The sequence below is a fragment of the Vombatus ursinus genome, unplaced genomic scaffold, assembly GCF_900497805.2.
Source record: "Vombatus ursinus unplaced genomic scaffold, bare-nosed wombat genome assembly UNPS02014874.1, whole genome shotgun sequence".
NCBI lineage: Eukaryota > Metazoa > Chordata > Mammalia > Diprotodontia > Vombatidae > Vombatus > Vombatus ursinus.
The window spans coordinates 7,405,922-7,478,010 of record NW_020954652.1 but is presented as its reverse complement, the minus strand read 5'-3'; positions in this window follow the sequence as shown (position 1 = coordinate 7,478,010).

The window sequence follows — 72,089 nt, the reverse complement described above, 5'->3', positions numbered from 1 at the left end:
CTCATCATCTCACACAAAGACAATTAGAATAGCCTTATCTATAATGTTATCAGCTCTCATGGATTCAATTATAAGCTCTATATAGATCCATGTCTGTATAATCTGGATGATTCCCAGGTATTTGTTACCTAGATCTATAGCCCTAGTCTTTTTCCTGAGCTGCAGTCCTAAATCATTTGTTGTTTCCTGGACATCTTGAACTCAACATGTCCAAAACAGAACTCATTATCTTTTCTCTTAGATCCTCTTCTCTGTTGAACTAGTAGAAGGCAGAACCATAACCCCAGTCTCCCTATCTCTCACCCTTAGGAGTATCTTCAGCTCCTTATTCTTATTAACCACTCATATTCAGTTTAGTGCCAAACTATGTAATTTCTACCTTTGAATATCTTTTATATATCCTCTTTTTTCCACCACCGCAGTTCAGTCCCTCATCTTGCACACACACACTAATTCAATAGTATTCTAATTCATCTTCTTGACTTAAGTTTCTCTCTAGTCCAATCCATCTTCAACTGAGTTGCCAAAGTATTCTTTTTTATGTGTAGATCTGACTATGTCATCTCCCTACTCTTTAAACTCCATTTCTTCCCTAGGACCACCAGAATCCAATATGAAGACATTGCATTAGTATTTATAACTTCATAGCCTGGCCTCTTCTTAACTTTTCAATTTTCTTACTCTCTCTTTACATATCACAAACAAGGTATGCTAGCTTATGTACTGTTCCTCATTCATGACACTCTACATCCTAACTGTGTCTTTGAACTAGTTTTCTTCTATTTCTGGAATGCTCTCCTTCCACAGCTCCAATTCTTACTGTTTCTGGTTTCCTTTAAGACTCAATAGCCAGGTGTTCTACTTTTTCAAGTTTCTCCTCTGAGCTTACCTTCCAACTTATCTACATAATCTGAACGTATATTCAAGTATTCTGAATGTCCTGTAGTTATTGTTTCCTCCCCATTAGGATATGACCTCTATGAGGGCAAAAATGCTTTTGCCTTTCTCTTTATCCCAAGTGCTTATCATAGGGCCTCAAAATCAATAAGTACTTAATAAATACTCATTGCCTAAAATAATCAATCAACAAACATTTATTTAACACTTACTACATACTAGGCATTATACCAAAGACTGAGGATACAAAAAAATTTCAAAAAAAATTAAAAATAAATAAAAAATAAAAACAGTCTCTGATTTCAAAGAGGTCATTTTCTAATGGAAGAGACAACATGCAAATGACTGTGTACTTACAAGGTATATACAATATATATTAGAAGTAATCTCTAAATGAAGGCATTGAGTATTGGGTGGTGGTTGGAGGGACTAGAAAATCATTTTGCTGAAAGTGATATTACAAATGGATTCTTTGGTCCTGGAAAACTGAATTTTTGTTGTTAAACTTGGAAGGTTTGAGTACACATATGCTAAAACAAACAAACAAATAACTAGATTGTCTTTCTTCATAAAGTTTGCTATTTCAATGTGTACATAAAATCAGGAAATGCATTGCAGTCTCTCAATCTCAAATGTCTCATAGAGTTCTTTGGATTCACAGAATTATTTTGGTGACTATCTTTAGTGGGCAAGTGACAACTTCAGTAATTTGAAGAATTTCCTTGCAAATAATATACTTGCTCATCTAAACAAGTTTTGGGAGAGTTTGGGAGATAATTTCAGAATGAGGAGCATTTGAAAAAAAAGTGTGCTTTTCTTGATATTTTCCTAAGAATTAGGGAAGGGATAGTTAAGAATTTAAGAGAATAGAAACAATCATGAGATTGGGCAGCTCTTGGTAGGGTCCTGTTTAATTTAACATAAGCATGGTAAAACACACGAAAAAAAGAAACATGATGAAAAAACGAAAAAAAAGATGAAGCTGCTAATCTGCCTCTATTATATCCCAAACTTAAATTTTATCTATCTATAAACATACATGTGTATTTATGTGTATATATGAGTATATATGATATTATATTGCATAGATATGACTCCAGAATGAAATTATTTTAAAACATCAATGCAAGGAAAAAGTAATATCTAAAAAGTATAATTTGAAATTCAGATATTGCTGTATTTCAAGATATCAAATCCTTACTACATTACAACTGTTGAATTTTTTTGTATGCTGCTATTATATCAGTTTTTTTAATAGCATTTATGATAAAAAGGGAGATTTTCTAGCTTCCAGGTAGAAATAACATAAGAAAAAGTTCATATGAGAAACTACTTAAGAATCAGCCATGTGTTGCATTTTACTATCCCTCATCTTTCCTGTGATCTTCTCTGATTGGTCGTTATGTAAAAATGTGTAGTATGAAGGATACAAAAATCATTTTATTTAAATTCCCAGCAGGAGGTGCTGCTTTAGATTATCTCATATTCTGTTAGTAGTTGTAATTCTGCTGGCAGCATAATTTCTTCAAAGATTTTTTCAAGTAACATAACATCGTATTTCTTTATATTTTTTTCACTTACATAGATATCTAATAAAATGTATTAACATTATTTGGACTACAGAATCATATATCTTTTCAAATTGTGTATTCTATTTGTTAAATATTAATTCAGTTTTTCAAAATGATCAGCAAAGTACCTACACAGTGATTTTTCATTGTGGAAAGTTCACTGGTTGATCCCCCTCACCCAATAACATAAATATTATTCTTGGCAGAGATGTGGAAATACAATTGTCATAAGTCCTGCTGATGCCCTTCTCTCTTGACATTGTATTGAAAGGATAATACAAGAGAATGAGTTCAGAATTAGCAAGGATGTCTACTATAGGACACAATTGAAAATATTGATATTGACAATTTTGCATTAACTTCATCACTACATTTATAAATATATTTAATATAAATACACACTATATACATGGATATATTTTATATATATATATATACACATGAATAGAATGCAGCATTTGAAGCAATGAGACTGAATTGTACTTCAGTTGTTGTTTCATTCTCCAAATATCGCAATTTTCACCATGACTTGATACCTATGGAAAGTCTTCATTAGGCCATAGGTGTATGAGTGTATGTATGTATGCATGCATGCATATGTGTGTAGACACACACATATGAACATACACACATCTCCACACATTTCTATCTGGTTCTTTGAATACTTGTTTCTTTCAAACTTCAGTTCAAATATTACATTTTACATGAATTCCTTCTTAGTTCTCAGGTACTAACTTCAGATCCTACTGAAATAATCTTGTGTTTTATCTTGCATGTATTTTGTGTGTTCTTAGACATATATGTTTTTCACCCCTAGAGAATTAAGTCTCTGGTGAGCAGGGATTGTTTCCATCTTTGTCTGATAGCTAGTACAGTGCCTGGCACAGAGTGGGTACTTAAGAAATGCTCATTGATGAATGGAAAATAGCTAGCTAGCTAGAAGACAGATGTTGTTGATACACACATACACATTTGTGTGTATATACACAAATATGTATATGTATATACAGAGACATATATGAACAAGTAAATGCATGTGTGGAGAGACAGACAAATATGAAGAAAGACAGGTAGGATTAGTGGCAAAGACAGTGAGAAAATGAGATGAGACAGAAAGGAAGACATCTCATTCTTCCTTAGGATTTTATTAATGTAGGGAACCCTCAGTGTGAAAACCATTCCATTAATAGAAGAAGCCAACAGAAAACACTTATTTGAGCCTCACAACAACCCTGAGGCATGCCCTATTATTATTCCCATTTTAAAGTTGAGAAAGTTAAACCAGAGAGAGGATAGGTGATTTGCCCAGGGTCGTTCAGTTAGTAATTGTGTAAGGCTGAATTTGATGGAGTGTTCCTGACTCCAGGAACAGTGTTCTATGTACTTCACCAAGTAGCACAAAGGTTCTTGGGACACCATGGGCACGCACACAAATTTCCCCTCATAAGAAACCAAAGAATACACACATACACACACATCTATTTATCTAATGAATATCTAATATATGTATATATGTATGCATACATGTATATGTATATATGTACGCACAGTGAGACACACACACAGAGACACAGAGACAGAAAGAGAGAGGCAACATAGCATACTGGAGAATGACCTGGTCATAGAGTTAGGATAATGTAGGTTCTACTTCTGCCTCTAACACTTGTATGACTATATGACTAGAAACATTATTTAACCTAATGACTTTATCCTTATGACTCTAAGATGAAGCACTGGTGAAACTCAGCATTAATAGGCAGTTTCCTTACCTGAGATCTACCTAAGGAAATGAAGTTACAGCTCACTCATTCCTCCCTCCCTCCCTCCCTCCCTCCTTCCCTTCCTTCCTTCCTTTCTATCTTTTCAGGAAACTGATCTATTTTATAAGATGATTGATCATGAAGAAAAACCAATAAACATGTCTTAAAAGTAATGCACAATGTAAGTGAAGTAATGGCTAGGGATGTTGTCTTTCTTATTATTTATCTTAAGGAAAGAAAAGTTAATGAGAAAATTTGCAAGTAATGATTTTTCTTTCTCATCCTATCTTTCTTTCCATTTCTGTCTTTTCTTTCTTTCTTCTTGATGAATATGTATATAAACACATATGTGTACATATGATATGATGTAATATACATACATATGTGAGATGCACATATAATATCTATATGTACATATGCAGTGCATTATTATACATAATGACTATATGTGATTTTTACTTAAGGGTACAAATATAGCAACAAATATAATATAGTATGTATAATTTCAGTGTGTATATGTCTGTGTGTGTTTCAGACAGGCTTTGGACCTGTTATTTCACTGATGTAGGAAATCACCTGGTTGGCAAAACATCTACTGATGCAGGTTGACATCTTCTCTGCAACTTGTAATCAAACAGAGTAATCTAGACAACTTGGAGGTTAAATGACTTGACAAGAATCACACAGGTAAAATATGAGAGGCTAGACATGAATTCCAGTCTTCCAGGATAAAAACTAAATTGCAAATCATATCTTCTACAGGAAGCCTTCTCCAATTCTCTTAATTCTAATGATTTTCCTCTGTTATTTATTCTCCAATTGTTATATATGTAGCTGCTTTGTTTATATTTGTTTGTTTTCTCTCCCATTAGATTGTGTTCTCCTTGAGGAAAGGGATTGTCCAAGGCCTTTCTTTGCCTCTCCAGAGTTTAGCACAGTTCCTGCTACAGAGTAGGCTCTTAAAAAGGTTTATTAATTAATTGACCAAAGGCTGGCTCTACATCGTTTGTGCCACACTGACTCTCATTTCTATATATTTAATGTGTACTCTGTTAGTCTGCTGTGAGGGACATACAGAGTTATAACTCTTGGTTCTTGCCATGTAGAATATAAATACATACAACATTTCAAACCCAAAAACTTATTCTTTAGGTATTGATGTAATGTTTCAAAATGTAAATGAGAAGGGATTTTTTCATCATATATTTCTATTATGAACATTTTTTAATTATTTGTAGGTCAAAGAAGACAATCAATGACCAGTTTCTAAATCACCCAAGTCATTGTATTACAACGATACATTTCCTTCTCTACAGCCCTGTCCAAAATGTCTGTGAGATTATTTCAATTAGTTTTCATTACACTTAGCAGAGTCTCACCTGTCTTTGACAACAGTAGCAAAAATGGACTTTTAGAATCCACTCCACCTCTTCGCTCATCATTCCAAAATTCGTGAAGGGCATATACTATTTCAGAACTGCTTTTATATTTTGAACCTCCAGCATAAAGCTTTGCAGGTATCATGAACTTCATAAAAGTTTACTGAACTAAAAGGAATTAATTTGAAACTCAAACTTAGATTCTGATTCAATACACATTTATTCAGTACCTAAAGAGGCTTACTCTGTCAATTCATGGTCCTAATCATGTAAGTTGCTTGGTTTGCTAATCTATATATGCAAGGAAACTGATCTATTTCATAAGATGATTGATCACAATGAAAAATAAAAACAATAAACAACTGTTAAAAGCAATGCACAATATAAAGGAAGTAATGTCTAGGGATACTGGCTTTCTTATTACTTATCCAAAGGAAAGAAAAGATGATGAAGAAATTTGCAAGTAATGATCTTTAATGGTAGGCCCATACCCACTGGGATGTACATAAATGTTAAGCTGGGAGAGAGCAGTCTGTGAGCCAATTTTGCCCAATCATGCAGTTATTATAGATTATTTTCTTTGGAGACTACCAAGATCTTTTATTTTCCTTTTTTTCAGATTTATTTTTGTTTTATTTTACTTCTACTTAGTGCTTCCTTCAGAAATAGCCAGTCAATAAACATTAAGCCCCAGAAAGTGATTGCTGTTGTGCTAATCCCTGGGGTTACAAAGAAAGGCAAAAGATAGTCCCAGTTCCTGAGAGCTCACAATGTAATCAGAGAGATAACATGCAACTAGATATGTACAAATAATATACACAGCATAAAGTGAAGTAATTAACAGAGGAAAAGTATTAAAATTAAGGGGTATTAAGAGAGACTTCTTGTTGAAGGTATGAATTAAGTTGAGACTTGAAGGAAGCCAGGTGGCAGGGATAAGGAGGGAAATCATTGCAGGCATGGAAGACAACCAGTGATAATGATCTAATTCAAGGGATGGAGTGCCTCATTCAAAAAACAGAAGGAGTTCAGTGTTGTTGAATTGCAGGAGAACTGGAAAGGTAGCTGTAGGCAATTTATGAAGGACTTTTAATACTATATATATATATATGTATATATGTGTGTGTATTATATATATGTATATATGTATTGTGTATATATATATGTGTACGTGTGTGTGTGTGTGTGTGTGTGTGTGTGTGTGTATTTTTTATATTCCTGCAAGTGATAGGGAGCCATTGGAATTTATTGAGTAGGGGGAAGACATGATCAGACTTGTGCATTAGGAAAAATCATTTTGATAGCTAAAGTGGAAGATGTATTAGAGTGAGGGGAGACTTTTAGGGAAATCAAGCATTAATCTACTGCAATGCAATAGTCTAGGTATGAGGTGATAGCAGTCTGCATAAGGGTAGTAACAGTATCAGAGAGACAATGAGATACTATGAAGGTAAAATTGATAGGTCTTGGCAAAAGATTGGATGGGGAATGATGGTAAAAAAAAAAAAGAGTGAGAATTTAAGAATGACATACAGGTATCAAGTCTGGGTGACAATAAGTATAATGGCGCCCTTGGTATTAATAGGAGAGTGAAGAAGAGGTAAAGGTTTGAGGTGAAGAGAAGGAATAGCTTACAGGGGACAGATGCAAATCAGACAATGTAGCCTTTGTCATCCATTTAGGATCCATTCACTCATTCATAAAAAAGACAAACAAATAAACAAACAAAAAAACAGAAACAAAACCACTAAGGGCCTAGAGATCAGAGACTGTCTTCTTCTTGTCATTGTATCCCCAAAACCCAACACAAGGCTTGGCACATGGCACATAGTGAATACCTAATGAATGCTTTCTGAATGAAAACATTAAAAAATTTAAGGTTTATTATTTTTTTCCTGAATGCTTATTATGATCATACAGAATACTGTACTGAGGCATGAGAGGGAATACCATTGATAAAGAAAATGTTTCTGTGATTATAAATCATACTGTAACCTAGGCTTCAACTCAAGGCTAAGGCATTTATGTACTGCATATTTGTGCCTCTGGATTGGCAAACAAAATACTGAGCATCAGATGATATATATGGGATAGATTTAATGTGAGAGCTTTGGACAGGAAATGTACTCTTCAGTTTTTTGTGAATTTGTTTGTTTTAATTTCTTTGAGAAAGGTGTGTTTGGTGCCAGAATCTATTGGTGACTACCACATGTAAAGGTAGAGAGACAAGGACTCCAGAAACTGCTCATGTGGAGGGGAAACTGTTTCTTCAACAAGGCCCCAGTTTTCATCCTTCCTCCCTAGACTCTTAGGGAATTTCTCCATAAGGGAGATAACGACTTTTCTCCTGGTTAAGTTGAGATCTCATTTCACTCCTATCTAAGGAACTCACTTATTTTGTGTTTTTTTTTCTAGTATTTTTTAATCTGCTTAATTACTCAATCTTGCATTTCCAATTAGCTTGAATAAATGTATTTACTTACCATTAACTAATTGTGATGACCTTTTATGCAAATTCACTTGATAGGGATGAGATATCGACAGGTTTAATCTTAGAGTAACTCTTCCAGCTTATGAGTAACCATGGAAGTGACTTTTGTTTTGAACCTATTATATCCCTAAGCCAGCAATATTTAGGAAGAGAAGATAGATATAATGCTAGCTGCATACCCCCTGAGAGAATGAATTAAAGAGTACTCATACAATTTGTGCTAAGAGGGCTTGCCTTCTCTTTCCCTCCCAGATATCAAACTGGCTTTTCTTGGAGGATGTCCATTCTTCACATTGTGTTTATTAATACCTACTGCAAGCTTCATTTGGGCAATCCATAGAGAAATATATGTTTTCCATGGGCTGCACACACATAATGCAATATGTTCAGTGTTTTAAACCATGAAGAGCCCAACATTCTCATTCTATAAATGAAAAAACTAAGGTCCCCAGAATAAAGTGCCTAAGGCAAGGTCACACTGATTGTAATTAGTAGAGCAGGGTCATCTCACATTAAATCTCACATCCTCTGAAGCTCCAAAGCAGGGTTGGTGAAAGATAAGAGCTTTAATTCTCAGCCAGTCCTTTTTGGGACTCTTCAAGGGGCTTAGTCACTTTTAAGGACTCTTCAAATGGGAGACCTCCTTTAGTAATTTTGAAGGTCAGTCTTTTTTAACACTTCAGGGCAAGTTGCATTTGGAAACTCATAAAGCTTCAAGTCTAGCTTCAAGTTCTGAGTCACATCAGATGCTTCTGGCTTCCAACTTTGAAAGATAAGATGGAATAGACCAATGCCAACTCTGGTTGCTGAAGGAAAATAATCTGGAAAGACATGAGAGGAACTGGAAGTCTCTATAGTGTGTCTACTCCCAGAGTGCTACACTAGAGACTTCTGGGAGTTTTCCCCTTAGGTGAGATCCAAAACCCTCTCCCTTGATTGAGTTGAGTTACCTTGCTTCCAATGGGAGTATTCTTTCATTCTATTTTGTCTGTTATGTATTCTATGTATACTTTCTCTAATTTCTGTTTTGTCATGATTCAGATGAATGGGTTTCTTTGCTATTTGTTTTGAGTGTTTATTGTGAAGCTTGTATTAGGTAAGGAATGGGGTCAAGTCTTAAGTATGAAGCCTGGGGTCCCCCTCCCTCTAGCAATGACAAAGTGATCAGACCTTAGCTTGAACCCTACAATATCTGCTACATTAATAATATTTAAGAAAGCATATCAATATTCTTCTAGTCTGGTACCCTGTCTCTCTGAGGAGAGCAGCCTCTAGCCCCAACTTCCTGCTATCTTTCCTGGCAGGAATGGAAGGTTCCTTTGCCCAAGGGTTGGGGGGAGAAGAGATTAGAGAGTTGTATTCTGCCTCTCTTCATACTGCAAATAAGTCTCCTTCACTGCATGTAAGATCCTCCTTACATATGGACTATTTCACTCTCTTTACATGTGTATATTGGAAGGTAGACTCCTGCGTATTTTATGCATTCCGTAGTAATTTTGAATAGGATTTTATGTTCCATATATTCTTGCTTGGTTTATTGGCATTATATAGAAATGATGATGATATTTATGGATTAGTTTGATAAACTGTATTTTTGCTAAAGTCAATAGTTGTTTGAATTAATTTTTAGTTTACTCTTTAGCATTCTTTAAATACAGCATTACATCATCAGCAAAATGTGATATTTTTTCTTCTTAAATATGCTTATTCCCTCTATTTCTTTTGTTGTTTTTACTATGGCCATCATTTCTATTATTCTGTCAAACAAGTGGTGACAGAGGACATGCTTATTGGTGCAAGGGTGAATCCTGAATTTATTTGAAAGTACAGCAGTTTATCTAAATTACAAATAATGGTATCTCTTGGTTTTAGAAGTATACCATTTATCATTTTGATAAAAAGCCTGTTTTCCTATGTTTATGTGTGTGTGTGTGTGTGTGTGTGTGTGTGTGTTTGTGACAGAATTGGGTGCTATATTTTGACAGAAGCTTTTTCTCTGTTGATATAATCATGTGATTTTGATGATTTTGTTATTAATAAGATTGTTAATAATTTCACTCATTTAATTAACTGAATTCCATATATAATCCTGACCTGTTAATACTATTTAATCTTTGTTATATGTTGTTTTAGACTCTTTACTATTATTGTATTTAAAATTTTAGTATCACTATTCATTAAGGATATTTGTCTAGAGTTTTCTTTTTCTATTTTAATTCTCCATGTTTTATGCATCCAGATAATATTTTTATCAAAGAAAAAATTGGGCAGGATCTCCTCTTTTGTTACATTTTACAAATAATTTGTATAATATTGGAATTGTTCTTTTAAAATCTGATGGAATTCACTTGTGAATTTATATGGTTCTAGAGGTTTTCCCACTACCACTGGAAAAATAACTCTGTGTGTGTGTTTCTTCTTTTGAAACTGGATTGTTTACATTCTCCATACCTACTATTAATTTTATTTGATATTTTTGTAAGTATCCATAGATTTCATTTTAACTGTTTGAATTTTGGCATATATTAGTGTAAAAATAGTTTCTAATAATGTTGTTTCTACTTCATTTGTTTTTCATTCTTTTTCATTTTGACAAAAGAAATATAGTTTTCTTCTCTCTTTTAAAGTGAATTAGCTAATGGTCTATTTTACAGGTTTTAAAATACTTCCTAGATTCCTTAATTAATTCATTTTTTATCTCTAAATTAATTTCTTCTTCAATGTTCAAAGCTTCTAATTTTCTTTATTAATTTCTTGGTTTTCTAATATTTTAGTTTTATTCCCAATTCATTTATCTATTTTTTCCTCTTTTGGTTTTGTTTTGTTTAGGTTTTCAAAGGGCTTTAAATGAAGGTCTCCCCATTATTACACTTTTATTATTTATTTCTACTTGTGATTCATTTATTTATTTTTCCTTTAAGTATTTATGTTACACAATTGAGTGAACGTATATTAAGCATTGAAATTCATTCATTGTCTAGATTACCTTTCAGCAAAATATAGTTTCTTTCTTTATCTCTTTCAACTAAATCTATTTTTTGTTGTTGCCTTGTATAAAATTGAAATCGCTATCCCTGCTTTTTGTGTGTTTCCAAATGAAGCATAATGGATTTTGTTTCAAACTTTTATTTTAGCTTTGTGCAAATCTTTACATTTTAAGTTTCTTTCTCATAATCAACATATTATTAGATTTTGCTTTCTAATTCATTCTGCTAACTTCTTCCATTTTATGAGTGAGTTCATCCCATTCACATTCTCAGTTATGATAATTTCCTTTCCCTTTCCATTCTATTTCCTTATGCTTCATTTCTTTCTAAAGCCCTCTAGCATGGATTATTTCAAGTTATTGTCTTTTTGTTTTGTTTTGGTTTTGCTTTTTTTAAACTTTATTTTTAATATTTCTTCTCCAATAATTAAAGTTTGTATTCCTTAGGATTAATCTCTCCCTGAAACTAAGAAAGTGAAATGTTGTATATGCCATTAAGTAATATTGATTAATTTTTTCTTTTTGATATAAGATTCACTGGGTCAGGGGTAGGGAAGCTATATAAGGCATATGAGTAAATGCTTAACAGAAAAAGCAAAAGGCATAAGAAAATATTTTAAAAAGCTGATGAAATTGGACAAGTTATATGGATTGGCAGAGTGCTATTGATCTGAATACTCAGAAAACAAATTCATCAATACTCTATTAAGAAATGGTGATGATAATGATGAGGAAACTATCATACATACATATTAAAATAATTGAATTTGGATTAGCTTAGAAGTTAAGAAAATATGAAATTCACTTTTTTGAAATGCATTATTTTTTACTAATATGAATTAGGTACATAATAGTGAAACAAAGTTAAACCTGAACATAAAACTCATTCTAGCTTTAAACTGACTACTGTTTTATAGCTGTTCACTAATGAAAGGACTTGATGTGAGTAGATGGTGAGGGGAGGCAGAATAAAATATATTTTGCTACAAGATCAAAAGAGTAAGAATTCATGTTTGGACATGACCAACAAGATGGAAGACTAGGCATTTTCTCCAATTCTGATGAGAATATATGTCTGCAATTTTTGAGATGTCATGATTTCTAGTTTCCCACTGAGTTTTAGCCTGAAGGTGAAAATATAACAATACAATGAGCTATGTGTGACTTTTGACAAGTCTCTATCAATTATGTTTGCTTGTATTTGAACAGACTTGTATCCCTGATGAAAGTGCTAGTTTGATATATTCCAAGGAATTGGGATACAATAAAAGACACTAAACCTGAAAAATTAAAATTCATCCTTTCTGAATGATTCAGGAGGTACTCCAATGTTCTACAGTATCTTAGGGTCATTATTTTTAATATTAGTTAATATTATATTGGGGAAAGTCAGAACTGACAAATAAAAGTTTCCTATCTGACAGGACAGGTTGCCCGCATTTTTGGTCCTGCTATATAAATCTAATGACCAGCAGAGTGTTTTGTACCACTGGGCACTAAACAGATGCCATACATAAATAAAATACTACAAAACAAAATTTTTTTGGTAAAAACATTAAGTGAGGGCATCATCTATGTGCTCTGATGATTAAAGTAGAAGGCTTGTAATTTAACATGTACTATAGATCTGCCTGAGAAAAGATTTTTCCCACCTTCCCTTCTTTTTCATTTACAACCCAGAAAAGCAATTACAAGGAAATGTAGAGAAACCTTTAATCAGACCTTCACCTACCAAGATTTTAGAAGTAAATCTCAAAAATAACAAAGCAAGTTCCAATGGACTCCTTAATGACCTGTCTCTAATTCAATGAGAATAGGTAAGCATTTGGATTTTTTTCTTCTTCTCTAGATCCTTTCTAAAGTCCCTGAATAGTTCACTAGCTACTAAAATCTGCTTTATGAAAGTTTTAAAATTTGATTCCAAAATCACTGCTTCAAGTTACATACCAGAAATTAAATAATAAAATGGATTATAAAACTTGTAAGGTTTTCCAAGGGACAACATGACAAGTCTGATATATCAAGAGATGCACTACTTATGCCACATCATAATTTTACTAAATCTACTGATTGGGCCCTGGACGACATGTTCAAGAGACTCAATAAATAAGATTTAACTCATGGTTCTATTAAATCAATATAGAACTGGCTTGTGGGTTATTTCTAAATGACTGTTGTCTACGATTCGATGTCTTCAAAACATAGGACAGCAAGTATATTTCTAAAATGTTTATGCCATAGTCCAGGAAATAATAATGAATATAAGCAAATGAAATAGGCAAAAGAATGAATAAATGCTGTCTATGATTTGATGACTTTGAAAGATAGGACAGCAAGTATATTTCTAAAATATTTGTTCCATAGCCTAGGAAATAATAATGAATATAGGCAAAAAAGTTATGAATGGATGGCCCCCAAAATATATTTCAGTTTTATTAAATGAAGATTGAAATATTATTCCTATTATCATCAATAATGCAGATGGAGAGGTTAACATTGGGAATAATAGGATGTTAAAAAAAATTCAATAAACCTATTTTGTATTGATTGTATGCAGTCCAGGAACTGAGATACATAAAAAAGAAATAATGATGTCCCTTTCTTCGGGGATTTTAGAATCTAATGGAGAAAATAACACATACAAAAGTGTGTGTGTGTATGAGTGTGTGTGTATGTGTGTGTGTGTGTGTATCCACCAATTAGCCAATATCTCCTACTATCAGAAAATTAGTATGTTGCAGTTATGTTTAGATCTAATGATTTATTTAATTATTCTCATTTAGGTTATGTTAGCATATTAAAATGGTATTTAAAAGCCAGAGCTAACACTCAGAGGGAGGGTCAGAATAATTTATCAGTTTTCTAATATCTTGAAGCAGTTGATGAATGAGCAAATGGTCTAAAGTGAGGTAAGCAAGGATCAGATATAAAAATAAAGAAGTGAACCTTTTTGTAGTAACCAAAAACTGGAATGACTACATAAGATTTCCTATACAAATATAATGATTTATTACTCTTATTACTTATTCTTATTATATAAGAAATGATGACTGATGAATAAAGAGAAGCATGGAAATGCTTATATGAATTGATACAAAGAGAAATAAGAATGAAAAAATAGTATGCAGAATCATTTTAATTCACCATTTTTCTGTCATCATTTTATCCTTCTATTTCCCAGCACAATATTTGGTACCTAGTAGGTACTAAATTAATGTTGACTGATAAAATGGAGATGACTTCCAATTGGTGGGTGCTTTTTTATTGTTTTGGTTTAAGAACTTTTATAATATGAAAGTGATAATAAGTTTCAATACCCAAACACATCAATGTGAATGGACTTTCAAGGAAAAAAAATAGACAATGTCAATAAAATGAATCATCCTTCAAAGGAATGGTCTTTATGAATGTGCCATATCAGAGCAGCCCAATACCCAGGATACATCCTCCCATTGACCTCACCATCATGTTCATCATAACTAATATTTACATATTTCTTTAAGGTTTGTAAAACACTTTATACTGGTTATTTCATTTGATCTTCACAAACCTCCAAGGGAGGTACTATTATTTTCATTTTACAGGTGAGGAAACTGAGGCAGTATAAATGATTAAATTATTTCCCCAGGATCACTTAGGTAATAAATATTTGAGTTAGGATTTCAACTATAGATCTTTCTGACTCCATTCCAACAGTCTGTCCACTTTCTAACTGCCTCTGTGATTATGAAAAGATCAATTAGAATCAGTACCAACAAAATATCTCTCTCTTCCCCTCCTACCCCATTTAAGTTAGGCCAATTCTTTCCCTAGAGGCCAGGAAGTTATTCATTAAAATAGGCCAGGGGCCTAAGGTTCAAGCTTGTTTTCAGCTAATGCAATTTCCCAGTGGTCTCTGGCCATATTTCTATGGTTTCATAGTCACCTAAGAAAGTTAAAAGATCTTGAAATACGGAGTCAGAGATTCCACAGACATGTAGGCTTTCCAAATATTGTCCATATCCCAAGATCATAACCTACTCTACTGACCAGACACACATTATGGTCAGGATTCCTATCTACCTAAATTAAGTGTACTATTTCTCAGTTGAATATCCTTTCTATGTTATGGCTAAATAAACCTTTTTTTGTTAACTGTTGAATGACCTATAAGTACCTCACTTTGTTCAAATATCCACTTAGACTATCAGAGTACTGACCTGAGTTAGGCCTGGCCATTACTTAATTTTTTCCTTAACCATTTCCTGAAGTGATACTTTAATAATTTTCAGAAGACACACAAAAGCTCTAAGCATCTACATTAGCTCTTTCCTTAAAGAGCCATTGGCTCATTCCTTAAATATTCCTGAATGCAAAAAAAAAAAAATCATTCAAGTTAATTTTAAAAATCTACCACTAAGTGAATTTGATAGCAATATATTATAGTTATTTCAATAATAATGTAGTCATTTGTAAAATAAAATTATACTCTACTATAATATAATATATATTATCCTTTTTATGATATATTAATTTATAAAATGCTCTTGTAATTTCCAAGTCCTGTACAAGACATCCGTAAAATAGATCAGTATTATGATACTCTTTTAGACATGAAAACACAAAGAAATAAATTATTTCTTTTAATATAATCCACATGTGGCTAAAGTCATATTAGAATGGATAACTCAACCTTGTGGGATTCATAAAATATTATAAAATACTTGACTTCATGACAGCCTTTCTGGTTACCTAACTCAGAAAAGATGGTATTAAAATATAGCAATATGTGATGGTGATTGTTCATTCATGTTTAAAGAATGAAATATTTATTCTTTCGTTATCTCATTTGATAGATCCATAAGGAATCTCAGAGACATCTAGTCTGATGTCCTCCTTTTACAATCAGGAAACTGGGGCTCAGAAAGGTTAAGTGATTTATTCAAGATCATGTAGGCAATAGGTGCCAGAGGACCTCACTTTAAATCTCCCTTCAGAAATTTACTACCTAAATAATCTTATACAAATTGCGTACTGTAAAGGGCAATGCATGTTCAGGAAGGGATTAGACTTGATGATCTCAAAGGTCCCTTTTAACCCTGAGATGCTACTCTCAAAGAAAGCATGATTCTGCCCTTGGAGTTTACAATTGAGTAGGAATGATCAGACACATATGGAAATAAATACAGAGTGTCCCAAAAGTCTTAGTGCTGTTGTAAGCATTAATAACTTAAGTAAAATTAAATAAATTAATCTTTAAAGGCTTGAAATTGTACTGAGATATTTGGAACATACTGTACTATACAGATTACAATATGATTAGTACATAAGAGTAGTACAAAGTGCTGTGAGATCAGAAGAAGAATGTGAAATTTTATTTACAATTTCAGTTTATGAGGCCCAGCATATATATTAGCCTGACTTATTATCCTGGGGATTTAAGAAGCTTGGATCAACTTGTAAGGCTTAGAGATGTGGCAACATTCTCAGCTAAGATGTCTAAAGAAACAAAGGAAATGAGTAAGAGAAAGGTCCCAAATAATGAATTTGTAATTTGTGATAGAGTAGGAGTCTTGTATTGCAGTCCACTGGAAATTATACCAGCATGTGTATTCTTAGGCTTATTTTGTTCTCCTATTGTATGCTGCAAGCCAGGTATGATCCGGCAGTTAGTTGGTGCAGTGGATAGAGAGCCAGGGCTGGAGTCAGGAAGACCCATCTTCTTGAGTTCAACTCACACATTTACTAGCTGTTGTAACCCTTGGCAAGTCCCTTAACCCTGTTTGCCTCAGTTTCCTTATCTGTAAAATGAGCTGGAGAAGGAAATGACAAATCAATCCAGTTCTCAGTTTCCCATTGGTAAAATGAGGGGAGTTGGAAAATTGTTGAGGTAATTTTGCTGCCCAGAAAAGCCCATCTAATTGGCTTGCAAAACTACAAATTTTATTTGCATTAGATTTTCCCTATATTCCTCCTCAACTTCATTTCAGAAAGCCATCTAACACAGCAAAGAACTTTTTAAAAAAATGAATAAAAAAGAAGGAAGAGCAAAAATTCAGCAAAATTTACTAACAATATATAAAAATTCTAATACTACATTCAGCATTCCACACCTGTGGATCCCACTCCAAAAAAAAAAAAGAATAGGGCTAGGTGCTTCAAAACAGTTTCTATTTTTTTCTGAAAAAAATCACATTAACCAAACAAACAAAAAATCCAACTCTGTTTTTGTATTGTCTGAAAGTAGTTCTCTTTAATGCTGAATTCAATAATTTATTTGTCATCAAAGAACACTTTGTCTAAAGAAGAGGACTGACAAATGGAGAAAATGTTTATAATTCTCTGTGAAATTATAGTTTATCATCCATTTGTATTTGTAAGTTGCTGTTACACAATATTATCTATATTTATGCTTTTGAAATTTGTAGACGTGAACTTGCAAATGAAATTTATTTTGTCAATTTGTTCCTTCCAGCTCTAAGTACATATTCTGTGATTCCTAGACTCCTATCTCCTTGCAAGTCTACTGCTAATTGCTGGAGAAGAAAGTCAAACTTTTGCTGGTTCTACAACATCATGTTGGGGGCAAGGGAGGTCCTTGAACATCATAGAAGAGCAAAAATTGTTCAGGTATTGTCCAGTTCAAGCACTACTCTACAGAAAACTGTACTAATCCCTATTATCCTGAGTAGTCTGATCTTTAAGTGCTAAAACAATGACCTTTATTAACCCTGAGACTTAGTTGTTTGATTGTTGACCTTCATGCTTGAAGAAGACCAGAATGACATCACTATATTGGGGTCAAGGTATAGTGTGTCTGACTGTGGCTGATCAGATCAATATGAGTTCAGAAGGCTGTACCATGGGTTGGGCATAAATAGTTCATATGGATATTTGGAGTGGAGTTGTCTCTAAATTTGCATATTTCACATTTCTGAGACTTATTGTCTTCTAAGGGACCCACAGCGAGTGAATAAAAATCAATGAATGAAAAGAAAGTATTTGTGTTTACTTAAATCCAAACACTAAGGGATAAAAATAAAAGCAAATAAGAGAGTTTCTTCTCTGAGGAGTCTATATTCTAAAAGGAGAATGTTGTGTTGTGTACAGGGAAGCGATGGCAGTCATGCGGCAATTTGTTGATATGAACTTTCTTTATTTTTACTTAAAATTTTATTTCCCCAATCACATGTAAAAATAATTTTTAAAATGTTTTTTCTCAAATTTTGAATTCTAAATTCTCTCCCACCATTCCCCTCCCACCAGGAGGCAAACAATTTGACATAGGTTATACACATGTAGTGATGCAAAATACATTTCCATGACATGCAATTTCTAGGGATAGTAGTCTTGATTTGATCACTGTTCTCATCACTAAAACTGGGAAGAGGAGAGGAAGGGAGAAAGATACATGGCCAGTAAGTAATGACAAGTATATGGTTCCATACTAGTTATGGTGAAAGCACACAGATAAGAAGTCCAGAACTGTAGGATGGGATCTGTGGATAGGAGCAGTACAGCTATTGCTGTAGATGATCAGTAACTGACCTACATTCCTGTGAAAAGGGTATCCTTGGAAAACTTCATCATTAAAGGCCATAGGAGGAAGGCATTGCCATGGGGCTGTGATTTACCAAGAGGAACTTTGCACTTGGACAAACTGAATGTCTATTAGAAGGAAAAAGATTTTCTAGTAAATGTAGTTGCTTGGATGGGGATACAAAGTTGGGGAAGAATAACTAATGACTAGACTGTGATTTGCATGGCTTTGTCTGGAAAGAAAATTTTGTCTAGCAGCAGCAAAACTTTTCATTCAGCCAATTGACAAACATATATTAAATGCTGCTATGTGCCATTGACTAGAAGTTGGGGATAAAAAGACCAAAATTTGCCTGGGCAGGGGTGGGGGGTGAGTGGGGAGGTGGTGGGATGTACAAGTATAGGAGATGTGTCAACCTTTTTGCTCAGGGAACAAAAAAGGGTGAGTAAAAAACCATGAGGTCAAGTTCTCTTTTCTTTTTTTTCTTGAACTAGACCTGTAATTTCATTCAACTCATATGCTTCTGAGTCTGATGTCAGTTCTATCTTGTATGTCACACTGCCTCTTTGATGGTTGTCATTGCTGTTGTAGCAATAGTTGTGATTGTTACTTTCAAGGTCCCCATCTGGTGAATGGTAGAGTTCAATTTAATAACCTCAAATTCCAAAGGTCCTTTGCAACTCCAAAATTCTAAGCTTCCCTCATGGTAAATGCAGTAAAGACCAAACATTCATTGTAATATATTCCATCACAGCAGAGATAATAAACCCACCACTCTCAAAAATACCAAGTGCACCCATAACGATATTAAAATGTAATTAGGAAATATTTTATAAAATAAATAAAAATACAGTATAAATAATGCTAATGTGTGTTTTTTTAAGTAAACATGCATGTCACAGGAATCTTTTGTATCTCTACATTACAGGTTACCCAAAATTGGGAGGGATACAGAATGCTTATTTCAAGTTGGAAGGAAAATTTGGGAATCACAAGCCATAGGCTTTTATCTTTTTCTAGTTATCACTCCAACAAATTTCCACCCCTGAAAATATAATTACTTTAGAAGTGTAGGAATTTAAAACTTCATGTTATTACTTTAGATTTCTTCTTTCAGTTATTAGCAGGGGTATAAGAAACCTCCCTCCTTTTTTTTTCTTCTGTAAAAGCTTAATGTTCTATTTAAACATGGGGTAGTGTACTATAGGGGGGAAAGCCCCGGACTTAGAACCATGGAACTTGAGTTTGAATTCTGGCTTTTGTCAATTTACTACCTATTTGCAAGTCCCTCAAACAACTTCCCCAACTACTTTTTGCATTGTTGTCTTCTTCCATTAGAAAATAAGCCCATTGGTGACTGTAAAACAAACCAAAAAAAAATACTCTGTAGGAAAAGATAAAAAGAAGTAATTATCTCATACAAATGAGGCATAAAGGAAAAATTGATACAGAAGAAACTAGTAGGTGGGAGGGAAGGCAGTACTGAAACCTTACTCTCATTGGGATGGAATGGGTTAAATATGGAACAACATATACATACATACATGCATACATTATACATTTATGTGTATGTATATATACATGTGTATGCATGCATGTATATGTATAAAAGTCTTTAAAATTCAGAAAGAAATGAGGGCAAGAGGAAAGGGTGGGGAGAGAGGATAAGTGAGGGACTCTTAGAGGAGTAGGTAGGTTAAGGTTCAGAAGGCAAGGTAGCCAGGACAAGTAAAGCAGAGGTGTGAGGAGGGATAGGAATAGGGTGAGAAAGATAGTGAGGAAAAATAGGAAAGAAGAAAATACACAAGTAATTATAGCTTAGAATGTCAATGGGGTGAATTTACTCATAAAATGGAAACTGATAGCAGATTAAAAATTTGAATTCAACAACATGTCACTTTCAGGAAATACTACAAAAATGACAGATACACACAAAAATAAAGGACTGGGGTAGAATTTATTATGTGAAAAAAGAAAGGGTAGTAATCATGATCTCAGACAAAGTTAAAGCTAAAATAAATTTGAACAAAAGAGAAAAAAGGGAAACTATATTATTTGTCAGCAATATTATTCAATATTGTTCTAGACTATTTAAAATAACTAGAAAGTATAAAATACCCAAGAGTATGCATTCCAAAACAGGCACAGTAACTGCATGAACATAAATATATAATACTTTTTTTTCTACAAATAAAGTCAGATTCAAATAAATGAAGAAATATTTATCATTTGTGGGTAGGTAAAGCCAACATAATAAAAAAAATTCCTACTTAATCTATTTATTTAATGCCATCTCAATTAAATAATTTTAAAAAGTCTTACTGAGATAGAAAAAATTAATAACAGAGTCCATTTGGAAGAACAAAAGACCAGGAACTTCAAAGAAACCAGGGAGAAAAGATATAAAGGCAGTAGATTTAGCAGCATAAGACCTTAAACATTGTTCAAGTGTAAAACAGATAATTTCAATTATTTTAAATTAAAAATTTCTTGTATAAATAAAACTTTTGCAACCAAGAATAAAAGGAATGCAGAAATCTGGGGAAAATATTTTCATAGACAATCTCTCAGATAGAACAGGAGTGGGTTGGAATATTACTGTGGAATAGCAAATGATGAAAAGATGAGCTGGTTGATTCAGAAAAGCATGGAAAGACATGGACTTATGAAGGAAGATGCTATCCACCTTCAGAGAAACTAATGACAAGGGGAAATAAGCATAGTGCGGTCTTACATGTATGAGTGTATATGTGTATATGTGTATCTGTGTATATGTGTTTAAGTGTAGCCTTCTTTAGTGGGGCAGAGAAGGAGGGTAAAAATAAAGTAAAAAGTACACAGCAGAGTACAAAAGAGAGCCTTGAAGGAAGTAAATTTGGGCAGCTTTGAAAACAGTGTGTAACGTTTATTATATCGATTTTCTTGAAATTGAAATTGATTGTTTCATATTGAATCCTCTCTTATGTACGGCTGCATACATGAAAATGTTTTTCCCTCATTTTGTATTGAATTTTAAAATAAATACAGGGAATTCTTTTTTTCACATTAGTGATGTTGTAAGTAAAAATTAGAACCAATAGGAGGAACCACCAGAGAGAGGAGACAAAACTCAACAGAAGAGAAAAAAAAAATAGCAATTCCATAGTTCTTTCTTTGGATGTGGATAGCATTTTCCATCATGAGGCCTTTGGAGATGTCTTAGATACTTGTATTGCTGGGAAGGGTTAAGTTTATCAATATTAGTCATCGCAAAATGTGGCTGTTATTGTGTACAACATTCTCTTGGTTCTACTCACTTCACTCAGCATCAGACCATACAAGTCTTTCCAGGTTTTTGTAGAGTCAACCTGTCCATCATTTCTTATAGCACAATAGTATTCCATTACATTCCTATACCACAACTTGCTCAGCCATTCCTCAATTGATGGGTATCCTCTCAATTTCCAATTCTTTGCCACCACAAAAAGAGCTGCTATGAATATTATTGTACATGTAAGTCCTTTTCCCATTTGTATGATCTCTTTGGGATATAGCCCTAAAAGTATTATGGCTGGGTCAAAGGGTATGCATATTTTGATAGCCCTTTGGGCATAGTTCTAAATTGCTCTCCAAAATAGTTGAATCATTTCACAACTCCACCAACAATGCATTAGTGTTCCAGTTCTTGATTATTGCTTATTGCTTTGTCTTGCCTTGTAAGTTACTTAGCCTTTTTGGGACACTGTATTCATTTGTAAAATGAAAGGGTTGAACCAGATGGATGAAAAGTTCCCTTTCAGTTCTAGATTCATGATATGATATCATTTAAAAAGCAGATGTGTGAAAATGGAGACCATTTTCATTTAATAATAGCTCACATGTGCATAATAATTATATCTTGATAATTGAGGAAATGCATCTGAATCCATCCAGACTCTTCTATTGCTATTTGTATATGACAGAGTAAATCTATTTAATTCTCAAGTTTCTTATCTATAAAATGGGAGAGTTGAACTATATCAGAGGTATCAAAAACATGGCTTCTGGAGAATAGCTAGCTAGCTAGCTAGATAGATAGATAGATAAATAGATAGAGATATAGATATAGTCAAGATGTGACTATTAGAATCCTTACGTCTAGAAAATGGCTTGTTTCTATATGAGTTTGATACCACTTATCTAGATGACCTGAGAGGTCCCTTCCAGCTCTAATTCTATGATAATGACAAGGGATTTCAAGGGCTGCAAAAATGTCTTCATATTTTAGTGAGAGAAATAGTACAAATGTCAATTAATTCATTTAATTGAATGAATTAATATTTATTAATAGTAGGAATTTTATCGTTTTACAGATAAGGGAATTGAGGAACTAAAGGGTTAAACAATTTGGCCATAATTTTACAACTGGTTAAATGAAGAGCCAATTCCATGAATTCTAGAATTTATTCTACTGCAACATTATGCCAACCAAGCTGAGCCTAATGATTCTGTGGATTTTATATATACTGCGTGCTTATTGAAACCACTAGAAAGGAGGAACAATTTGTAAATTTCTATTCATTTGGTTGAAGTATCAAAAGACCTGGTTGCAGATACCAACCCTGACCCTGCCTCTCTGACCTTGGACAAATTATTGAACTTCTCTGGTTTTTACTGTCCTTATTTGTTGAATGAGGAAGTTCAAAAGATGGCTTTTAAGATGCCCTCCAGTTCTAGGCCTATGATGCTATAGGAGAAGAGAAGCCTAAACTGAATTTGGAAAGTGGTTATGAAAGTCCTTTTCTCAAAGGAAAACCACCATGATTCTCTTTTCATATAGGCCTATTCTACTTCAGTGATGTTTTTTTCCCCTCTTTTCTGCATAAGCATAAGCGAAGACAAGAGGTCTCTACTTCTGCCCATTTCTACTTAACAAGGATCATAACTTCAATTATCCATGATTATTCATTCTCTCTCATTTCCTACATATAATCAATTTCCAAGTCTCACTAATACAATCACCTCAACAATTTCCTCTTCTATTGAAAGGGCAGAACTCAAATTCAAATTCTCTTTACCTTTAATCCAGACTGGTGAAATAACCTTCCAATTTTTCCTTTCTTTGCTTTCTAAAAAACAACCTCCACATTGGTGACAAATTTATATCAATAATGCACAGAATTGTCCACATCACTTCCTTTCATTTACTGATTTGTGTATTCATTCATTTATTCATTCATTCATCTACTTATTTACTTTTTTTTTCATTTTGAGTTCTAAATTCTTTCCTTCCATCTAGCCCCATTCAGAAGACAAGTAATATGATATCAATTATACACGTGAAGTCATGTAAAACATGATTTTCATATTAGTAGACCATGTCACTTTCTTCGGCAAAAAAGATTCAGTGGTTCTTAATTCATTGCCTTTAAAATAAAATATAAACTCCTAGGTCTGATATATGAAATCATGTACCATCTGGTTCTAGCCTACATTTTCAAGGTTATTATACATTCCTTCAGACATTCTCTATTATAGTCAAGTGGTCCTATTTACTAGTCTTTGTATATGGTATTCAATCTCACATGTCAGTGCCACACTAAGGAAATCACTGCATTAGACATTGCATAATGACAATGACAAAAAAAACAAAACAAAACAAAACAAGAACTAGGGTAAAAACTAGGATTTGGATGCAGTAGTGATTCAAACCATATACAATTTAATTGCAAGATCATAAGTATTGAACTAGAAGAGATATTAAAGCCTATTTAGTCCAGAGCCCTCATTTTACAAATGAGAAAATTTAAGCCTAGAAAGAAAAAGTGTTTTGCCTAAGGTAGAGCCTGGATTAAAAACACAGGCCCATTGACTTCGAATCCAGTGTCCTTTTGACTACACTAGTAAGGAAAGTGTTCCAGTTAAAATTGATTATTGTATTTTTTTATTATTCTTTCATCATATACTAATTTAATAAATGGCAGTTTAATTGCATATCATGAACACAGTGACCGGTAAATGCACTTAGATATTTTAATTTCAAAAGTTCATTTTAATACATAATTGGATGGGATCTTGTCTCTGACACATACTAGATTTGTGAAGCAGGGAAAATGACTAAAACACTTGATGGCCCCAGGCAACTTTCTAAAACTTTTTTTTTTTTTACCAACTTTCTACTCTGCATCACTGTATGGAGTTTTCATATCAGTTAATTCCATATATCAATGGATTAATAAGTATAAGCAAAAAGAAACTATAAAACATTCAGCATCTAGATGAAAACTACAAATTTAAAGTCTAATCAGAAATAGAGATTTTCTTCCTATGTAATGTAAATTACGCAAAATTTTGTTTAAATGTGTTCAAATTTGGAACTATGCCTAAGGGGTTATAAAACTACGCAAACTTCTTGACCCAGAAATACCACTAGCAGGTCTGTACTGCAAAGAGATCAAACAAAAGGGGAAAAGACCTATTTGTACCAAAATAGTTATAGCAGCTCTTTCTGTGGTGGCAAAAAACACTGGAACCTGAGAGGTTGCACATAAATTGGAAAACAAATACATTATTGTACATGATTATGAAATACTTTTGTGCTGTAAGAAATGATGAAGGGGATGGTTTCAGAAAAAATGTGGAAATGCTTATGTAAACTGATGCAAAGTGAAGTGAGGAGAACCAGGAGAACTTTATACACAGTGGCAGAAATATGGTAATGATGATCACCTGTGAAAGACTTAGCTATTGTGATCAATTCAATGATTCAAAAGCCTCAAGATGAAAAACACGAACCACCTCCATAGAGAGAACTGAAGAGCTGAGGACCTTCTGAGCATATTATATTGTTCACTCTCTTTTTCTTGCTAATGTATGTGTGCATGTATGTGCAACATGGCTAATATGGAAATAAGTTTGCATGACATCACATGTATAATGGGTATCATATTGCCTTCCTTCTCAATGAGTGAGGGAGGGGCTAGAGGAAGGAAAAGAATTTGGACTCAAAATTTTGAAAATAATTGAACATAATTTAAAAAAATTAAAAATAAATATTTATGCTTAGAATTATTGGTAGTTTAATAAGATATATAACTTTTTTTTCCAAACAAACTACCAAGTTGTTTATAAGTCTGGTTTTATAAGCCCAACATTCAAAAGATTATTTGACCTTTATTTAATATAAAGGTCTCTGTAACCCAGGTATGAAGAACTGTCAGTCTACATATGCAGAGAGTTTTTCCATACCAGAACGTTAGCTGTAGAGATAAAATCACAGATACTGGCCCTCCCCTTTTCCACCCTACTCCTGGTGGAGTAGAGAATAAGAAAATGGATTTCATCATTTAGAAGTCTGGTGATTCAGACCATGAAATATAGCTAAGTTAGCACCTTCTACTCAAAGACAGATTCAAACCTGGAGGCCTGAGGTCAATATAGGCAAAGGCAGAAAGCCTCTGCAATGCTATCCGGGCAAATTCAAAGCCATAAAGTGATGGCAGAAGGTACTAAGAGTGAATATGAAATTCTTTATAAATAAAACAATTAATGAGCAAAAATGTGGGGTATGCACAATTTAGATTTGAAATTGTGAGTATGAACACTAGAAATGTCACCACAATATTGATATTAGACAATATTTAGATGTTAGTTTGCTTTTTATATATAATACCATTCCTTGTTAGTTCCAATATGGTAGGAATGACGTCTGCTCTGGAGGCTGTGTATGTGTGTGTGTCTATGTACATAGACACACATATATTTTTTTTTCTTTAAAGAGTGTTGAAACTCTCCTTGAGACTTAACTGGATCAGGTAACTGATCTCTGGTTGCTGACAGAGCTTGTTGGTAGCCTCAATGTAAAAACCAGGCCCTTTTCAGGGAGAAATTGCTTCTTTTCTAACTTTGTCAGTGGACCTGCATGACCAACACAGAAACGAGTCTACAGCATTGCCGAGGATCCTTTCCATACTAAAGTTAAGCAAGCTGCCTTTTATGCCAAGACTATTATATGATCTTCAAGTATCTCATTTCATTCCCACTGAAACTGAAGCGCCAGAACCTCCTGACCTATGACACTCAGTTTATAGGTCATATGAATTCAGTAACTACTTTGCTATGTTAATATATGTATACACCCTAATGAAAGATTGTTTGTAGCTACCAAAACTGAAGAGTGTGAAATTATTTTGACCAAATTTAACCACAAAGAAGAGATAAAACAATATGAAAAGCACTTCCCCCCTGTACCTTTTTACCCTAGAGGTGGAAGACCATTGGTAAAGAACACTGCATATAATGTAGAATTTTTTTCAACACATTTATTAATTTTGTTAAGTTTTTTCCTCACTTTTATTATTTCTTACAAGTAATGGCTTTCTTTGAGGGAAAGAATTCAATATTCGAAAATATAAATGATGTAAAAATCAGATGCTGACAAAATGTAATAAAGTATGACAAAAATATAAGAAAATATGTTATAAGCAAGTATTTTTTACTAATATTGAAACATTCTATGTACCATTTTTAATGGCAAACAAAAAGAGGTCCCAAATTACTGTCTTGATATTTTACTTCTTTTAAAAATATTTTCTATAGGAACAACTGAACCAAATTTTGAAGATTATATTCCTTAACATATCATTGTTTTACTTATTCTTTAACACAATATACATTTATTTAAGTATCTCCATCAGAGCAGCTACCTTTCATTTATATCCACTTGTAGCATACTGAAGTCATTAATCACAAAAAGACAATATTTGTGTTATCAATATTAATTGGGCTGAAACTTGCTTGAGGAAAATATTTACATCTAAATTACCTAGTCTTAATAATCACAGGTAAATTGGCCTGATTGCACTTACCTTATTTTCTATCACTGTTTCTTCACGGGTCATGCATTGATGTCAAAAAAAACAGTCCTCACTTACTACATAGGCATGGCTGCTTTTGACTTGTTCATAGAAGAAAGTGATAATAAAACATTTTCTATGCTTTCAATATGTACTTAAACTTTCCCCTCCCCCCTTACAAGAACATCTTGTCCAACTGTGTTATGGACATAATTCATTGGTATGGCAGTATCTCAGTGTGGAACCTCCCGCTAGGTTAGCAAGTCTTTGGTAACAAAATCTTAGAGAGTTATCTAGGACCCTGAAAGGATAAATGACTTGTCTGGTCACAAAATAGTAAGTGTCAGAACCAGGACTTGGGTTTCAACATCAGACTTTTACATTTAATGTCAAGATGTTTCTCTTTTTTCTATTTAAAAGACTACAAATGGTTATATTTCTTGGAAAGGATTAAGAACCCTTTGAAAAGCTGGTTCATACCCTAAGTTTAGGGACTTTGAAAATTTCTAGATCTTCATACTAGGAGGAACTGAAGGAACTTCCCTAGAAAAGGGAAAATGTAGAAGTGGTATGAAAGCTTCATTTGAGACTTATAACTTTATAGAAGACTCTAGTGAAAAAGAGTATTTGAATGGCTTCCATACTGAATAATTATTACGTTTGATATGATGAAACACTTCCCAATATAAAAATTAATATTGAGTTGTCCAAGAGGTAATGGGCTCACCCTCACTAGAGATCTCTCAAAAAAGACTTTTCACATATGTAATAGTGATGGAATCCTAATAAAGCTGTCCCTAGTCCCAATATTCTAACCTCCTTATGGGCCTCACTGAACAGTGGGCATGTTCTCATTTAATAGCACAATCTGACTTTAACCATACCACAGGCCCCCAGACTTAATACAGCCACTGCCCCTATATATAATATAGGCTTACTGGCTAATATATCCAGTGGTCCCTGGCTAGCCACTGCCCCAAGATCCAATTCAGGTATTTGAATAGGAGTGTTCACGTACTCAACAATAATCACACCATCCATTTAGCCCAAGAAAGGACCACAATACCTAACTATCCATCTTGACCAGATGGGACCACAATAGCTAGCCAATGAGAGAGTGGCAGAAGCAGGATGTTTGACCTTAGAAGGGACCCCTCCCCATTACTTAATCCCTTAACAAATCTCTCCTGCCTTTTTATTATTCATGATTTTTATTGTGTAATCAACACCATTACACTATAAATTTTGCTGTGTTGCCTTACTAAGTTGCTGCTTCCTCTTGGAACCTAGTCTGCTTCTGAAGGGTATCAATCCTCAAAAAATGCCTACACTTGGATTGGAGGTGGTCCGACCCTGAATTCTTTGAGATGGTGCCACCACAACACACCATGAAGCTGCAACAGTTTTTGACATCCCTGGATGGGCCAATTCTCTGACTCTGACCTCTACTCCATATGGAGCAGTATCTTTGAAATGGTGCCACCACAGCACACCATGAAACCCAACAATAGGAAGAATTCTTGTTCAAACATGAGTTGAACTAGATTGTCTCTGAGGTCCTTTTTAAGTATAATATTCTGTGAACTCATTTTTAGATATTTAAGTTTTACAATTTTTTTAAAAATAATTCTTTTGAAGTATGTGGTGTGATTATTGATGACTATTCTACAAATACAGGAAATGAGGTATAGAGAAAGTAAATGACTTGTTGATTGCCATGAGGCTAGTACATTTCAGAACCATGAGTTGTAACAGGTTTCTACACTTCTTATTCAATACTCTATTTAGTAAGTGCTTAATAAATGCTTATTGGCTTGACCTTACATTAAACTTCATTGTCACTCTACGGAAGATGGCTTGGATTTGTTTTTCTTGGCCATAGAAAACAAAATTTGGATCAATGGGTTGACATTGAGGAAAGGTAGATTTTAGCTCAATATAATATCTCTTGAAAATTAGAACAGTCCAAAATCTTACTGTCATTTAAAGGTAGAGAGAGAGTTGAAATGGGAAAACATTTATTAAGCATCATTGCTAGGTAGTGTGCTAAGCACTGGACTATGCCAAGAAAAAGAAAATATTGCAAAGTATAGAATACAACTCAAAGAGGCTAAATACAAAAATAAAGTCACATGAATCCCAAAATCTTTGCAGCAACATTTTTTGTGGTAGAAAATGAAATCAGAACAAAAAAAATCACCTAGGAACAAAGTAGATGATTATTAATTAGAAGATGTCTTAAGAAATTGTGTTGTATGGATATAACAATTGTATAGTGATGTTGGAAATGAGAAAAGTGACAAATTCAGAGAAACATGGGCAATCTAGTATGAATTGGTAGATAGTGAAGTAAGCAGAAATAGGAAAGCAATTATATATGACAGGAATAATGTAAATGAAGGAAACTGAAAGGCATGTGAATTCAAAGTAAATGCAAAAATCAGTTTGTGATCCAGAGGACAGATGATGAATCACATCTTGCTAAGAAACTACAGGTGCAAAATGTTGCATGCACTGTCAAACATGATTACATTGTCAGTCATTTTTACTTAATTTTTTCTACTTTGTTGCAAGAGTGAGCTCAGTGAACAGCTAGTATATATTGAGAAATGGAGTGATGCATGATGCTGAGGGGGTGTGGAAAAAAAAGGAGAAAGAGGAAAAGAGAGAGAGAGAGAGATGCAGAGAGATGAGACAGATAGCATGACAGATAGACAACATGGTTCAGACTCTACTTCATTCCCTTGCTACCTATGCGACTGAGCAAATTGCTTCATCTCTTTGTGCCTCAGAATATTCATCTATGCAAGATTTTAGATTAAGCATTCTTCTGTCTTAGTCTATGACTATAAAATGGTTAAAAGCTTTGGAAAATAAGTTAAAATCCAAGAAACCTAGTACATGTAGTTTTCAGTCAAAGGAACTGGGTAATCTTGCTCCATTTTGTCAGTCAGTCAACTAGTATTTACTGGGCAACTATTATGTGCAAGGCACAGTAAACACTGGGGATACAATGAAGGGCAAAAATAGCAACAAAAACAACAAACAGTCCCTGGTATCAAGGAAGTAATGGTTTAATGGGGGAGACAAAATGCAAGCAACTATCTATAACAAGATACACATATGTATACACACACATACACATATACATATATATACAAACATAGACACATTTATGTATATATATATATGTATGTACCCATATACACATATTATAGTATATGTATACACACATATACATATGTGTGTATGGCTCCTTACTGAAGGTAGAACAATACTTATACTTGAAAGACACCAGGAGGCAGAGATGAGGAAGAAAATGCTCAATGTGATATGCAATGTCACATACAATGAAGAAGGAGGCCAGTGTCATTGGATCACAGAATAGATGGAGGGAAGTAAGGTATAAGGAGATTGGAAAGGTAGGAAGGGTCTGAGTCATAAATGGCTTTAAAAGCCAAATAAAGATTTTTTTTTTAATGTGGAGGTAAAATGCAACCCCTGATGTTTGTTGAATAGGGGGTAATATGGTCAGATTTGCATTTTAGGGAGATGGATTTGATAATTAAATGGAGAAGGAATTAGACATTTGAGGCAGGGAAAGCCAATGGCATAATGTCGCAATAGCGAAGATGTGAGGTGATAAAGTCCTCATCAGGTTGGGAGTGGTTGCAGGGGCAGAGGAAAGAAAGATGCATGGAGGGAAAAAGCTATGAAGTTGAAGTGGCAAGATGTGAGAAATGATTGGATATAGGGGTGAGAGAGAGTGATGAGTTGAGGATGACATCTAGATTGAGAAACACTGGAGATAAAATTAGGGCAGCTAGACATGTTACAGCATTGAGTTGTGTAGTAGAGATGAAACAAATATTCATATTGCAACTATGAACCATAGTTATAGATTCTATCTTATCCAAATATGGAGATAGGGCCTGGATCTGTGATATCATTAGCAATAGGGAAAGCCCCTTCCCCAGGTGAAGAAATCCCCTATCCTAATTCAGATGGCCATATTTTTTTTTGAAACTGTTCTTCTTAGAGAGTTGGTTTAGGGCGATGAGAATTTAAGGGACATGCTCAGAATTACACATTTGGAATGTGGCAAAGGAAGAACCTGAACCTGAATCTTCCTGGGCTGGAGGTCAACTCTCCCTCTCTCCACTGTAACTAATTTTCACTCATCTAATACACATGGGCTGAATAACTTCAAGTGGAAAAATGTGATGGAAAATCATTTAGGGTAATGGACAAATTAAATAAGATATGTTCTAAGCATTAGCTAAGGTAAAGCCACAGGCTTTTGTACTCCGACAATCATTTATAAAAAGTGGACGAGAAAAAAAAATCATCTATCAACCTGAGATGCCTGGAAAACCATTCAGTCATGTAAAAGTACTTAAAAATACATTTTTAAATGCCATCAATAACAACTCAATATAAATGTCCTTTTTATCCAGTTGTCCTAAAATGAATAAGAGCTAGTAACAGGAGGGCAATACCTCAATCAGTTTACATGATTCCAAAGCTCCAGACATTTGGTCACCACAGAAGAGATCATTCCTGGTTTTTTTTTTTCCACCATGCACTCCATAAAATCTGTGGGTACCTCCAAACACTATCATATACATCTTCTCTCATTTTCTGGGAAATTCCTATAAGAAATGATGGGCTCAATGGTCTTAGAAAATCATGGATAGACTTGCACAAAATAAGAAAGAGCAAAATGAGCAAAACCAAGGGAATATTGCATACAGTAACAGTAATATTGTTTTTTAAATTAATTTATTTTGATTTACCAACAATAACTTCCATATGCTTTTGAGTTTAAAATTTTTCTCCCCCTCCCTCCCTACCACTCTCCCTAAAATGGTGCACAATCTGATATAGGCTATACATATACATTCCTATTAAACATATTTTCACATTAATGATGTTGTAAGTAAGAATTAGAACCAATAGGAGTAACAACCAGCAAGAGGAAACAAAACTCAACAGAGGAAAAATAAATAGCAAATAGTATGCCTCGATCTGCATTCAAACTCCATAGTTCTTTCTTTGGATGTGGATAGTGTTTTCCATCATGAGGACTTTGGAGATGTCTTAGATCCTTGTATTGCTGGGAAAGGTTAAGTTTGTCAATATTAGTCATCACACAATGTGGCTGTTACTGTGTACAATGTTCTCCTGGTTCTGCTCACTTCACTCAGCATGAGTTCATACAAGTATTTCTAGGTTTTTCTGAAGTCCTCCTGCTCATCATTTCTTATAGCACAATAGTATTCCATTACATTCATATACCCCAACTTGTTCAGCCATTCCCCAATTGATGGGCATCCTCTCAATTTCCAATTCTTTGCCACCGCAAAAAGAGCTGCTATAAATATTTTTGTACGTGGGTCCTCATTTGTATGATCTCTCTGGGATACAGCCCTAGAAGTGCTATTGCTGGGTCAAAGGGTATGCACATTTTGATAGCCTTTTGGGCATAGTTCCAAATTGCTCTCCAAAATGGTTGGATCATTTCACAACTCCACCAACAATGCTTTAGTGTTCCAATTTTCCCACATCATCTCCAACATTTATCATTTTCTTGTTTTGTCACATTGGCCAATCTGATAGGAGTGATGTGGTACCTCAGAGTTGTTTTGATTTGCATTTCTCTAATCAATAGTGATTTAGAGCATTTTTTTCATATGACTATAGATTGCTTTAATTTCTTCATCTGAGAACTGCCTGTTCATATCCTTTGACCAAGTAATATTGTTTTGAGAACAACTTTGAGTGAATAGGTAATTTTGATTATTATAAATATCCAAATTAATTACAAAGGACTTATGAAGGATGACACTATTTGCATCCAGAGAGAGAACTGATAAATAAAGGTATAGATAGAATGATTTTACATGTATGCATATTAATGTCTAATAGTAGCCATCTCTAGGGCAGAAGGGGGAAGGGAAAAAAGGGAAAAAAAGAAATTTACATTATAGCTTTGTTATATATGTAAAAGAAATGGCAAGTTGTACGTAATAGATTTGTAGTGTCATGTGCAACAATCTTTTTTATTATATTATTTATAGAAATTCTTGTTTTATTCCATAAATTAAAAATAAAATCAATATTTTAAAAAAGAATTCTAATGTTTTCCAGGTTGCCTGCCCAGTTCATTAATTGGGGGCAGCTAGATAGCATAGTGGATAAACAAGCTGGATAGACATTGACAAGTCACTTAACACCTATTTTCCTCAGTTTCCTCATCTATGGAAAATAGGTGTTGAGTTTGATAGTCTCTAAGGCCCTTTTTATCTCTGTATCCACGATCCTAAAATCCCATGATCCTTTCATCTAGGAGAGCACCTGCCACTTTGCTGTTTTAGTAAGTGAGCAAGGGGGATTTGCTATAAAAGGGCATCTCTGAGATCTCAACATAGATCGATCTTCCAAAGGGTGGATGTACAAGGAGGCGTATTGAAGATTGCAAACATGGGATGGAGAAAGGGGATGGCACAACTAACCCATCTCCATCTAGAGAATCCCAGGAGGGGCTGTGGAAGATAAGAGACAGTTTAGGGTTTCAAAGACACCTCTAATAAAAGAGGTAATATGGTTTAGTGGATAAAGTTCTAAACAAGAAGACAATAAAATCTCTTTTCAGATCCTCTGGGGCTCAGTTTTGTCGCTTACAAAAATGAGGAGGCTGAACCTAGTGCCCTCCTAAGTTCCCTTCCCATTCTTAATCTATGAAGACACTGAAGCCTGACTGGGACCAAAAGACCTGCATCGTTATACCAACCCTTAAAATTGTCACTTTCTAAATGTCTTTTTCAAATCTGAGACTGAGTTAAAGAACAGTAATAACAGCCAACATTTATGTAGTGCCTACTGTTAGCCAAGCACTCTGCTAAACACTTTACAAATATTATATCATTTTATCCTCACAACAATGGATTAAGTGCTTTTGTTATTCCCTTTTTGCATTTGAGGAAACTGAGGAGAGAGGTTAAGTGACTTGCCCAGGGTCACATAGCTAGTAAGTATCTGAGACAGAATTCCAACACACGTCTGAGTGATTTCAATACAAGTCTTAAGCTCTATCCACTGGGGCACTTATGTACTAAGCCACACAGTGGAAGAGGCCCTGGCAAGAATGACGGTGTTTGGTCCTACTCCAGAAATCAATAAAGTAAGAGTTGTCTTATTTTGTTTTCTGGGGTGTGTGTGTGTGTGTGTGTGTGTGTGTGTGTGTGTGTGTGTGTGTGTGTGTGTGTGTGTATGTGTGTGTGTGTGTGTGTGTGTGTGTGTGTGTGCCTGTGGTCAGCCAGCTGATGGAATAAGGGGGTCATGAATAGAGGGTGGGGGCTGTTTGTGCATATCCTTCTAACCCTTTCTATTAAGCTGTCACTTGTAATCAACACTACTAACATTACAGCTTATTCATGCAGACTCCATATTAGGTATAATTCCCACTCTTCTTCATTATGTTTTAGAGTCTATTATATAAGTCAACTTCTCTGGATCTCAGTTTTCTTATCTGTCTAGAATAGCAGGGTCCGTCCTTCCCTCCCTCCATTCTTTCCTTCCTTCCTTCCTTCCTTCCTTCCTTCTTCCTTTTCTTCTTTCCTTTTCTTTCTCTCTAGTGCCTAGCATAGTGTCTGGCATATTACTTAGAATGTGTTTAATAAGTGGTTATAGATAGATTGATTGATTTGGTATTTGGCTAAGGAAAGCACTCGGTAAAGTAGCAAATTTTGGTTTGGCATAAAAAAAAAAAATCCTAGCAATTAGAGTTGTCTCAAAGGGCAATAGGACTCTTCAAGAAGAACTGGGTTCGTTCAGATTAGAAGTCTTCAGGAAAGACTAGATGATATTAAACCTAAATTACCAATGGATTGCCCCGGCCAGGTTAGGTCCAGCCCAGAACACATGTATATATATTGAATTTGCATGATTATTTGCATATTGCCTCCCTCATAAGAATGTAAGGGCTCTGAGGGATCAGTATGTCTCTATCTTTCTTTGTGTCCCCAATACTTAGCTATTAGCTGGCATATAGTAAGCATTTAATAACCTTTTTCTTTACCAATTGATTATTTGTAGAGTACATTGTGATAGGGATTCCCTTTTCTGTATGGATTAGACAAGATGACCATCAAGGTCCCTTCCAAATCTAAAGCATCTGTAACCCTAATTCATCCTTGAAAATGTAGATAATGGTACCTGCTCTTTTTCTAACTCACAGATATTTTATATAAAATAAGCACATTGCTTAAAATCATTTACATCAATAAGCACTATAAAATCAATAAAAAATGTCATCTCTTGCCTTTGTGACTTTGCCTGAGTTGTCTCTTGTGTGTGCAATACCCTCCCTTCTCAAAGGGTTCTGAAAAAATCCCCATCTTCCTTCAAAAAATAAGCCAGCCACCACATTTCCTGATCTCCCTTGTTGGGGCACCAGCCTCACTCCCCAAAATTAATTGGAGTATAAATACTTTCATCTGTACTGTACACTCATATTCTCCCTTTAGAGAATGTAAGCTCCTTGAAGGTAGGGACTATATATATGTGTTTATATCTGTCTATATATATAGTTAGAGCTATACCTATAGCTTGGTCTATCTATCTATCTATCTATCTATCTATCTTTTTATCTATCTGTTTATATCATCTATAGTTATACATATATGGAGGTCTAAACATAATAAATATGTGTTTATGTATACATATATATGAATATGTGTATATTTATAGATATATAACCACATACACATACATTCATATAGATATGTATGTATATTTAGATATGCATACATGTTTGTCTATATGAGCATATATGTATGTGTACACTTATTTTCATTTACATATTTATATCCATGTATATTTGTGACATTGACAGACTGTGTATAAATATGTACATTTACATACATAGATTATTTTGTATATCTGTATATATAGCAATAATTATATTTGGATATATTTACATATATATATATATACATGTATATAATCTTTGTAAATTCATCTGCTAGCATAGTATCTTATATACAATATCAGCTCAATAACTACTTGTAGAATTAAATTGAATCCAAATGCAAAGCCATTGCAGTTTAATTACATTAGTTTATTCTAACTCCTATAGGTAAACCTGCAGGAAAACAAGAGCTGACGGCAAAGATCTTTGAAGCTATCACTTTTAATTACCTTCCTTAGCCCCCAAGGAACTTGCGCATCAACTAGATATCAAACAGAAGGAGATAAATCCTGCCTGGGTTGGTGACTGGTATGGATCTGGGAGCCAACACTGCAAGTCTCCATTTTGAAGTGGGGAATCAAGAAGAAACTCGGAGAATATAGGATGGGATGAATTGGGCCATTTTGACTTTCCCTAAATCAGATCCTTATAGTGTGACTTCATTATTTATTGGAAGATTTCCAAGGCAAGAAATATTCCAATTACAAGATATTTTAAAACGTACTTCGAATAAACTATAAGTGACACTTTTGTTTATCTGTCCCTTGGCTTTACTGGATCATTCCATATCACCATAAATAATCAAGGGGTTACTGTACTTTAGAAAAAAAAAACAGTTGGTGCAATGGCCATATATAATCAGAAAATGTTAGACATGGAAGTCATCTGAATCATTGATACTATCTAAATTCAAAACCAAAGTGAAATCTTTCACTGTAATGTTTAAGGGAACATTCATGAAAGTCAATTTTCTGCTAGTCTAAAACTGTCTCTGGAAGAAACCCAAAACAAGATTTCAGCTGAACCAAGTAAAGACGGGACCATCTTAGAAACAAACAGAGATTGAACTGATTGGATGGGCCCCATGGGCAATGGTGTGAGGCAGAGTGTTTAATTGGAAAGTAAGATGCTGTTTGGGTTAGTGTTGCAGCATTTTACACAGGCCAAGTACCAAGGAGGACTAGGAAACATTGAGTTTCCTCCAAAGACTATTACAGCTTTCCAGTCCTTTACACATTCTCATAAAGATAAAAAAAAAATAGAAAACTGCTTGAAAAGTTTTGGGGAAGCAGATTTTCTGCTAATGATGATGATAAGTATAAGGGATCAATGAGTTTAGATGGAGGTAGACCTGGGTTCAATTCCTACCTCAGACAATAGCTATGAGACTATAGGCAAGTCACTCAATCTCTCTTTGCCTCTGTTTCCCCATATGCAAAATAAGAGAATTGGACTCAAAGGTCCTTTGACATATAACCTTATAAATCACCTTTTGCTCAGTCATATAGTTGTGTTCAATTTTTGTGACCCTGTGGACCATACTGTCCACGTGGTTTTCTTGGCAATGATGCTGGAGTGGTTTGCCATTTCCCTCTCTGGTGAATTAAGGCAAACAGAGGTTAAGTGACTTGCCCAGGGTCACATAGCTAGCATTTGAACTCAGGTTTTCTGGACACTAGGTCCAGAGCTCTACTCACTGAGCCATCTAGCTGCCCCTTTAGTTGATCTCAAATGAATGCTGAAACTTATTTGCAAAACTTTTTAAGGATTTCTCAATCAATGAGTATGACTCATACAAAAGTATGCCTTACAATTCTCAGCCTTTCATAATTTGGTGGTGGTTGATTGTGGGAATTTTTGAGAACAAAAATGTTTATAGGATGATTCTTAATTAGCATACCAACTAAAATGTAGCTTCATCAGCATCTTGGAGTTATAGAATAAATGAATGGAGCTGGAAAATCCCTTAGAAACAATCCAGTTCAACCTTCTCATTTTATAGAAAGAAGATGCTGTGATTTAGAAAAGTTAAATAATTTTCCAGATATCAGAGTGCTAGGAGGCAACAGAATTAGAATTTCCACCCAGGTCTTCTGACTTCAAATTCATTGCTCTTCCTCCTACGACATGAAATTGCAAGCATGCAATTAATTTCTTGCCTGTACTTTTATAGCTGTAAGTTTAAACTTTAACTTTTTAAACTTTAATTCTAAAACAGAATTGTTAGATTTTTTTTTTCTAATGGCATTGTTTCTATACATGTTATGCCTAAGAAACTTAATATAGCTTATTCAAACATTCCTGAAAGAGTGAAATTCTGGATACCCACTTAAATAAAATAATAGGGGCCTATTTTACAATGCTTCTTTTTATTCATTGAGAAAAGTGCTGTAAAAACATTATAAGTGAGAGTATGAACAATTCATGCTAAAAAGATATATTACATGTTAGGGAAACGTACCCTTCAAAAGTTGGGAATTTCATTTCAAACTCTTGAAATTACCTATTTTTTTTTCCAAAATCATTCATGCATAATGAAAGAAATCCAGGGCACTTTGGCATAAACAGATACCTTGCTCCTGAAGGATCAAAGAATACTCAGTATATTCTATGTGATTAAACAGATGTTTGGTGTATATATTATAAATTCACAAACAGCCTAAAAATTATACTTTTTGGTTGTCTCTGAAATGAAGAAGGGTAAAGCTATTTTAGAGATAGTCCCAAGAACTAAAAAGTGGTCTCAGTCCCCAAATAGGTGTATAATTTAGCTTTGTTCAAACCTTGACTCAGCTACCATTTTCTATCTTTGACCTTTCCTAATGCCCCCATGCATCAATGTCCTCCCATTACAAAATGACTTTGGATTCATCACACACACACACACACACACACACACACACACACACACACATCTCTCTCTCTCTCTCTTCTTTCTCTCTCTCTCTCTCTATATATATGTATATAATATCTATATCTCTATATCTCTATATAAAATCTCTCTCTATATATATCTATCTATATATATAATATATATATATATAGAGAGAGAGAGAGAGAGAGAGAGAAAGAGAGAACAAGAACACAACAGCACCATAGATTATGATTTCTATGCGACTTTACAACTTTCTTGATCTTTTAAGTAACTAACATCACTTGATGAAAAATAAATAGGTTGCATTTGTTTAATGCATTTGTCCTAGGGGAATGTCAGATATGAAACATACTATTAGGTTTTAGAAAATATAACAAACCTCTACAGATGCCTGCTGTTTGATTATGTCCATCCAACTTGCTTACATAAAAATGGAGGACTGAGATGAGGCCATAATTCAGGCATACCCTGTGAACCCTTTATTCAGTAACAGAAATTCAATTTGGAAAATATAGCTGTCTCCTCTACAATAATCTCTACCTACAATGACAGTGCTCTCTCTCTTGAGTAAAATCTCATTTGCCATGCCAAAAGCATCCTTTTCTGTCATGAAATGTTGAGAAAAGGACTGAGGCCATTTTAGAAATGTGAATGTTTGGAGATAGTTAAGTATTTACATCTGCATTTTTTTTCCTTTTTTTAAAGACTGATAGAAAGTTATGTGATTTGCTAAAATTTCATATTATCAATAATAGAGTTGACTTTTCCTTTGTCTCCTTTCTATTTTATTATTAAATTTCAAGGGCATTTTCAACATTAAAATGACTTTGACAGTTTATTGGACAAGTAGAAAAGAAAGGACAAACTTGGGACCATAGATATGGAACTGGAAGCGATATTTTAGATCATCTAATACAACCCTCATATTTTACAGTTGAGAAATTGAAGCCCAGAAAGATGACGGGACATTCCTAGAGTTATTCAACTAGTATATAGCTGACACAGGATTTGAACCCAGGTGTTCCATACTTGAAATTGATCATGCTATGGATTTTGCTATGCTGACACTTTAACAATGAAGTTATGATCTGTATTTACTCTAAGTAGTTTAACTGCGTTTTCAAGGGGTAGGAGAGTGTGTGTATGTGTCTGTGTGTGTGTGTTTCTCATTTGTAAGAAAGAGACCCAATAACTGCTTTTGGAATCTAATTCCTAAGCCTTGTACTTCAAATTATGAAAGTTCAATAGGGTTTATTATGTGTGTGTGTGTGTGTGTGTATACACACATACATATATATATGACTGAACAATCAAAGGGTATGTGTATATATCTATATATATATACACATACATATATTATACACACATATATATTAAATATGTATGTATATATATATATATATACAGCTCTCAAAGTAATATATTTCTAGTCCCCGTTATATAGAGTAATTCCAATTCCTTAATCCAACTTTATCTTAATTCTTAAGATAATTACTTCAACATTTCAAGAATTTGTCACTTTCCAGACTTGAAAAATCACAGAATTGGGAGGCTCCTCAAAGACTACCTTGTTCAGTCCGTACTTGAATTACAATTGCCACTAAAAGACTGGCAGCAAAACATCATCAAGCCTTTGCTTGAAGATTTCAAGAATCAAACACTGTGCTAATTACATTCCACTTCTGGATGTCTCTAATCATTAAGATATCTTTGCTAACAAGAAGTCTGTTTGTATGTCTGCGATGACTATTCGTTGCTCTATTTCTACTCTCTGGGCCAAGCAGAATAATTCTAATCTGTTTTCTGTACGATTCATCTACTAGGACTTATCTCCCCCATTGGAAGGCAAGGTCCTGGCTTCCGGATCATGGATCTAACAAGATGAAGGACTAGACATTTTTCTCTACTCCTCTCTGAGTGTTAAAAAGTCTCCAGAAGAGGAATTACATGCTTGATGTAGAAGAATTACAGCTGGCTGCACAGGCCAAGAAACCATGAAGCCTAACAAGGTAATAACCTTATGAGTTAACAGCAAAGAATGTTAATCCCTAATGCACTCACTCACTGCCACTCCATCAACACTCATGCTATGGCTGAGTGAGTGATCTGACCCACCTAGAAGGAAATGTCACGTTAAAAAAGCAGAACACCATAATGTAAGAAATAATACAATGTAGCTATTCAGAATTTATTAATTCATAATGTAAGCTCCTTGAGGGCAAGGGCTATTTTGTTGCTGTCGTTTGTTTTGTTTTCCATTCCTTGTACCCTCAACATTTAGTTGAATCTCCAGTATGTTATAGGTACTGTACTTCTTAAGTGCACTGACTGATTCATCTTTGTTCTAAGTCTTCACTAGGTTAAAAACCTCCAGATTTTGCTGGTGTAGGTACTTTTCTCCACTAATGTATGTTGGAATCCCTCCATAATTTATTAAATAATCTGTCTTGATATGATGAGAAAGCCATATGATCTGTTGATCTATCTTCTGCTCATGGGTCATATGTATGTATGTACACATATAAATGCAGACACACAAAAATACACTAATACACGCAGAGTCAGAAACTTTCAATGATGATATTCCCAGGAGTCATGCCCTTTGATTGTTCAGTCAAATAAATTCCGATGAATAAATTTGAATGCTAATAGGAATTAGCCTTCTAATTGTCTTTTGATGAATTATTCTTCACCCTTTTATAATGAAATGTTAGGGTATGCCTTCACACATAAATATGTGTATATATGTATATATACATACATACATATATGTATGCATATGTGAAATGCATTTATATATAAGTTTGTGGATTACTGTGAGGAAACTAAGTGCCAGGAATCAGGAAGACATGATTTCAAATCTAGCTTCAGACACTTAATAGCTATATGACCCTAGGCAAGTCACAACCTCTCAGCCTCAGATTCTTCAACTGTGAAATGGGAATAATAAAAGCACCTACATCCCAAAGTTGTAGTAGGAATAAAATAATACTTACAAAATCTACCTTAAAACTAAAATACTATATAAATGCTTATCATCCTCATGATCATTAGTATCATCATAATTACATTTATATATGTACATATATTGCCTAGTACTACACCAGACTGTATACATACCTTACTTATTTGACCAGAGTTGGTAACTAATAACTGTACACCTAGCTTTGTGTCACGTAGACCTGACATCTGATTGTAATAGTAGAGACTTTATTAGCATTGTTATTCATTGGGTTAATAAGACTACAATAACATCATTCTCCAAATAGACCATTTAAACATTTATCATTTGGGTTACTAATTACAGATTTTTTTTTTCTCATTCAAAATAATTCCTCCCAAGTCAAATTTTGTAAGAGGATAACTGCTGCTCTGCATTTCCTTCTTTTCCAATAACAATAAATACTCCTTAATGTAAACAGAGGTGGGGGAAGGTTGAGGTAGGTATGTAAATCCTTTCTTCTTAGGATCTTATCACACTATGAATTCACTTAATGTAGATTTTTTTTTTAAAGTTGTCTGGCTAGAAACTTTAGGAAAGGCTGAATTTCTATTTTTAAGATTTATCATTATCAAAGTACAGTCCAGTAGAATGAGTACAGACTTGGGACTCAGTTGATCTGTGTTCTTATCTTTCCTCCGATGACTACTACCTATGCGACTCAGGTCACCTCACTTTTACAGAAAAGAACAAAACAAAACAAAACCATCAAAGTCATTCACTCTGAACTCCCTTTTCTCTCCTTTTTCTCATCTCCTGTCACCCAGATGCCTTCTGCCACTATCGCCTCCTCCACCCCTGTCTCACATGGTGCAATGGCTTTGTCTTTACTGAGGCTAACTCCTCTATTTGTTTAAAAAATTCCATTCCATTCTATCTCCTCCAATAGATTGCTCCCTGTGTAAGCCCCACTGTATCACTGATTTTTTAATCTCTCCCTGTCTATTGGTTCATTCCCTACTTCCTACAAACATGCCCAGGTCTTTTACATCCTGAAAAAAATAGACAAATGAAAAACCTCATTTGATCTTTCCATCCCTGCTATTATTTTGTATCCTTTCTGCCTTATCCAGCTAAACTCCCTGAAAAGGCCATATATGATAGGTGCCTATAGGTTCTCTCCTCTCACTCTTCTTAACCCCTTACAAACTGGCTTCCAATCTCATCATTCCACCAAAACTGCACCATCCAGAACAGAGCGACCTGTGATATCTTAGTTGCCAAATCCAAAATCTCAAGTTTCATTCTCCTTTACCTCTCCTCAGCCTTTGACACTGTTAGTCTCCTTCTCCTCCTTGATCTTCTCTCCTTTCTAGGATGTTTGGGCACCACCCTCCTGGTTTTCCCCTTCCTGACTGCTCCTTCTCAATCTCCTTTGTGAGATTGTGATTGAGATCAAGGCCTCTAACAACAGTTGTCCCTCAGGGTTCTGTCTTGGGCCCTCTTCTCTTTTCTCTCTGTACTGCTTTCCTTGGTGATGTCATAAATTCCCATGGACTTAATTACCACCTCTATGCTGATAACTCTCAAATATATCTATCCTGCCCCAATCGCTCTGCTGACCTTCAATGTCACATCTCTGACTTTCTGACTCTATATATAGTAGACATCTTACATTAAATATATATAAAACAGAATTTCTTATCTTTCCCTCTAAACCTTCCCCATCACCTACCTTCTCCATTATCATAGAGGACATCTTCATCATCCCATGCACTCAAACTCACCATCTAGGAGTTATCTTCTGCTCTACACTCTCTCTCTACCCCCATATTCAAGCTTTTGCCATGACCTGTCAATTTCATCTCTGCAATATTTCTTGTATATGCCCCCTCCTCTACTCTGACACTGTCACAACTCTAGTGGCAGCCTTTATCACCTCTTGCCTAGACTATTACTATAGCCTTCCAGTGGGTCAGCCAGTCACAAGTCTTTCCTCACTCCAATTCATTTTTCATTTGACCACCAAAGTGATTTTCCCAAAGCACACATCCAACCATGTCATTCCTCTATTCAAGACATGCCAGTGGCTCCTTATTGTCTTCAGGTTCCATTTGTCACTCATAACTCCAAATAAACTAACCCCTTCCTATCTTTCCAGTCTTCTTACACCTTACTTCCCTCTACAAACTCTCTGCTCCAGTGAAACTGGACTCCTGGCTGTTTTGTGAGCAAGATACTCCATCTTTTGGCTCCAGGCATTTTATTTGACTATTCCCCATGCCTGGAATGGCCCCCTCCCTCAACTCTACCCACTGACTTCCCTTAAGTCACAATTAAAAATCCATCTTTTACAGGAAGCCTTTTTCAACCCCCCCTTAACTCCAGTGCCTTTCCTCCATTGATTCTTTCCTATTTCCCCTGTATTTAGCCTGCTTTTTTATATAATTGTTTTTATGTTGTCTCTCCCATTCAATTATCAATTCCATGAGGGCAGGGACTGCCTTTTGCCCCTTTTTCGTATCCCTAGGGCTTATCACAATGCCTGGTACATAGTAGGTGATCGATAGATTGACATTTCAGTGGGTGAAAGGGGAGGGCTAAGTTAATCCATGATAAAGTAAATGTTATGTGCCATCTTTAAAGTAGGTTAAAGTTTGAAGAATAATACAGAAGGATAAGACCAGTGATTTTTGGAAAGTAGAGACAATTTTCCACCTATATGATGTTCGAAGACATTGCAAATGACCCATTAAGCTTTATATGGAAGAGAAGACAGTGTAATCCCCCTGCATCCTCTGCACCATAACCCTGCTCACAGTAATTAATTTCTTAAGACACGTGATCAGACACACTATGAGTGGATGGACATGTACCATCAACTCTCGTGTCCATGTTTTGACTGTCTTCGTTGCTATTCAACTGAAAAATAAGTTGCTTACACTGAAGCCTCACAAAGTAAATAAATTCTCAAGACCTAAACATGCTGTAGTTTTGTCAATACTCTGGTACTTTGATGGATTCATGATCTCATCATTGTGGATAAGATTTGTGTCATTTCACTGGAACATATCATAGATCTTCCAGATCCTCTCATCAAGTATAATCTTTGTTGATATGTTTTGGTTAATTTTCCATGGACAATCTACCCAATGCCCTAGAGGCCATTCTCTGTTTCTCTTAGAGTCCCACGGATAACCATTCAAAACTCAAGCTATGCATTCCTTATCCCAGACTTGCTCTACATGAATGACCTAGCAATCTGCTTTTTTTTCCACTTATATAGACTCTTGATGCTGGTTTGTGTTATTTCTTGCCCTTCAGTCACTGTTGATAATATGATTAAATGCATTTACAACTAAAATATGTCTTCTCGTTTCCCTTTGGATCATTTGCAATTTTGATCCTTTATAAATTCTGGTATTCCATGACATTTATTGTATCAACAAGAGAATACTAAAGAGGTATCCATTAGAGGTAGAGAAAAGATAGATCCTCAGAAACGAGTTGGAAGAGGGCTATAGTAGAAAATAAATAGAGAAGAAAAATAGGAAACATCTTGATAAAAGTTCTATACAATATTCTAAATGCAATCCATTCTATTATTATTCAGTTCTGGGTACAGTTCACTGCCCATCTACAGTTTCATCCAAGATATTACTAATGGATTCACTCATCACATTGCATACCAGTAGTCAGGCAATATGGAATAATGGCTTAGATTCATAAAGCACTTTGCACACTTTATCTCATTCAATCTTCATAACCCCATGAATTAGGTTCTGTGACTATTTCCATTTATAAACTGAGGCCCAGATAGACAGAGGTTAAGTGACTTGCTCAGGGTCACACAGCTAGTTAGCATATGAAATGAGTTTTAATCTCAGAGCTTTCTATGTTCACTGCTCTATCCACAATGCTATCTGGTTGCCCTACTTTATCTACCTACTTTTCCTGAGTGAATGCTTAGGCAGCAAATCTCTTTTGAATAATTATGGATCTCACTGAAGAGTCCCTATAATGCTCTGGGACTTAATGCCTTTAGCAAACTGTCACTTTGTGGAATTCCTTCACGATGAATTCTATTTGGAAGGTCAATAACCAAAAATCACTCACACAGAATATGCAAGACCCCCGTTATACTTAAATGATTTTACACATAGGGAGAGAAGTGATGCCGTTGGTATAAGAGTTCCTGGTAAGGAACTTCCTCTATCAATACAGAACAGCATCATCTCTGTAATTTAAAGAGCTGCCTAGAATGCTTACAGGTTATATGACTTATCCAAGGTGACACAATAAGGGAAACTTGAACCTTGGTCTTCTAAGATCTAAGGACAGCACTCTATCTATGCAGTGGTATTATATATCTAGTTTCCAGTATGTTTATTCCCCCACCCCTCCACCTTCCCAGGCAATTAGGGTTAAGTGTCTTGCCCAACATCACATAGCTAGTAAGTGTCTGAGGCTGGATTTGAACTCATATCCTCCCACCTCCAGGGCCAGTGCTATATCTACTGCACCACCTAGCTGCCCCAAATACATTCATTTTTAAAGGTCTTACTAGAAAATGTACCTTAGAAATAGTAACGGCTGCATCTTTCAGCCTCAGGACTTTTCTAATAATCTTACGAGACAAATTCAAGTATTTTTCACTTTGGCTTTGCATGCCATTAGTTTTGAACTTCAAATTCAATGCAAAGGTCAACATCTGGTTGGGGTTTGACATTAACACTTGACAGTTCCGCTCTCTAAAAGAAGGCTCCTGGCTTTCAAAAGGAGAAGCTGTCATCTGTTTTTGTTTTAAGTTAACCATTTTTTTTATTTGTTCCTCAGGAGAATGGGGGAGAAATCCTTTGCTTGATCTAATCTGTCTATTTGGAGCTTGAGGTCATGAGCTCGCTAGGCAATCCAGCAGAGCAACATGCAATGTAAATCCAAAGGGCACCAAGGAAGCAGCATAATGAGCAAGACAATTTACTCCCCTGTCTTGTATCCCCTCTCCTTGGATAGAAGAAAGACATGGGAAAAGGAAGATCTAGTTCAATACATCTGCCCCTTGCTAAGGTATCCTGAAAAGCTATTGCCTAGTTTTGTTTTGTTTTGTTTTGTTTTGTTTTTGGTCACTAAAAGGAGGGGGGATAAGTTTTGCTTTAGCTGTTTTTTCAACCCAATTTTAATATACCGTCCTTTCTATGTAAGGGCTGTGATTTGATATTGCAGTAGAGTACCTACCATGGAATTGTGCTTGCCAAGAGTACAATCCATGAATAAACAATTCCTTATTACATGCCAACCATGTGCCAAGTAATGTGTTAGGCCTTGAGAATACGAAGACAAAAAAAAAGTAGAAATGAAAGAAAAAAACAATCTCTGCTCTCAATGAACTTTTATACTGGCAATAGAGACACCATGGGCATTTTAAAGAATATACAGAATAAATAAAAAAATAAATACAATGTAGTTAAGGAAGAAAGAAGGGGAATAGCTGTTGGGGGGGAAGGCTTTGCATAGAAAGAAGGTCATGGGGGATATTCACAACTTGTGTTACTGCTGAACAAAATTCTAACCAAATGGAGCCAAATTAGCACAACCCTGTATGTTTACAAGAAAGGAGAGAAAACAAAATAAAACAAGAAAGCTACATAAGACTAAACGGCTCAGGGGTTAAAGAATTCAGCTGTAGACAAAAGCCCAGACATCATATCATGGGAAGTTACTTGTTGGAATTAGCAACAGAATTTGGATGTTACTAAAGTATAATCAGCTTAGGAACCTCAGGCAAGATAGACGAGGGTCACAAGGAAGGATACACCTAAGCTACTCATAAGATAGTCAATAAATTCAAAGCTTAATTCTCTCTTCTTTCAGGCCCAATTAGAGCTCTTGAAATATTAATAAACTGGCAGATTTACTAGTGAATATGATCAAGTTTCACCCTGCTTCTCTATCTTCTCCCTCTCCACCAACTCAATTTGCTTTGAAGTATCAAAGTTATTGTGGGTGCTGGTTAAATATTAAATAGTTAATACCAACTAATAAAAATGAAATTGTGGTCATACATTTATTTATTTTGTAATTTTTTTTTTGCCGAGAGATTCTCCATAAAGAAAAGCAATATAGTTTTTAAATTCAGGCAAAGGAGAATAATTATCCAGTGACCTGGAAGGACAGACAAAGTTTCAGACATCCTGCGAAAGGGATAGGGAAAGAGCAAGTCACCCCTGTGGGGATATGGGAGAACTAGTGGGTTTGAAGTGAGGAAGGTTATTATGAGGTTGAAGCGATAAAAACTCTTTATTGCTAGGTGACAACTGAAGGTTTCCCTCCTGATTTTCATATCTATTCTATTCATCTTATTTCCAAAACGTACATTCAGAGAAATATGGCTAAGCTGCTGTCAGATCTTCCCCAGTCCAAACAGGCAAGTGATTACATTGCATTATCAACTGGTATTATCTTACTGGGAAAGGACATAAAACCCTGAATGCTGAAGCCCTGCTTTCTTTTTCAACCTGCCCTGTACCCTGCTTTGCTCATACTGAAGGATTTAGACAGTCCTCAAAATAATAGCAATAGAATAGGGTTAGAGTGGGGAACCTGCAGCCTAGAGGTCACATGTGGCCCTCTGGCTCCTCCAGTGTGGCCCTTTGACTGAACCCAAACTTCTGTTTGGACCTAGTCTGTTATTTCATTGGTATAGGGAACTTTAAAGGGAGGAAACTGCTTTCTCTGCAAATTATGCTCTTAGAGAAATTACTTAGAGCATTGAGAGTTTAAGACCCTTGCCCAAGTCACTCAATTAGTATATTCTACAGGCCAGATTTGAACCTGAGTCTTCCTGCTTCGACAACCAGCTATCTACTTCTGTAGGTGACACACTGGTTACAGTCTCAGATGTTGAGTCTGGTTGAAATTCTGATCCATATACTTACCCTCTGTGTGACTCTTGGCAAGTCATTTAATCTTTTTTCAGCCTCTCATCAGTGAATTAAGAATTAAAATAACAGCTCCTTCACAAAATTTTTTTTTGAGGACTAAATAATATATGTAAAGAACTTTGCCAAAAACATAAATGTAACTGATGTCATCACTAGTGTTATTATCATTACTGAGGGCATCGGTGGCACAGTGGATAGAAGTCCACACCTAGAGTCAGGAAGATTCATCTTTGTGAATTCAATTTGGCCCCAGACACCAATGGTGTGACCCTGGGCAAGTAACTTAACTCTGTTGGCCTCAGTTCTGTCATTTGTGAAAGAGCTGGAGAAAGAAATGACAAGCCACTCCAGCATCTTTGCCAAGAAAATCCCAAATGGGGTCATGAAGCCTTGGATATGACTAAAAAGTGACTGAACAACAACAACAATTATTACTGTTGTGGGTTGTAGCGTGTTGTGACTTCATGACACCCAGAAAACAACAATCATCGTAAGAGACGTTGTCCCAAAAGTCATTAATTTAATTTTATTCCTAAAGCTCAGATTCATACTTTTGGGATACTCTGAATAAGAACATAACAGTAGCATGACAACTTGTTGCATAATTGTCTCCATGTGAACCCCACTCAGAAAATTAAAAGATAAATTTAAAAAAGTATACAAAGTGTCTTGATATTTTATTATGCCTAAGTCAGTGAACTAGAGGTAGCAATGTGGTATAGTAGAAAAATTACATTTATAATCTGAAGGTTATCAGGCTCAAATCTCGCCTCTGATACATACAACTGATATGACTTTGGGCCTTTTCACTTAGCCTTTGTTGGTCTCAGGGTCCTCATCAATAAAATGAAAAGGTTGGACTAGTTGACTGATCAACCCCTTCCATCCCTAAAATTATGAGTCTGTTCCTAATAGTAAAACTCAGGCGTAGCTAGGAGCATTAGCTTTCAGGAAGCTGTTCTGTACATTTTAACTAGTGCTGGAAAAGATTAGAAGGGAGAAACCAGATTTGGAGACAACTACATTGATTTAAAAAAAAAAAAAGGAAGGAGGGAGAGAAGTCTTACCAAGAAAGTAAAAAAGCCTGCCAAATGTAGGGGCCTGTAGGGAAATCTTAATTAAACCCCCACTTTCTTCAGTCCTCCAAAGGTTCATGGAGGAAAAAAAAAACAGCCTATAAAAGTATTCTTCAGGGGCTGACTTCACCCTCCCTTTTTCCACCTTTTCTTTTTACAATCCCTCTGAGGCAAAGGAGGAAATGCACTTAAAGTTGCTACTTGGGTGACTCCATTGGTACTCTCCCTCATTTTTATTCTTCTAATAGTCTCCCAAATGCTCCAAAGAAATTAGAACACATTTAACAAGTGCTCTTGTGGAACTCAGTGCCTGTTTCCTCTCTCTGAGTCTGTGATTGACCTGCTGTTGGCTTTAGGGACATTGTACTCTGGTGCAAATGCCCCATCAGGTGAGCTCTTATAGTCCAAATACACCTTCTCTGTCTACTTAAGAATTATAGGAGATCCTCAAATTCCACTGAGATTTGGACAATTATCAACATCATGGCATTTTGTACTCAAGCCATTAGGGGAGTAGGTTAACATAAACAAACAAAACAAAACAAAACAAAAAAGGCTCTAAGCTCTATGAACAAATTTAAAACCCTTCCTTCATATTTTTCCTAAACTAACTAGATTGAAGGGATGCTTGATCTCATCCTCTCCCTAATCATCACCCTTTTTTCTGATTCCAAACATTCTTCTTCTTGTATTGGACACATAAATCCAGCCCACCCCATCCCCTCCTCCTTGAACTCATAAAACTTATGCTGTCCCTGTTTATCTTATCTCAGTGTGATATGCTCGTTTTTAATGCAGGGTCAGGTTTTCTCCATCTTGATTGGCTCCTGTGTTTGAGGGCTAGTTTCAAAAATTCATATCCTTTTATAGAGTTCATTGATTTTTTTTTTAATTTACACACTTTGGCAGTGATAAACTGGCAGGAAGAGAGGCATGAGTTTCCCTAGGATGTTCTATGGCTTTCATTTAGCCCCACAGAGTTAAGTATGATTATGATAACATTCATCTTTTTTTTTCTAGGACAAATGCACAAGTCTGCCCCAATGACTTAAGTGGGATTCTACAGTCGACAATACACATTCACAAACAACATAACCTCCCTGCATTTCAAAGACACCTGAATAACTCAGGCTGAAGGGTCTCAAATCTCAGCTCTTCTGCCAACCACAGAACAATCAATCAAAGAACTCGCTGACTAATTTTCCCAGTCTAGGAGAAAGTTAGCATTTGGGAAGGGGAGGGAAAGCTCTCTTGTTTGCACAATCCTGCTGGAAATAGCCATGGTACATATGGCTAAGTGAGTTTCCAAAGTGTGTTTTTCCCTTCAATCTGTATTGTTGTTACATAAGGAAAATTCCCAGGAGTGTCAATATTAACTTATGATAATGTGATCTGCTGTTGCACTGTTTTGGTCTCCCCCCGACCCTTTTTTTAAATTTGCTGATAGTGCATTCCCTGCCTGGATGCTACTATCTTCCAAGAAAGGGAACTGAGTATTTCTCCTATAGGCATGCAGCAGTCAAGTACTAGCATTCAGTTCATACTGATTGCTTACCAATTTTTTTTTCTAATATGTTTGGATGACTAGTTCGTTAGATCATTACCTGATAAATAGACTGGGTAATGAATGGAGATAATCACCACGTACCTTTCAGAAAGAACCTGCCCGTCAACAATAATCCATTAGCAAACTGGCAGTATCCTCTGATCTACTGCCCGCAAGGCTAGGACTGGATGAAGAGTTTCATTCCCTGTGCTCAGTTCTCCAGAAGAAAATCAGCACAGTTTGGCTATTTCTCGCAGTGTGACAGCTCTCTAGATCCCCGGTCGCATCCTGTTCCCAGGGGAGGACAATCTGGTGTTCCAACGTGCATAGAGCAGTGAAGATGAATTGGAAAAGCTGGAGATAAATTAGGAATGGCTAAGTTAAAATTGTCTCTTCTCCAGACGCTCTCATCTGCAGTCTGCAAGCCAGTTTTGCTGTGAAAAAGCTAGATGGCAGGCTGCCTCAGTGAGTTCCTCTTAAGAGACAGAGAGCATTTTCAATGAAGAAAAATTCTCCCATTATCTAAGTTAATGTGACTGCAGCTAAATCTAGTTTTAAAAGTGTCGGCCAGCATTGAAATTCATTTTCACTATTGCTTTCTTTCAAGCTGCAGGCCAGCACCCATACTATCAGGCTATACATTTCTAGCGCACCGAAAGCCTCAAAGTTTTCAGCAAACACATAAGATATCACAACACTTGCTACAGCTTTGCCTGAATTTTATGTCAGAGATTTCTAATCAGGGTCCTAAGATTCCCCCCACCTCACCCTTCATGTCATGCTTTGTAACTTTTAATGTTCCTATCTATGTCAATACAAATTTCTAATACTAATACTGAAAACTTTATCTTATCAGGGAGGGCTAGAAGGAACATTGGAGGACACTGAGTCCAAAGCTCTCATTTACATTTGAGGGAACCAGGGCCTTGAGAGATTAAATGACTGATTCAGTGTCGCAGAAGTAATAAGGGGCAACCAACTTGAGAGTTTTTTCGTACATGGGTGATTTAGGGATGGTTAAAAAGAAAAGTTAAAATCTTTGAAAGACTTCAGAACCCAGATTAATATAAGGATCAGCCATTAGCTCAGAAGACTAGAAACAAGTCACAAAATCCCCAAAATGGCAGAAAAAGGATGGACTTGAAATGAAGAGTGAGAAACATTTTTGGATAAGGGCAACATGAGAATTTGTTTTGCTGGAATAAGCATACTTATTTTGAGAATTTAAAAAAAAATCATTGTATGGTGGGGGGAAGAAGTGGGAAGAAGAGATAATATGTACTTGTAAAATTAAAAAAAATATGGTTGAAATGACAGCTGACAGGGGAAATTAAAATAGAGAAACTAAAAGATGAAATTGAAATGAAAGTTTAAAAATGTTATTGAATCAACTTCTTCCTCAAAGACCAGTTTATACTTCTCCATGTACTTACCAAGAACTGTTTTGTGTAATAATTAATTACAGAGCTGTTATGTCCCTCACTAGACAGTAAGTTCCAAGAGGGCAGGAGCCATACCTTATTTAATTAAGCAATTAATCAACAAGCATTTATTATCTACTTTGTGTCAGGTACTCTGCTCTACCAAGAATTTAAAAAAAAAAGAAGAGTTGATTTCCTCAAGGTTTTTCCCCCAACTCTCTCTCTATACGAATGAGTATATGCTTATGTAGACATATATGTAGGTATACATATGCGTAACTATGTATACATATATGTGTGCATATGTATGTAACTATTTGCATATACAAATATACACACACTTCATATAAAATTAAATATAAATTAACCTTGCATTGGATATCATCAGTACCTGATACTACTGGTAATTTTAATTTCTTCCACAGCTCTACACATAATACACCATTGGTCAAATTAATTTTAATTTCTGAAGGTCACTAGAATGCTCATTTATAGAGCAAGCATACTACAACCATTATATTCATGCACTATGTATTTATATGAGTACTTCTCAAATAAGCTATAATCTCATTTTTGTATATTCCCTCATTCCAAAGGTGTAGACTACAATGCGTTCATGCTTACCAAAGCCTTGTCCATTTCCTCCTATAAACCTGCTATTTAATTTCCCTTGAAAATTGAAATAAAATTACAATTCCAGTGATGTTTCTTATAAAAGCCCAAAAATCTTGATTGATAACTTGCTCATGACACATTAAGTTAAAAGCTGCTACTAACATGGGCTAGAATTGAAAATTTTGATAATACACATTGTTCTTCACAGGCTTTAATTTCAGGCCTTTCAAGCTTCCAGTTCTTGCTAATAATCAGAAGAAGAGACTCACATAAGGTCATTTGATAAGGCGATCGACAAACATTTATAAAGCACTAAACTCAGAAATCCATTCTACGCACTGGGGCTACAAAAATAAATGAAGGATCAAAGAAGGTGATGAAAGAAGCACTGAAGACTTAGATAGGAAAATTTTAGGAAAATAAAATCTCCTCCATTCAGCCAAAAAAATATGGAGGTGTAGAGGCAAGCACAGTAGATAGTGAAAAAATTTAAAGCACTGTCTGGAAGATTATCTTCTGTTTCTATTGAGGATGACTGTTGGAGCTATCCACTGAAAAGAGTACTGGGAGAGGAGAATGCCAAAAGAAGTATTTGTAACACACTGAATCAGGAACACACAAAACACATACAAAAAAAAAACCCAACTATGTGAATTTTAGTATACCATTTCTGGACTTAAATATCTGTATTATCAAATAATATCCATTATGTAACCATGTGCACAACATGTTCTGTTTAGAAAAGGCCATGGTCCCCATGTCCTTTTAGCCAACATATTTGAAAATATGGAAAATTCTGATGAATGTGGACATTCTTTCATATAGCATTAACCTAATTATTTCATTAAAAAATCTAGCTAGAATGTCAACATTAAAACATCCCCAGAAATTGATTGTATTAGAATGTGACTCAAGAAAAGTTGGCAGCAAAAAGGTGTACAAATAAATCCTTCCTTAAACCATGGATGATTTCCATTTCATTCATTTTTTTTCTTAACCCCCACCACCTCCCAAAAAAGGAGAGGGAACTTTTATAAACACAGCACAACAGAAAAAAAAAACACAAAAATGAGGATTGACTCTGAAAATGTAAATCATTTCATAGAATTTCTTTAAAAAAAAATAATAGACTCCACGATTTGTTTTCAAAATTATCCTACTTGATTGTGCTTCCTTCTAAATTTCTTTCCATTCTTTTCTGTGAAATGTTACAAAGGCTTCCATTTTTTTTTTGTTGTTTGTTTTTTATAGTTGTTGTGATTGCAGTTGATAATCACCCGAGCTGTTCTCTCCCACTATTAAAAATTTAAAAGGAAAAAAAAATAAACAAAACTAAAATTAAACTAAAAAAAGCAAAAGCAAGACATATATATATATAAGAATACTTCTAAAATAAGCTATGATTTCATTTTTATACATTTCATCATTCTAAAGGTGTAGATTATGACGCATATATATCTATATATCTATAGATATAGATACACATACACACACACACACACACACACACACACACACACACACATATATAAAGCAAATAAGCATAGTCAAGTGTGACAAAACCACACAGTGGCACTGTCCAAAAAATGTATGCCTCTCTCTGGACCTAACGTTTATTAGCTCTCTTTCATGTGGGGAAGTTATGAAACAGGTGGCAAGCATGCTTTATGATAAACACCCTCCCCCCCAGACATGGTTGGTAATTGCATTGATCAGAATTATTATTATTATTTACAATGTTATTTTTGCATAAATTATTCTCCTAGTTCCTCACATTCCCTTCTGTATAAGTTTATACAACACAGGATTCTCTGAAATCATCTTTTTTCATCATTTCTTGTGACACAATATCCCATTACATGCATATACCACAATTTGTCACCCAATTCCCAATTACGAGGTAATCCAAGGTAGCCCCTCAGATTTGATTCCTTTCCTTTCCTTTCCCTTGAACTTCTCTTTTCTTTCTTTCATTTTTGCCCCATTCCTCATAACAGATTAGGCATTTTCTTTTACTTGTATATATTCTCTCTATGGTATTACCCTATCTCTTAACCCAACTCCTATTCTCCTTTATTTTCCTATTGAGTTTTGATTTATCTCTTCACCAACCCCTAAGTGTTCTTAACACTCAGTTGTCGAAGATAACACTTAGGTTCATCTGATATCTTCTCATCTCATTCCTCCAAGTTTGTATATTCTTCACAAAAATGACAATTATAATAGCAAGTTCTAACCTTTTCTTCCTCTTTTCTGTACTAATATATTTCTCCTTTTATCCTCCCTTCTTTGTCTCCTTTTCTGTCCCTTGAGACAGAACCAAGTCATTCATTCTAAAACCTCTGTTTTTCTTTTTTAACTTCCTCAGTACCATTGCAGATATTAAGGTTCTAAAGAGATACTTTCTCCCTCCTTTGTTAGCACAACATCATCATGAAGTTATTTCCAATTGTTCAAAGAAATTCACATCTGCTTTCCCTGGACTCTTGTGTTTGCATTTCAAAGTTCCTGCCTTGCTCTGGACTTTTTATCAGAAATATTAGAAATAAGTTATTCCATATAAGGCCCATTTTTTTAAACCTGTAGGATGTTTTTGCAGGCTAAATTATTCTTTGTTGTAAGCCCACATCTAGAATATTGTATTTAGCCTTGGAACATTTTATATACTTTTTGAAGAAGGAGGAAGAATGCCTTTGGGAAAACTATTCTAAAAGCTAGATATAAAGTCAGAGATAGAAGGAAAGAGATGCCCTGGGCAATATAAAGAGGGCAAGTCGTAAAATAGAAGGATGGGCCAGTCTGGGCCTACATTGTGGACAGGGAGAAAACAGACACTAAGACATTCTAGGGATTTAAAAGAGTGGAATGCTTTGGACAGTATAGTGGTGTACAAAATTGATCCTATGTGACGTGAAAGGAAGACCAGAGAAAAGAAAGTGACAACAGTCTTAATACTTCAAGTGATCTGGGACCCATCTATGGGCATACTCCCTCCAAAACTACTGAGCACAGTTTGTATCATTTCTTCCTATACAATTCTTCTCTCCTATGTCACCTTTAAGTCCTCCATAGTGTGCCTACACAAGTTAGTAAATATTTATTAAATGCTTACTCTGTGTGTGTGTGTGTGTGTGTGTGTGTGTGTGTGTGTGTGTAGTTGAAAATAGAGAAAGAAGTGGAAGGACTTGATCACCATACTCTTTCTAAACACTTTTAATGGATTAAAAACAACAAGTCTTTACATTCTGAGGTTCTAAGGTTTTAGCACTTAGGTTACAAATGCAAAATGAAACAAATCCTGACATCTAGGAACCTACACGTCTCCCAAGAGCTTCAAGTATTTCTAGGCCTCTTCACAATATTTGATGGGGACTGGTGTGACACCTGGATTATCCATTTGTAATGCTTCATTTTTACTACATGACCAGCATAATTTAGTTTCAATGAATACATTTCCTAGATGGTGCCATTGTTCTACTTATCCTAAATTTCTTTCTAATATATCTTATGACATTCATTGTGCAAACAATATCATTAATATTATATAGCCTTCATATAACCATTATATCTTTTACTTCCATTTGAAGCACCAATTGGATTGATTATCTGGAGATTGTAAGGTTCCATGATTCACATGATTAAGGCAGAAATTTTAAGTAAACTTTTGCACCGGAAAGAAGCTTGCGATCTTTAAAAGAACTGCACTATTTCTCATATACAATTCAGCACCTGCCAGATAGGAAGATTTCAAAAATACAATAGTCTTGTCAAGAAATAAGCACAGGGAAGCACCATCTCGTATCTACCATATAGGCTAATATGACAGAAAAGGAAAATGACAAATATTGGGGGGGGGTGTAGGAAAATTGGGACATTAATGTTCTGTAGGTGGAGTTGTGAACTGATCCAAATATTCTGGAGAGCAGTTTAGAACTATGCCCAAAGAGTTATAAAATCCTGCATACTCTTTTCGGTCAAAATCCAGCAATGTCACTACTACATCTATAGCCCAAAGAGAAAAAAAAAAAGGAAAGGACCTATATGTACAAAAATATTTATACTTTCGGTGATGGCAAGGAATTGGAAATTGTTGGGATGACCATCAATTAGGAAATGGCTGAGCAGTTGTGGTATATGATTATAATATAATATTATTGTGTGATAGGAAATGATGAGCAGGATGGTTTCAAGAAAAAGCTGGATTTACATGAACTGCTGCAAAGTGAAATGAGCAGGACCAGAAGATTGTGCAAGGTAACAGCAATATTGTACAATAAACTGTGAATGACAGCTATTCTCAGCAATGATCTAAGACTGTCTTGAAGGACTCATGATGAATTATATAATTCACCTATAGAGAAAGAACTGATGGAATCTGAATGCAAAGTGAGGCATACTTTTCTTTTACTTTATTTTTCTAGGTTTTGCTCTTTTTTCGTTTTGTTCTAAAACATGACTAATATGGAAATATGTTTTACAAGACTGCACATGTACAACTGTATCAAATTGCTTGCTTTTTCAATGGGGAAGGGAGGAAGAAGGGAGAGAATTTAGAATTCATTTTTTTAAAAAAAACGGTAATTTTTACATGTATTTGAAAAAATAAAATATTAAAATCACAAAAGAACAAAAAATAGAAGTTATGAGTTGAAATTATGGCAAGAGAGGCTTGGATGTTGGCATTACTTAAGGAGAGGACTTTTTCTTTTGTTACCTTGGAACTGTTCAAAGACAGAAGGAAATTTGACATTATTCTCTTAATCTCTCCTTCTCCCTAGTAATTTCATGTATGCTTGTTCAGTTGTTTAGTCATGTCTGACTCTGTGATGCCTTTTTAGTGGGGTTTTCTTGGCAAAGATACTGGAATGGTTTGCTATTTCCTTCTCCAGTGAATTAAAACAAACACAGGTTTAATGACTTGCCCAGGATCACACTGCTAGTTATTGTCCAAGGCCAGATTTGAACTCATGTCTTCTTGACTCTAGGCCTGTCATTTTATCCCCTGAGCCACCTAGTTGCCTCATTTTCCTATATAATATTATATATCACTATAGTGTGTGTTATAATTATACATAGCATTACTATGTATTATTATTATATATACTATTAATATATGTTATGTATTACTATAGTATATATGAGCAGGTAGGTGGTAGACTCATCTTCCTGAGTTCAAATCTTGCTTCAGATACTTCCTAGTTGTATGACCCTGGACAAGTCGCTTGACCCTATTCATCTCAGTCTCATCTGTAAAATGAGTTGGAGAAGGAAATGGCGAACCACTCCAGTATCTTTACCAAGAAAACTCCTGATGGGTTCACAGAGACCGACATGAGTGAATAATATATATTAATCAGAAAAAAATATTATAATTGTGCTAATTTGGTACATATGCACATAAAATTATATTTTTATGTGTCTGTGATATATATGTGTACGTATGTGTATATACACATACATACACATGTATACACATATGTACACACATGCATTTCTATAAACCCATATATTATTGTTTGTCCTTTGTTTTCAAAGAGGACCAATGACATCATGATCTTAGGGTAAAATAGTGGATAAATGGTGATGTCTTGACTTGCCCATGAACTAGAATTAAGTGAGACAGAATTGCATAAAGTCACAAACCTCACTCTTACTTCTAGAGTTATCAAAGTCCAGTGGCACTATAAAAGTCAAGAGAAATGGTGGTGGCCCAGCATGCAGTGGATGACCGTGGCACAATAGAAGCATTAGTCCTCCCTGAAACCCCATATGTATATATGTCCATATGAGCATGCATACACACATACATACAGATGGATAGATATAGAAAAATGATAGAGATGATTGATAACCAATAAATGACATATAGTACATACTCCATAAATGTTTGTTATTGCTTGATGGTGGCCAGAAGGAGCCTTATGTATTGATTCCTGCCTCCCTTCCTCAGCAACTGTTAGTTTTCATTACCTCCTGAAACTGCTATAAATAGACTTTATACTTATCTGTATACACCCCTATCCCACCCCCAGTAGAATATAAGTTCCTTGAAGGCATGGACTGTTTTACTTTTGTCTTTGTATCCCAACTGTCTCAGCACCTGGCACACAGTAGCTTCTTAATAAATATTTGTTGAAGTCAGAGTTGATAGACATATATATTGAATAGGGATGACAGTGAAAATTTTTTGAAGACTATAGGGGGCTTGACTTCCAGCTAAGGTGTCAACAAGAAAGCTCGCTGTCAAACCCAGCTCCCCTTAGGAATAATAACTATAAACAATAAAAAGTGTTATATGAAAGAGCAGAATTTGAAAAAAAAATTGAACCCCTTCATCCTATATAAGATGGCAAAAATAGAAAGGGAACTGAAGCACTAACTGCTTTGAAGTTTGAGTTCCCTAGGAAGGCGACGGAAGGAAATGAAACAATAGGAAATGGTTGTGAAGCCAAAGCCGTGTCTAAGACTATTACCTCAAGTCAGGAATCTCCAGGAAGGCTTCATATGTACCAAATTAGCACAATTATATTAGTTTTTTTTTCTTATTAAATATATTATTCACTCATGTCGGTCTCTGTGAAACCATCAGGAGTTTTCTTGGTAAAGATACTGGAATGGTTCACCATTTCCTTCTCCAACTCATTTTACAGATGAGACTGAGATGAATAGGGTCAAGTGACTTGTCCAGGGTCATATAACTAGGAAGTATCTGAAGCCTTATCTATTCTATACAGAGAAATGGGTAGGACCAGAATGAATGAGAATTAAGTGAAAGCCCAGATTCTGGAAGACTGGATTGCTCTGCTAAGGCTCAGCCTTGGATCACTACCACTATCCACGGCTTCTCTCCTACACAGGCTGCTGCATAAAGGTAGAGAGAATCATCCAACCATTCTGCCTTGTTCCATTGCACATTTGTTACATAACCTCAACTGAACCTTCACTGCTATAAGACAACACATCTGCATATCCTTAACTAACTCACTATCCCACTCACTGCAATGGCTCTTTCAAACCTTTTCTTTCATTCTCAAACCTTGTATGGTTCCCCTTTCCTCCTCCCTCCTAGTTAAGAAACTTACCTCACATTTTACTGACAAAACTGAGAACACTTGTTAAGACCTCATTCTCTTCTCTTCACTTCATATCACTCAGATACCTTCTAAGGCCATTTTCTATTTCACCCCTGTCTTGCATGAAGAGGCGACCCTTCACTCTGCCAAGCTGAACCTCTTTACATGCACAAGTGACCCCATTCCATGCTTTCTTCCCCAGAAGACTGCTCAATCTATCATTCCTACTCTAACTTATCTTCAATATTTCCTCATCTACTACCTAGTTCCCTATTGCCTAGAAACACTTTTATGTCTCTCATCCTCAAAAATCCCCACTTGATCCATCCATCTTCACTGGCTATTGTCCCATATCTCTCCTCCCTTTTGTAACTAACTTTCTTAAGAAAGCAATCTACAATAGGGACTCTGCTTCCCTTACTCTTACTCTGTCCTAAACTACCTGATGAACTCTGTCTTCCAACTCCATTCAATCAAATCCAAAAGACCAATGATCTAGTAAATGCCGAATCCAAAGGCCTTTTCAGAATCTTCGTCCATCTTGACTTCTCAGCACTTTGTGACACTATTGATCATCCTATTTTGCTTGATATTCAGTCTCTTCAAACTTTTTTTTGACACTACCCACTCCTGGTTCTCCTCCTACCTATTGAACACTCCTCAGTCTCCTTTACTGGATCTTTAGCTGAGACATGCCTGCTAGTTGTGAGTATCCTATAGGACCATTTCCTGGGCTCCCTGCTCTTCCCTATCTACACTATTCACTTGGTTTTCTCAGTAATTCCTATGGATTCAATGATTATCTCTAGAAGATTTTTTATTCTACTTATTCACTTTTAATCACTTTGCTGAATGGCCATTTCATGTCTTCAAAGTGCCTATTGGACAACTCGAACCAGATATCTTGTAGATATTTGAAACTCAACTTTTCCAGAATGAACTCATTCTCTTCCTTTTAAACATATCTCCCCTTCCAAGGTCCCTAATGCTTTTGAACACACCAATATCCTTCCAGTCACCCTGATTTGAAACCTACATGTCTTATTGACTCATTCTTTCTCAGCCCCTATCTACCCTTATAATCAAGGTTTGTTAATTTTACCTTAATAAACTCCAGTGACCCCCTATTACCTCCAGGATTAAACATAAAATCCTCTATTCATCATTTAAAGTTTTGGTAATTTCCCTCAAAAACCTTCCATTTTTTATTAATTTATTTTGATTTATCAATAATCACTTCCATATGCTTTTGAGTTTAAAAGTTTTCCCCCCCTTCCTCCTCACCACCCTCCCCAAGAGAGTGCACAATCTGATAAAGGCTATACATTTACATTCATATTAAAAATATTTTCACATTAGTGATGTTGTAAGTAAAAATTAAAACCAATAGGAGTAACCATCAGAAAGAGGAAATAAAACTCAATAGAAGAGAAAAAAAAATAGCAATTCGACTTCCATAGTTCTTTCTTTGGATGTGGATAGAATTTTCTATCACAAGGCCTCTGGAGATATCTTAGATTCTTGTATTGCTAGGAAGGGTTAAGTTTATCAATATTAGTCATCACACAACGTGGCTGGTATTGTATACAACATTCTTTTGGTTCTGCTCACTTCACTCAGCATCAGACCATACAAGTCTTTCCAGGTTTTTCTGACGTCAGCCTGTTCATCATTTCTTACAGCAAAATAATATTCCGTCACAGTCATATACCACAACTTGCTCAGCCATTCCCCAATTGATGGGCATCCTCTCAATTTCCAATTCTTTGACACCACAAAAAGAGATGCTATGAATATTTTTGTACATGTAAGTCCTTTTCCCATTTGTGTGATCTCTTTGGGATATAGCCCTAGAAGTGCTATTGCTGGGTCAAAGGGCATGCACATTTTTATAGCCCTTTGGGCATAGTTCCAAATTGCTCTCCAAAATGGTTGGATCATTTCACAACTCCACCAACAATGCATTAGTGTTCCAATTTTCCCACATCTTCTCCAACATTTATCATTTTCCTGTTTTGTCATGTTGGCCATTCTGATAGGTGTGAGGTGGTACCTCAGAGTTGTTGTGATTTGCATTTCTCTAATCAATAGTGATTTAGAGCATTTTTTCATATGATTATACATGGCTTTAATTTCTTCATCTGAGAACTATCTGTTCATATCCTTTGACCATGTATCAATTGGGGAATGGCTTGTATTCTTATAAATTTGACTTAATTCTCTATATATTTTAGAAAAGAGGCCCTTATCAGAGAGACTGGTTGTAAAAGTTCTTTCCCAATTTTCTACCTTCCTTCTAATCTTAGTTGCATTGGCTTTGTTTGTGCAAAATCTTTTCAATTTAATGTAATCAAAATTATCTATTTTGCTTTTCGTAATGTTCTCCCATTTTTCTTACACCTTATGCCCTGACTCCTCCAAAATACACTTCATTCTTGCAGTGCTAGTATCCTTGCTCTGCCCCACACAAGACACTCCATCACCCAGCTCTAGGCATTTTCCCTGTTTGTCTCCAATTCCTAGAATGCTCTTGCTTCATCATCCCTACCTCCTGGTCCTCCTGATTCTCTTCAATTCCCAGCTAACATCCCAGCTCTCCATGAAACCTTTGCCCATCCCTTTTAATTCTAGTGCCTTAAAGATAATCTCGTTGATTATCTCTAATTTTTGCTGTATATAATTGTCTGTGTATAGTTCTTTGCATGTTGTCTCTCCCATTAGACTGTGAGAGTAGAAACTGTCTTTTACCTTTCTTTATATCCCTTGTACCTGGCACAAAACAGGCACATACTTGATGTTTATTGACTGACTCCATGAAACTAGTTCAAGCTTAATTAGGCCTCTAATCTGAAGCCTCCAACCTTAGCCAGCTAAGTGGCCACACAAAGAAAGAATAAAGGCAAATTATCTAAGTTTGGGGAAAAACCCAGAGACAGAAACTTCAGACTAAGGTAGTAAGTAAGTCTTGGTACCAACAGCTGCATCTGGTTCTTGAACCTAGGGCAAGATTGCAGACTTTGATACAAGGCCAAATCTAGACGAGAGGAAAGGGACTGTCCTTAGGCATTCTATAACATAGAGATTATAGGACAGTGGCTTTCAACATGCATCAGGGTAAGGACCTGCAGCTAAAACAAGAGTATCTCACCAACTTCTCAAGCAAGTGAACCATTCACTTGCCAAGAGGAGTGAACAAGGAGACAGTTCTTGGGCCTAGCCACCCCATCCAGTAATACTACTTGGAAATATTGCAAATTCAAGTTTTCCAACCTTAATGGGGCCTCTTTGTCACAAAGTAGGCCTTTTTAGTCTGCCTAAATTCATTTCCTATCACATCTACACAGCAGCTTTTCCATACCTCTTGTATCCTTAACACTTCAATATATCCCCTTCCCCTTTTTCTCTTAATTGATCTCTTTGCCTTTTACTTTACTGACAACATTCATTATGAGATGAGCTCCAATTATGCCACTGTCTTCATCTCAAAATCCCTTAAAAGCATCTTATTTTCCTTCCCTCCTTCCCCTAACAAAGAACTCGCCATTTTCCTTGCCAGCACTAATCTCATTACATGAACCCCTGCTCCTATTCCTTCCTTTCTTTTCCAAAAGATCACTTCTTCAACCATCCCAACTCTCTTAAGTTTTTAGTTTCTTTCATAAATTCACTGGTTCCTTCTTTACCACCTACAAACATATCCTAACAAAAGAAACAAAAAGCCATCCCTAATGCTAACATTCCTTCACATTATGAGCCTATAATCTCCTTCCTTCTCATTCAAATTGTTTGAAAAAAAAAACACCTTCCTTGTTGCCACCACTTCCTCTTCTTTCACTTCATCCTCAAATGTTTGTGGCCTGGATCCTGAACTCACCATTCAACTGAAACTAGTCCCTACAAAAGTTACCAAGGATCTCTTAATTAACAAGTCTAGTGGTCTTTTCTCATCCTTCATCACCTATCTGTTGCAATTAACACTGTGGATCATCCTCTCCTTTTGTAAACTTTTTGTTTGTTTGTTTTCTTATACCATTCTATCTTGACTTACCTCCAACCTTTGTGACCCCTCCTTATACTCTTGCTTGCTCATCATCTAGATCATATCAAGTAGCTGTGGGTCTTCCCCAAACTTCTGCCTTAGGCCCTTTTCTTTTCTGTTTGCCTATAGTCCATCTTAAAAAAAAATATTTAAGGACGGATTTAAGCATAGATTTAACTATCACCCATATGCAGATGAATTGCAGATCTCTATGTCCAGCCTAAATCTCTACCCTGAGCTTCTAATTCTTTCTGTGATTCAACAATAATTCCTTTTTTTATTCATTAAAGTTCTATACAATCTGTCCCAAACATATTTTCCAGTTTGATTTTACATTACTAGTTATACTATATTCTGCATTTCAGAAAACAAACAAACAAAAATAACATTTTCTTTCCCTCCCTACTTGATTCTACATTTCTCATCTCTGTGGCCTGCCTGAAATTTGATCCCTCCTTATTGCAACTTCACAGTGTTTTATTTTTCAATGTACAGCTCAGAACTGTTTTGTTCATGGAACTGTTCCTGATTCCCATAAATCCTAATACTCTCCCTCCCAAACCATCATAGGTGTATGTGTGTGTGTGTGAGTGTGTGTGTGTGTGTGTACATACATAAATGTATATGGATAACTGTGTGGATAGATGATAGATAGATAGATATAGTGTATATTTGAAGTTTCTTCCAGTATAAAGTAAACTCCTTATAAACAGATATGTTTATTTTTCTTTCTAATTGTATTTTCAGCCTGTTGTACAATGTCTGGCAGATCGTAGGTGCTTTAGAGATATTTGTTTAATTTATACATTTAGAGCTTAGTTGGGAGTTGTATTGTTTGTAATGTTATGTTTGACTCAATAGAGTAAAGAAAAAGGTGGGATAAAGAAATATACTAAGGAAGAAATGAGGAAAAGGAGGGAGAAACTTAATTCTCATATATAGGTTATGTAAGAAGAAGAAGATAAAGGACAAAGCTATGGTTGGGGATGACGGCAAATTGGGCATCTTATGAAATTACTTTTACCTAAAAAAGGAGAAGAAATTCAGGAAGTGGTGGTGAGAAGGGAGCATTCCAGGCATGAGGTATTGCCATTGAAAACATATGGAGAGTCACCAAAAAGAAAAGAAAAGAGAGAAAACATATGGAGTCAGGAAATGGAGTATCATGAATGAGGAACAGAGAAAAGGCAGATGTAGCTGGTTCATAAAGTGAACCAGGAGAGTGAAGTGTAAGAAAAGTACTAGATATACCATATTTTTTTCAACCATTCCACAATTGTTTCCAGTTCTTTGCCACTCCAAGCAGTTCTACTATAAACATTTCTTGATACATATGGGTCCTTTTCCTCTTTTTCTTTTATCTTTTTTGGGCATAAGCCCAGTAGTGGTATAACTGGTCAGAAGATATATCCAGTTCAGTAACTTTTGAGGATAGTTTAAAATTGCTTTCTGGAATGGTAGCTCCAATTCACAGTTCCATCAACAGTGTATTAATGCTTAGCTGTTGAAAGGAAAAGAAGGGAATCCAAAAAGAAGGAGACCTGGGAGGAATAATGGACTTAGAAGTCAATACAAGAGTGAATAAAAAGCTACAGAAGGAATTAAAGGGTACTGTTTTCAGAAAATTTCAGAAAAATTAAGTTAAGAATTCAAGACATTGAAAGTAGAACAGTTTAGTTATCAGATATGACCACCTCAGGGGGTGTTCAAGTAGTATAGCTATAGAGGTACAAAGAGGTGAAGAGGTGAAAGAACTGGGAGGCAATTATTAAAAAGTATTAGTAATATTAAAATATCGTCAACATGAGTTGAAGTAGCGTAAGACGATAAGAGCAAATTGGAAAGGCAGAACTGAGGTGTTAAAGTCACTGGGAAAGAATCTCAGAGTACTCAATTAATTGCGGGAGACATACACATCTATGGCTCCCAATTGCTTCTAGGATTAAATACAAATTCTATGTTATATTCCCCAAATGATATCACATTATCCCCCCTCTCATATTTTACTTTCCAGACAGACTGACCTGTTGCTTTTTCCCACATATGTCAATCTTTCACTATCATTATATTTTTTGTATAGGCTATCACCTATGCCTTGAACATATGGCTTTCTCATGCCTTTTCCTTGAAAGCTTAACTTCATTATTACTTGCTTCCATAATCCTCTTCTTGATCCTCACAACTTCCAGTGGCATCTTCCCTCTGATGACACAATTATTTTGAATTTACTTTATATGTATTTTGCATTTTTAAAAAAATCTCTCTCCTAATAGAATGCAAGCTTATTAAGGATCATCACTTAGTCTTTTTATCACCAGTGGTTAGCACAGAGCCTAATAACATGTAATATGTCATAGGATCATAGCACAGGCACTGAGAATTCAAAGCTTTCTTGGAGGTCAATGAGTCAAACATTCATTTTACAAATGAGGAAACTGAAAATAAGGACATTTAGATGACTTTGACAAGGGCAAAAAGACCAAGGCTCCAAGGTAGGATTTGAAGTCAGGCTCTACAACCTCATCTTTTCCTTATATTATCATGTTTCTTAATAAACATTTTATTTTTTAAATGAATTATAGTTTCTTTCTCTTCTTTATCTTAAACCTTTGGTCTTCTTGAGGTATGTTATATGCTTCCATTTTTCTGATTTGTTTAATAAAAGGTAACCATATTAAATGAAGAGTTTTCTCAAGTTATAACAGTTTTAGTATAAAGGCTTGTTTTTGTTTTAACATGACTTTAACGCACAATGAATTTGACAAAAAATCATCACTGAGGATCATAATGAAAAGCATATAAGTCCTATTTATGCCTGTATTTCATGAAAAAAAAGATTTACCACTTCATTTCTTCTGATATGTAAAATTTACATCTTATTCAGCAGGTGAAAAAGTGCTGATATTAGGAGTCACAGGCCTATACGTGAGTGTGAAAGTTATCACCTACCAGTTGGGTGGTACCAGATGTATCTGGGAGGGAAATGCTTTGTAAATTATGAAATATGGAGATGGAGAGTCCTGGCCTTGTAGTTAGGAAAACCTAGTACCTCTGAAGTGTAGTAGATGTACTACTCCGGGCAAATCATGATAGGAATCTCAGAGTACTCACTAAGACATATATACTAAAACACAGATGGATTGTGTTTTGTTTTGATGAATAGAGTTGTCCATCATATAGGAATCATAGGTCCTTCAATTATTTTCATGTCCTAATCCACAACCATGGTGAAAAAACAGGATCTGCTCATTTTTGTTAGTGACTAATTGGAAATGTATCATTAAGTACATTTGTGGAAAGAGAATATATTTTCAGTTGGACTGAAAAATAAACAGGAATTTTGGGGGGAATATAGCTTGAATAAAATAAACAGGAATTTTTTGGGGAATAGAGCTTGAAGTATAATAAAAAAAGCTACCTACCCAAAGTTTTTCAGTGGTTCACTATGTGTGATTGCAAAAACAAATACACAAAAAATCCCCTAGGAGTAAATCTAAATGCTGGAGAACTTGGTGAGGGTCTATGGATATCTGTGGAAATGAAGGTGATGTAAAAACAAAAAGCATAAGAAATATATTGAAATAAAATGAAAGTTTTGGACCTGATGACACCTTGATGTCCCTTCTAGTTCTGTATCTCTGACCTTAGGCTTTCTTGTAACTTTGGAGTGTTTAAACTATATCTATGAATGTGTCAACTTTTGCAAAGGGTCAAGGAGTCTAAGGAAGGTCCTGGGTTTTGTATTTGTTCTTTTATAGAATAAACTCAGTGGCATTGAGATGCCTAGATCAGTACCTATGTAAAAAAAAAAGGATTTTGCTTGTTTGAGACAACAAAGTGAAAGAGAAAAAGCATTGGGTACAAAGTTTTATGTGCCCTCTTGAAGGTGAGATTTCAGGGAGACTTTGAGAATTTGCATCATTTTACTTTGTCAGTGGCAGAGTGGACTTCATAAAGTAAATCTAAATGCTTGGTGCATTGAAGAGAGCTGAAATACTTAAGAGTTCAAAGTGTTCATTGATAGATCCAATGATGGAAACATCACAAGCTGCCTGAGGCAGGAGAGACATGTGAGATTTTCTTAAGTTATTTTAAAGACCTGAACCCTGACTTTGAAAAAGTACAACCAGATTAGTCAACTCATAGGCTTCACACCTTGAAGATGAATGGATTTCTTATTTATTCTGTATATCTAAGCCCTTAGGAAAAGAGCTCAGGCCCAATAATTTATTTATGCATTATTACTGGGATTCAAGAAGATATAGCACTTATCAACAGTGTTGAATGGAGTTTATTAGTAATCCCTTCAGAAGTGACATCTTTGATTCAGAGGGATGTGATCTATATTAAAAATAATAAATTAGCTTGACAGTATTTATTAGTCAGAGTTCTCAAAGCTATTTAAAAACATTTTCTAATTAATCTTAAGTACTCTACGAGGTGGGTAAGGTCTATAAAGAGATTGCTTCATACCATTTCTGAAATGTTGCTTTTTTTCTTGGGGAACATAGACTTTTCATTGAAACTGTATCACAAATCTGAACAGTAATAATATCTTTTCTGCTACATATTAAAAAGCACGCAGAAAAAAATTCACAGTGGCTTGGCTGCTATCTAAATTATTCTTGGCATTTTGCACTGTGAGTGCACAGGGCTTTTTCAACATTTCTCTCTGATTACCACTAAGTAATAATTAATAATGAAGACAAGGATGATAAAGGATAAAAAGAATGAGATAATAACTAATATTCACATGCATATAGTGCCTTATGTAATATTTGCATGCAGAATCTCTACCTCACAGAAATTCTCTGAAGTTTTGTTGCTGTTGTTCAAATTTTTCAGTCATGTATAATTCTTCATGATCACATTTGGGACTTTCTTGGCAAAGATAATGGAGTGGTTTACCATTTCCGTCTCCACCCCATTTTACATATGAGGAAACTAAGGCAAACAGAGCTAAGTGACTTGTCCAGGGTCACACACCTAGTAAGTAGCTCCGAATTTGAACTCAGAAAGATGTATTCCTAACACCAAGCCCAGCACTCTATGAGCTATACCACTAGCTGCCTCCTAAGGTATATTAATGTAAATATTATGAGCTCATTTTACTAAGAAAGAAACTGAGATTCAATATTAAGTGAATTTTCTGAAGTCACATAACTATGTTATCTAGGAGGGGGCAGAACAAAAATCAGCCTTTCACACTACACTATTGCATTTTTCTCCTTTTAAATTCATATTTATCACTTTTGAAGAATGTCTTAGAAATATCTATTATTATCCCAATTTTACAGATGAGAAAACTGAAGATATTAGAGGTTAAGTGACTTGTCCATGATCACTGAGCACTTAACTGTTACAGAAGTACTTTGAATTCAAGTTACCTAATTTCAAGGCACTTTTTCCACAACGCCAGGTTAGCATGAACATAGGACCATAAAATGCCCCTCTTGTTGAAAGAGAATAAAATGAAAAAAAATCCAGATTGGCAAGAAAATAATCACCCTATGGCTTTATATTATAGATGACATACTTTCTCCTCCAAGTGCTAGTACTCTCATTTCCTACCCCCCAAAAAAACCATCTTATTTTTTTATATTTATTTCCAGTCATGGACATGTTTTCTTACCTAATAGAAGGTGAGCAGTCCTTAAAGGCCTTATTTTTTCCCATTGTTGTCTTCATATCTTGATTACCAACCACATATTGAAATATAATAGGTGGAGCCAAGGTGGCTCAGAAAAGGCAGTGACTCACCTGTGCTCTCCCCAAAACCCCACTGAACACCTTTAAATAATGCCATAAACCAATTCCTGGAGCAGCAAAACCTACAAAAGGATGGGGTAAAATTTCCCAACCAAAGACAACTTAGCAGGTCACCCGGAAAGGTCTGTCCCATCTGGATGAGAGTGGAGCACAGTCCAGCACAGGCCATACCAGCACAGTCTCAGAAGTAGCAAACCAAGAGCAGGTCTTGGGAGCTGCTGAATCTGCAGCTGCTTCCAGAACTCTCAGCCCACAGACAGTAAGACAGTTGGTCAGAGGTCTCTTTGCTAGCACTGAGGCAGGACTCTGTTGCTTTGCTTATACTCAGATCTGGGTCACAGCCCTGGGTGTCAGTCTCAGGTGAGGAGGAGCACTAGCACACTAGACTTTGTGGTCCCAGTGAAGTAGGAACCCTCTATACAGTTATAAGATAGAAAAATTGCTTGTGGTCACTCAAAGATCAGAGTACAGGCAGGAGAAGAGTAAACACACCTCCCCTTAGATGATACCACATTGGAAGAAAAAAATGGTAAGAGCAAGAAGGAATAGAAAAGTCAGTGCATCCAAGTAATAATAATACACATTTGTAATGTACTTTAGGGTTTTCTAAGTGCTTTCCTTATAATTATCCCATGAAGAAAGTTTTGCAAATATTATTATTCCCATTTCACAACTGAGGAAACTAAGGCTTTGAAAACTTATGTGACTTGCTTAAAGTGGGATTTGAACCTAAATCTCCTTGTTCAAAGTCCATCAGCATTTCCCTTACAACATTCTGCTCTTCAAATCTATCTGAGTGATTATTCCCCAACATTGTGTATTGCAGAAGGTGGAGAAGTTTAAGGAAATATTGAAATCAAAACTACTGTCCTTGTTGAGAAACATGAAAGAATAATTTATAAAAAAAACTCTGCCATATGTTAATTCTCTATTGCTATCAAGGCACTGACCAACACCTTTCTGGATGAGCCATAGCTGGATTTCCAGAACTGTAACTTGTCTTCAAGATTTAATGCAACAAAGAAGATGTAATTTTGAGGACTTCTGGTCATTTAAATAATGAAATATGATCACATCACTGCTCAGATTAAAAAGCTGATGATGGCAAAAATAATGAAAGCAATAATAACAAAAAACAATGAGAGTCATGGTGATGTAGTGGATAGATGGCCAGGCTTGGAGTGAGGAAGCCTTGAGTTTAAGTCCTGCTTATGAAATATACCAGCCATGGGACGCTGGGCATACCATATCCTCTCTATGAATGGATGTTTCTCAGATATTTCAATATTATCAAAAATTGTGGTAAGCACTTGGAACAGAAATACAAAAAGTGAGATTGTCTGAAACTTAAAGAGCTTTTATTTTAATGGAAGGAATCACTACATAAAAAGAAGCAGAAGCAGTAAAAAGGAATGAGTTGTTTCACAGAGAAATCAACTGGCATGTCCTTTCTAAAAAAGAGACTCTCACTTTGCTTACTTGCCTATAGTAAGGTAGGAAAGAAGATTGTGGGTGGTATGCACAAGGGGGCAGAGAAGATGCTAAGAAGACCTAGATGGTTGGATGGATGGATTTTAAAGCATATTTATTCAGCAATCAAGACTGCTCAGTCCCAGGGCAGGAGT